At 38.4% G+C, this 53,658-nt stretch overlaps 4 protein-coding genes and 1 non-coding gene across 8 annotated transcripts; 3 read left to right on the top strand and 2 right to left on the bottom strand.

Annotated features, from left to right (window-relative positions):
* The first annotated feature begins 444 nt into the window (after positions 1-444).
* On the top strand, positions 445-9,147 carry LOC149001618 (putative pre-mRNA-splicing factor ATP-dependent RNA helicase DEAH5). The gene is made up of 2 exons (XM_089136375.1): positions 445-3,925; positions 8,440-9,147. The coding sequence occupies exons 1-2, from the start codon at positions 720-722 to the stop codon at positions 8,831-8,833; spliced, it is 3,600 nt and encodes a 1,199-aa protein (XP_088992501.1). The 5' UTR covers positions 445-719; the 3' UTR covers positions 8,834-9,147.
* Positions 9,148-9,612: 465 nt separating this feature from the next.
* Positions 9,613-15,368, bottom strand: LOC149001617 (nuclear transcription factor Y subunit A-1-like). Of its 4 annotated transcripts, XM_089136377.1 has the most exons (8): positions 15,316-15,366; positions 15,138-15,214; positions 13,948-14,252; positions 12,408-12,484; positions 12,126-12,197; positions 11,563-11,727; positions 10,156-10,582; positions 9,613-10,070 (listed from the first exon to the last, which is right to left on the bottom strand). In XM_089136377.1, the coding sequence occupies exons 3-7, from the start codon at positions 14,201-14,203 to the stop codon at positions 10,190-10,192; spliced, it is 963 nt and encodes a 320-aa protein (XP_088992503.1). In that variant the 5' UTR covers positions 14,204-14,252; positions 15,138-15,214; positions 15,316-15,366; the 3' UTR covers positions 9,613-10,070; positions 10,156-10,189. The 4 variants fall into 4 exon arrangements, with proteins under 4 accessions (XP_088992503.1, XP_088992504.1, XP_088992502.1 ...); XM_089136378.1 differs by having other exon boundaries at positions 9,613-10,582; positions 13,948-14,235; positions 15,316-15,368; XM_089136376.1 differs by having other exon boundaries at positions 9,613-10,582.
* Positions 15,369-34,480: 19,112 nt separating this feature from the next.
* LOC149001616 (NAC domain-containing protein 1-like) lies at positions 34,481-35,427 on the top strand. The gene is made up of 3 exons (XM_089137105.1): positions 34,481-34,655; positions 34,969-35,231; positions 35,368-35,427. Exons 1-3 carry the CDS (start codon positions 34,481-34,483, stop codon positions 35,425-35,427), a joined length of 498 nt encoding a protein of 165 aa, XP_088993231.1.
* Positions 35,428-42,243: 6,816 nt separating this feature from the next.
* Positions 42,244-42,325, bottom strand: TRNAS-GCU (transfer RNA serine (anticodon GCU)). Its single transcript has one exon. It is a non-coding gene; the product is annotated as a tRNA-Ser (tRNA).
* Positions 42,326-49,416: 7,091 nt separating this feature from the next.
* LOC149001614 (NAC domain-containing protein 2-like) lies at positions 49,417-50,381 on the top strand. The gene is made up of 3 exons (XM_089137103.1): positions 49,417-49,591; positions 49,915-50,180; positions 50,316-50,381. Exons 1-3 carry the CDS (start codon positions 49,417-49,419, stop codon positions 50,379-50,381), a joined length of 507 nt encoding a protein of 168 aa, XP_088993229.1.
* Positions 50,382-53,658: the final 3,277 nt, after the last annotated feature.

Raw genomic sequence — 53,658 nt, 5'->3', positions numbered from 1 at the left:
GGAACTTTATTAATAACATTTGTCAAATATTCATATCAAATGGAAAAGTCCAATTCACCCATATTAGACGGGAAGGAAACCAAGTAGTCGTGTTCAAAGATGTTCTGTGATGAAATGGAAATCCTAAAAGTCCTACAAAAGCCACCTTCAGGAATTTCTTCAAGCTGATTTGTTGGTTGGGCCAAATTATTTTCTTTGTTTTGTTTTTTGTTGGTCCTCTGTGACCTTTTTTTCTACCAAAAATAAAATAAAATATACCTCTCAGTAGGGTTTTATATGGGCCATATACTGTATTTGTTTTAAAAAGGATGGAGGTAGCACATCTGGACTTGAATTAAAACGGGATCAAGATGGGCCGGGTTGGGTTGGGTTGGGTTGGGCCTGAGACCTCAAATCTACCATTCCAATCCGGAGCCCATACTTTGCCATCGTAAACTGCCATCAGGGTTAGAGAACCGCTTTTCCTGAACCCTGATTCTTCTATGGTGAATCCACTTCGATCCTCCATTTTTGTTTCTTTTGTAACAATCGATTTCTGATTTATCGGGCAAGAGCCGCAGGACCTCGACTCTCAACGTCTTCTTCTGTTTGTGTTCGAATTCTCGCCTGGAATAATCGAAGGAGACTGAATCAACCTCTGTGTTTAAGCAGGTATATATTCTCACCCTAATTTCCTGCAATTTGTATCGTTGTTTCGTTTTTTGTGTGCAATTCCAGTCATGGGAGCTGAGATTCAAGACGAGGGCTTGAAGAAGCTAGAGTACCTATCCCTTGTTTCAAAAGTTTGCACTGAGCTTGAATCCCATCTTGGGTTTGGTGACAAGGTACTTGCTGAGTTCATCACTGATTTGGGTAGTAAATGTGAAAGTGTCGATGAATTTGACTCCAATCTAAAAGAGAATGGTGCTGAGATGCCTGATTATTTTGTTCGTACTCTTTTCACCATCATTCATGCCATTCTTCCGCCAAAACCCAAATCTGATAAGGATGGTAAGAAGGATACTTCCAATGGTAAGACAACAATGTTTTCGGGTCTTGCAATTGCAGACACTAGGGAAAGGGTCAAGGAAATTGAGAAGGAAATTGAAGAAGAAGTTAAGCAGAAGGATAGAGAGCGAGAAAGGGATAAGGATAGACACAGAGATAGAGATAGAGACGAAGAAAGAAACAGAGACAGACTTAGAGATAGAGACAGAGACAGAGATGGTAGAAAGGATAGACACAGAGATGATGATAGAAGAGAAAGGGGTCGGTACAGAGATGATGATGATAGAAGAGAAAGGGGTCGGTACAGAGACGATGATGATAGAAATGATTCCAGGAACAGGTCGAGACACAGCCGGCACGACAGAGATAGAAGGGATGAAGATGATGAGAAGATTGATAGTAGGGATGGGGAGGATAGAAGAGACCGTAGAAGTCGGCAGAATGATCATTACCATTCAGATGAACCTGAACTGTATAGAGTTTATGCAGGTCGGGTGTCAAGAGTGATGGACACTGGTTGCTTTGTTCAGCTGAATGATTTTAGAGGCAAAGAAGGTTTAGTACATATTTCTCAGATTTCTAGTAAGAGGGTTGCCAGTGCAAAGGAGGCCGTGAAGCGGGACCAAGAAGTGTATGTCAAAGTGATTTCAGTGTCCGGACAAAAGATGAGTCTTTCAATGAGGGATGTGGATCAGACTAGTGGCAAAGATCTTCTCCCACTGAATAAAAGTTTGGATGATGATACTTTGAGGGCAAATCCTTCAGATTCAACCCAGGGTCCTAGAACCAGGACAGGGCTTTCAGGGATTAAGATTGTTGAGGAGGATGATACTGTTCCATCACGACGACCATTGAAGCGAATGAGCTCCCCAGAGATATGGGAAGCAAAACAGCTCCTTGCTTCTGGTGTTCTGGATATTAGGGAACATCCTATGTATGATGAAGGAGATGGGATGCTTTACCAGGAAGAGGGTGCTGAAGAAGAGCTTGAGATTGAGCTGAATGAGGATGAGCCAGCCTTCTTGCAGGGGCAAAGCCGATATTCTATGGACATGTCACCTGTGAAGATCTTCAAGAATCCTGAGGGGTCCTTGAGCCGTGCTGCAGCACTTCAATCTGCTCTTATCAAGGAGCGAAGAGAGGTTCGGGAGCAGCAGCAAAGAACTATGCTTGATTCCATTCCTAAGGACCTGAATCGTCCTTGGGAGGATCCAATGCCAGAGACTGGTGAGCGGCATCTTGCACAGGAACTGAGAGGTGTGGGTTTATCAGCCTATGACATGCCAGAATGGAAGAAGGATGCATTTGGGAAGTCAATGACATTTGGGCAGAGATCAAAGCTCTCCTTACAGGACCAGAGACAGAGCTTGCCAATCTACAAGTTGAAGAAAGAGCTCATTCAGGCTGTTCATGACAACCAGGTGCTGGTTGTAATTGGGGAGACAGGATCTGGGAAGACCACCCAGGTGACACAGTATCTTGCTGAAGCTGGTTACACGACAAGGGGCAAGATTGGATGTACACAGCCCCGTAGAGTAGCTGCTATGTCTGTTGCTAAGAGAGTGGCAGAAGAGTTTGGGTGTCGTTTGGGTGAGGAAGTTGGCTATGCTATTCGGTTTGAGGATTGCACAGGTCCGGACACTGTCATCAAGTATATGACTGATGGTATGCTTCTCAGGGAGATTTTAATTGATGAGAACCTCAGCCAGTATTCTGTAATCATGCTTGATGAAGCCCATGAGAGAACAATCCACACTGATGTACTGTTTGGATTACTAAAGCAGCTTGTTAAACGACGACCTGACCTCAGGTTGATTGTCACTTCTGCTACATTGGATGCAGAGAAGTTCTCTGGGTATTTCTTTAACTGTAACATATTTACCATTCCTGGAAGAACATTTCCAGTTGAGATCCTGTATACTAAACAGCCAGAAAGTGACTATCTAGATGCAGCACTGATTACCGTCCTGCAGATTCACTTGACAGAACCAGAAGGAGATATCCTTCTCTTCTTAACTGGTCAAGAAGAGATTGATCATGCATGCCAATCTCTTTATGAGAGAATGAAGGGACTAGGGAAGAATGTGCCAGAACTGATAATATTGCCAGTATACAGTGCCCTTCCAAGTGAGATGCAGTCAAGGATTTTTGATCCTGCTCCTCCTGGGAAGAGGAAGGTGGTTGTGGCTACCAATATTGCAGAGGCTTCCCTGACCATTGATGGAATATATTATGTCATTGACCCTGGATTTGCTAAGCAGAATGTTTACAATCCTAAGCAAGGACTTGATTCACTGATTATTACTCCTATTTCACAAGCATCTGCCAAACAACGTGCTGGACGTGCTGGGAGGACAGGCCCTGGGAAATGCTATCGCCTTTACACTGAAAGTGCTTACCGTAATGAAATGTCTCCGACTACTGTTCCTGAAATTCAAAGGATAAATCTTGGATTTACTACATTGACAATGAAGGCCATGGGAATCAATGATCTTCTGTCTTTTGATTTTATGGATCCCCCTTCACCTCAAGCCCTCATCTCTGCGATGGAACAACTTTATAGTCTAGGGGCTTTGGATGAGGAAGGGCTTTTGACAAAATTGGGTAGAAAAATGGCTGAGTTCCCCCTGGATCCACCCTTGTCCAAGATGCTTCTCGCTAGTGTGGACCTTGGATGCAGTGATGAGATTTTAACTATCATTGCGATGATTCAGACAGGAAATATTTTTTATAGGCCTAGGGAGAAACAAGCCCAAGCAGATCAGAAGAGGGCTAAATTTTTTCAGCCTGAAGGGGACCATCTTACTTTACTTGCTGTCTATGAGGCATGGAAGGCAAAGAATTTTTCTGGACCCTGGTGTTTCGAAAATTTCGTTCAGTCTCGATCTTTGAGGAGGGCTCAGGATGTCAGAAAACAACTTCTCACCATCATGGACAGGTACTAATCTCTATTCTGTCTGACATGCTTTCATTTAACTGTTATTTTTGATTGGTCAACCACAAAAGAAGAGGAAAGCAAAAAGATCGTTTTGCTATAACAATTGTTCGTTTTCTATTGTTTTATTTTTTTTATTTAGATCTTTTCAGATGTACCCCCTCAAAAAGCCACCTAAACATGGCTCGCCCCCACCCAACCCCCAAAGAAAAAAAAGAAAGCAAAAGAAAAAGCAAATCTGATGGATTTGCCCTGCACCCTTCACACCATTAGTGGACGTTTACAGTTGAACGTTGAAATTTGAATTAATTTTTAAATATGATCAAATTACCTCTATAGGGTTAGAATGACCATGATAACCCTGAAGTTCTATGTTCAAAGTTTGAACCACACTCATAGAGGTGTGTGAAGGAATCCCCCCTTCAACCATTTTCTTCCTTTCTTCCACCATCAGAATTCCACCTTCCCTACTCCTATGGCAACACCCTTCTTGATTCTGATGTTAGCCAAAATTCTAGGGTTTCCCTTGTAATGATGTTGCCCTAGAAATAGGTTCACTCCAGGATTGTCTCTTAGTGAACCAGCAGTTATATAGGAGAATTCTTTGAGGAATTTAAGGTATATAGTAACAACAGTACCCAAGAAGGGTTCGGCAAGGCTTAGAAACAAGGAACTAGTGTTTAGAAGCTTGTGACCTTGCTGTACTTCCAGTTTCAGATCAGGAAATGGGTTTAGGTTTAGGTACAAGGGGTTTCAGGGCTTGGGAGAGGTGTTACCAAGGTTTGCTGCTACTGTACTGAATTTATAAGTTAGGGCTTAGGGAATGCTGCTGTAGGATTTCAGTTGGGCTTGGGAAGGAGCTGTGGTTGCTAATTTATAATTTCAGGTTAGTTCTAAAGTGTTTAGGTCAGTCCTAGTGGGTTTAGGATAGTTTGAAGAATCCTTAAGGGTTTGGATTGGGAAGTGTAGGAGAAGGGTTGGGGAAGCTAATCCTAAAAGGGAAAGGTGATTGTAGTTGGGGTTAGAGAGATATAGGAATTTAATTCAACTAGGTTTAGGGTTTTCAAAGGTTGAAGATGAAGTGAAGAATTTTGAGACCTAATGGAGGAAGGGCTTTTGATTGAACTAACAAGTAGGGATAGGGGAAGGGGAGGGATGCAATTCTATGGGAGAAAAATGGAAGGGGATAGAAGGGGGATCTAGGAGTGCTAGGGGAGGGAAGCTGCTGCTGCTGCCGCAGGAAGAAAGGGGGTGGAAGGGGCTTGCGAGTAGGTTAGGGGAAGGGGGAGCCTAGGGAGGTGCTAGGGTGGGTTTGAACTTGCTTGGAGGCTGATTGATGCTGCTGGAATTGAATAGGACTGCTGAACTTGAAGAGGCAAAGCCTTGAAATTCGCTGCGGCGTTCCCAAGAAGTCTGCGTGGCCTTTGCTTGCTTCCAAACTCGAATTATTTTTTCAATTTCAATTTCATTTATAGCCTCAAATAAGAAACATAACAACAACAACAATAAACCTTGTCCCTACTAAATGGGGTCGGCTACATGGATTCTTGCCTTCCAATCTGTTATGTTTTAGGTCATGCCTGATACAAGGCCTAAGCTATGCATAACCTTTCTCACCACTTCTCTTAAGGTTATCTTAGGTCTACCCCTAGTTCTTATAGTTCCTTCAATTTGTATTATATCACTTCTCCATACATGGGCATTTATAAGTCTCCGTTGAACATGGCCGTGCCACCTCAAACAAGAAACATAATAGGACTCTAATTAAGAAACCTAATTGACTTCAAACTAACGTGCTAGATCTAGTTAAGACTATGACTTGACTAAAAACTTCCAACAAACAAAGGACTCTTATCATATCTCACTCTAGACGGCTCCAGTTAGTATTCTAAGAATAGATATGGAGTCCTAAATAAAAGTAGAATAAAATTGGACTCAAGTTAGGGGATCCCAACACAATTGGGTATCACACCAACTGGACTGAGGTCCAACTCTGGTGATCCTCTCTCTGTTCCCTTACAATTTCTGGCAGCAAATCCCTCCTCACTGAAGGGATTTCGCGCACACACTTTTGGGATCGTTAAACAGAATTGGACAAGGAATAAATGAACAAACAAATGCAATGAATTCCCTTAACAAACTACAAATCTCAGTTCAAGAAGCCCTGCAAGTACTAAGGCTACTAGACTAGTGAACGCACCCCAGTTCACTCACCGCAAGCCAAGCTTGCCCCTCAAAACTGAACTCATTCCCCCCTTATTCCTCTACATCCACATGCAATGTAACCCTCCTCAAAGACCTGTCTTTACCACATGCTTTTTTTATGTGATGACTACCCTACTCCTACACACTCATATGGAGTCCTATCAGAGTCCTAAATAAAAGTAGAATAAAAGTGGACTCAAATTTGGGGGATCCGAACACAATTGGGAGTCACACCTAGACAATGACTCTGTAACAATTCACAAGATACCAATCCAAATAAGAAAATTAAAATAGATATAAGTTCCAGACAACAAACTGGACTCAATAGGGTTCACAAAATCTGGAAAATGACCAAAGTACCCCAGATTCGTATTAGGGGTCCTAGGGTTTAGGGAAGTAACCCTAGGCCCTATGGAACCCCTAGAAACAGTTTAGATCATATCCACTCCAGCCACAGTCTCAACCCCCTGACAAATCCAATCAATGATCTTCAGATCCAGATCTGTTTAAAAGAGTTCATAATTAACGGAAGAGCCAACGGAAGCGAACAGATACTCACAGGAATTGTGCCAGAGATCATATCCTTTGGGCTCAACCCAAAACCCTCTTGTAATTGAATTCTCAGGGAACAAAGATTCTCAGTTCAGGTGTCCAAATCAATGGCTCAGGACTTAAAATAGGGAGCAGTCTTCACCAAAATTAAGTGTTCTTCACCGAAACTTAGATCTCAACCACAAGGTTTCATATGTAGCACAGGATTCATCAATCAGAGATGAATAAATAGGGAGGAAATAGACAGGCGATGAATATCATAGCATATCAACTATCAAGAAACTCCTCAGTGGGGAGTCTGCTTGGTGAACCAGTGCAAGACATGAATTGGGGCTTTGACCACTCCCAGTGTAAACTCTACTAAGGCCGCCATAAAAAAACGAAAAGGGCATATACAACTCAGTAGTAACCTGTTAACAGAGGGTTTGTCATGTGCTGAGATCCAACAAGTAAATCAACAATTCTTTTTCGTTACAGCTTGGTCTCTGGATCGATGTATGCTCTGCATTCTCATGGGATCAATTTGTAAAACCTCTGATCCATACAACACCAGTCATGCCATTTCACCCAAAGTGGCGCTCACAGAAGTGGCAGGTGCTTGCCAGTGATGTAGGTGGTGGAACAGGGTGGTGGTGTGGAATGAAGGAGTGAAGTGGGTAGATTAGTATTCACGTTTGGTTTTTAAATTCATTCATGACAGGTTAAAATGGCAATCTCTCTTGAACCATTAACAGGGCAACTCACGGTGTGAACAAGGTTCGCGCATGTCGGTGGCAGCTGACACCACGGACATAACAAAATGTCACCGCATTTTGGGTGACTTTTGGAGTGGTGTTGGTGAAAAATTGACCCCCAGTTTCAGGGGATATTTGGAGTCATTTTGGCCTAAAACATCACTTAAATTAAAGTTCTTGATCGGCACATGCCCGGCTGTATGCGGGTGAAATTAGAAGTCTGGTAAAACCCATATAAACCAATGTAAACATGCAAAGAAAATATAAGTACACAACTAGTGAAGAGATGTACTAATGTCTACAATTCATTATACAATTATATTGAGTATGACTCATGCTTTACATTTTGTTGCCGACAGACGGGGTTCCAAGGAAGCCTCCTTGGTAGGGGTGTGGGAGCAGTGCCCTTAAAGCTTGTAGAGGTCCTACGTCACTTTGGGCCTCGGAGTTTCTTTGTAGTTTAAGCAAAATAGGTTTAAAATGGAAAAAATTGAATGATAAATCGCTGAAAAATCGAACAAAAATTCAGCTAAATATTGCAAATCTGGCGATATATCGCCAAAGAATCGACTGTTCACGATATATTGATGGTATATTGTCGACTTTTGGTCATCCCTATGTCAACCAGGGGTGTCATGTCACCCTTATCCAACACGGCGATATATCGCCGACATTTGGTACATTGGGTGTGAAGTGTGGGGGGCTTATCCATAGGATTTGCTTTTTGGAGGGGTGCGCTGTGTTTTAGGTTGCTTCCCAAATGGGCGCATTTAAAAACTCTGTTACTTAAGCAAGTATAACTTTGCATATGTAAATGTGTGTATTTTTGTTCAGGTTGTAAATGATAATTCTGATGAAAGGTCTTACAGCTTTATTTCATCCGAGTCATATTTACAGATTGCAATGCTGTTTGGTTTTACAGTTCTATGTCATCCATGCGATATTTAAATATTGCAGCCCTATTCAATGTAATGGATGGTGGGGTAGGGTAGTACATTAGAGATTAATCATGTTACTGTTCTCCAGGTACAAATTGGATGTTGTGAGCGCTGGGAAGAATTTCACGAGGATACGGAAGGCAATTACAGCAGGATTCTTCTTCCATGCTGCCAGAAAGGACCCTCAGGAAGGTTATAGGACCTTGGTTGAAAACCAACCTGTCTATATTCATCCAAGCAGTGCTCTCTTCCAGAGACAGCCAGACTGGGTGATTTATCATGAGCTGGTAATGACCACCAAGGAGTACATGCGGGAGGTCACAGTTATTGACCCCAAATGGCTTGTTGAATTGGCCCCTCGATTCTTCAAGGTTGCAGATCCAACAAAGATGAGCAAACGCAAGCGTCAAGAGCGTATTGAACCACTTTATGATAGATATCATGAACCCAACTCTTGGCGTTTAAGTAAACGTCGTGCTTGAAGGTTTTATTTGTGTACCATTACTGTACAGTCTCTAATTTTGCGAATTAATTTTGATAGCCCAGAATCCCTCTTTGGAAGTAATGAAGGGTTTTCTTTTGGTGTCTGTCCTGTGCTGTTATTCTTTATTTTTTTCTGGGTGAATCTTGATTTTTGTTTTCTACCCTCTGGCAAAAAATGAAATTTCATCATTTCACCTGGAATAACTTCTTGTTCTATTCTGGATTCCTCGCCATTTTTTCTGCACCAGATAATGATTCAGGATTTGATGACCTTCCTCTATTGATACAGTTATGTTAGTATAATCGCAGACAAGATCCTTTTGGGCCTTCTGTTTCTGCATTTTGTAAGTCAATTCTTTGATTTGTTAAAACACATGGAAAATTACACAGCTTCATAGAAGCAAACGGCATTGTTGATTACTTGAATCGTCGGCGATCTACATCGTCTTTCAAAAATTTCTCTTCCTACATTCGGGGGTCATTGATGGATAATGAACAAGAACCGAATTAACACTTTCCCAAGTTACATACAGATTAAACTTGCTCCTGTTGATGACCATGTCAAAGGTGAGTCTACTTAGTATCCATTGTCTTCCCATAGCAATCACCAAGTATGCCTGTGACCTTGGGATATTCTGAAGAGTGAAAAGGTGGTCATGTGGTACACGGTTTACTAGTTATCGTCTCTTACTTCAGGATCCATGATCCATTTCAGGTTTGGGGTTTGTTTCTTGGTAGTAAATTTCTTAACCATTCTTGGAGTTTATCCTGACAAGCACCAGAAGATGAAAGGTTTAAAAGAAATAATGCATCTTGAACACCATAATAACACAAAGCTTCTGTTAATCAAAGATGTCTCTACAAATCTAGATCATGTCTTATCAGTCTCTGAAATCCCCAAACCAGAATTTCTTTCTCATGAGATATTTGGTGGGGGGTTTTTGGTTCTGCACATCCATCACATTAAACTGTACTGCATAACTTTGTACAGGAGGAAAGCCGGGGAACTGCCGAAAACTAGATACATTGCTTAAGTTACATGCCACTAAGCTACCATATCTCCCCTTTGTTCCTCGAGAACACACCCAAAGCCAAGAATGAATTGCCTGAAAACACCAGATAAAAAGGGGTTTCCCCCCTCCCATCCACTGTAGTGGGGCCTCTGTGCCTCCAGTATCGCCTTGTAACCAATGCTCCAACTTAGGTCCCATGCAACAATGCTGGAGAGATATTTCCCTATCATACACACCAACATGATGCAACTGAGTGTAGGAGTAAACCAGTTCAAAAGATAACAGTGGTGAGCCAAATGAATCGATACCAAGAAGACATTGGACCCCACGGGAAGGAGGTGTTTATTGGATAGTTAGGGCCCTGTTCCGGGCCTGATTCACTGTTATGCTTCCACGCTGCTGGCCTGAACAGTCTCCTTCCTCCTCTGTAAGTGAATGAAAATTTGACAGTGAGAAGCCCTGATGAGGTTGATAGCAACTGTTGCCATTGGAGTATGCATCTTGATTCACAGGTTCCTTTACTTTGGGAGAACCTGAGTTAGCAGTTAACTCAGATGGCAATACTTCAGAACCCAGTGATTTCACTGACTGGGTAGATTTGACAACACCAGAACTCGAACCCTCAAACGCAGAATTAGTACCACTATTGTCAAGCTTCTTTGTGTTCAGAAAACGGCCTCCACAACCCCTTGCTCTTCTCATAGCATGCTGGTGCCGAGACTCATGAAGATAAGGCTGTAGAAAAAATTACAAGCCAACTCACCTGTCATAAACTGGAAATCATTTCTACCAAGTGTCCGATGCAATGTATCACAAATATATAGATCCATAAAAAGTTGGAGAAAAAACAGAGGGGTAAGTACTGGCTGGCCAGATGTGTGGCTGGCCATTCATGTGAAACAAAATGAACAATAGGACTCCTCACCTATTTTAGTTCACAGAAGAACTAAACACTATTGTGTGGGAAGGGGGTTCTGAAGAAGGGTAAAGAATTAGAAGTAAATGAAAATGGAATATGTTTTTGGATAAAGATTTTACCCAGATGGCAAATAGTGCCAAAGCACAAGAGAAGATTACATACTCAGCATATCACATCTAGAAAATCTGGGCCCAGAACAGATAGGGATTTGCGACCTGTGGGTAGCTTAAGGTACTATCTTCCCTTACATTTAGAGAGAAAAGTAAAAAGAGCATCCTATTGCACGAGGCTCCATTTGCTCCTCCCCCAGACCTTGCAGGGGGTGAGGCTGTTTCCATTTGCTCCCCCAGATATTGCGTCAACTATCATGCCTTGAAACTAATTAATAACATCATCTGTAGTTAATGAAATAAAAATATAAATTTTGAGTGCCCCCCCCCCCCCCCCCAACTCTGGAACTTCCAAGACAAGATCATATCCACCCAATGCATTGAGGTCGGCGATAGATGAAAATATGAAATCCTAATGAATCCAGATCTTTAAATCCTTACAGAAACACTTGCACCAATTTTAGATGCTGTGTTTGCATTAACTGATGTTTCTAAGAAATGTGGAACAATCTGATCCATAACTTAGCATGATCCAGATCTTTAAATCTATCCATAGACATTTGCAACAATTTTAGATATAGTGTCAACATTGACTGATCTAAACGTCAAACAATCTGATCCATAACTAAGCGTGAGCAATCAAAGTTATTGAATATTTGATTATTTAAATGATGTAAATCGTGTACCTTTCTTGCCTTAATCAGTTTCCTTTCTAGTTCAGCCTTTGCACGTGACTGTCTTCGTCTTAGAATTCCATGGTACTGCTTGGCATTCACATAAACAGGTTCCTCTGCCATTTCGAGGGGTAACGGCATTCTGCTATGATGCATTCCAACCAAGTGATGATGTGCCTGATGATTAACGAGAATCATTAGGCAGAACTTGAAGTTCTATTTAGTCACAAAGTTTTCCTAAATATGGCATTATTGATCTCACAAGTGAAGTGTACATCAAAGCTCTACATCTGAATGAACAAGAATATGATGCAGACACTATTTCAGGTGAGCCAGAAATGAGAAATAGGGGATCTCCATCAACAATATAAATATCAATAAATATAACAAATGGACAAGTGACCCTTTCTTTCTTCTTTTGATGGGTCAAGAGACCAACCTTTTTATTATGTAATGGTTACAGACAAACCAAAATATGATCAGCTAATCGAATGAAGCAATATGAAGTAAATCAACTTCATTAGCGACATCTAACCAATTTAACATATGTGCACAGAAAACCAAAGGTTGCATACCAAAGCCTGAGTTCCATAGGCGGGCACTAGTCCCCCATAATACGGATCAGGATAAGTAAATGGTGTACAGGCCTGTTAGAGACAAAAGAACATTGACACTTTTAGCAGTCCGGAATACCCACAAATTAGAGAAAGAAACAAATCCTACCTAGCATAGTGCAACAGATGACTAGCTGAGAAAATGAAACACCCTCATCGCAAAAACTAAGTATTTTGGTGGGGAAGGTGTAAAAGGGAGAAATCGCCAAGTTCCATTCAGATACAGAAAGAGAAAGCTCTTACAATTGAATGACCAACAAGTTCAAGCTGGGTATGCGGTCCAAGGCATTCACCCATTGTTGGAGCTATTCCATCTGACCCTGAATGAAATCCAATCCAGAACATGGAAGAAAATAATATACATTTAATACATCATAAATTAGAAAGCATATAAGTAGGAAGATCTACAAAATAAATAACTCAACCTCAATGAAATGTAAAAGAAAATGAGAATAGCAGAAGAAAAAGCAAGCCAATTAGCATTTAAATCTGTCCTTTTTCAGAATGCTAATTTGATCATTTACATTTGCAGCATTTCTGCTGGATTGCCAGACAAGACTTGAAATTTGTGATGTCAATTAGTTCGTTGGTTGACAAAATGTGATGAGTAGGTTTCATTGGTCATCCTTAATTTTACTTGAAATATTTTAGCAGAAAATGGTTTATCAGCAAACTAGCCATCAGAGAGAAGTTAGGAAGCACATCGGGGGGAACCAAAACCCAAAATTAAAACGGTCTCCAAAAGGGTGTAAATTAAGAGGAAATGAAGTCCTTGAAAGAAAACAATGAAAGAGTCAAGTAACAACCAGGAGAACTCTAACTTCATTAGTTGAAGATACAATAAGCCAACTAGAGAAGTGGTGGAGGGCCAGTTAGGATAAGTAGGAATGAGAGTTGCAGGAAGAAAGAGAAGAAATCATGCAAGAGAAGGGGGGAGCAAGGTTTAAAGTATTGGTGTCGGGTAAATCAGTCAGGCGATTTAAAGGTCTGGTGATTTAAAGAGATGTATTGTCTTATATTGAGTATTGTATCATACCGGACAATGCATCTAGTGCAATCCAATAAAGAGACAGACTGATATATATCGTATTGGTTGTATCCAATATGGATACATTGGGTATTATCATGTCTGTATCGTGGGACAGTTTAAACCTTGGGTTGCAAGGGGGGGGGGAGAACATTTGCATACAAGGCCCTCAGGTTATTCAAATCACAAACTAAATTCATTCTTCAAGGATGTTTCCAATGAGGGGGAATTACATTATACATAAAGAGAAATAAAGGAATCCTAAAGAATAAGACTAACTCTCCAACTAGGAAACTCAGAACAGTTGGGAACCAAATATCCTATGTGGCTAACTTTTAAAATTAATTAGAAGACATTACTTCCTCAAATAACAAAAATCCTAAGATCCTAAGAGGTCCAAAAGCTCAAACAGGACCCCATTTATCTACATCTGGATACCTCTGGGTTCAGGTCCTGGACCCGAATCTGCAAACATTCGTTTCGACGAGGCAATAATCCATGCATCTCATGATCAACTGCCATGATCTTTTAATGGTTGCTAACAGAAGACATCTCTTCAATGGGAATTAGACTGTTTGATGTTTCAAATGAAATTGGATATTGATCAGTTCTTAAACTGCAAACTTAATTGGACTGTTAAACCGGTTTTTGTTGATTCAAAAGGCCAACAACTTTTTTTTTATTCTAAGAAGGAAACCAGAATATTATCCTAGCAAACAACTCATGAATAATATAATGAAACAAGCGATGAATTACCAGATGGCAGCGCTACAGAAGTTTGCGTTTCTTGACTAACACCACCTCCATTCTCCTGCCTGCTGGTGGCTCGTGATTGGCCTGCTTTGCTTTCTTCTTCCATTGGATGTGATTTTGATGCATTGTCCACTACAGCAGAAGGTGGGATGGCATTATAGTCAATACCACACCACCAAGGCTGAGAAGAGACTGTGGATGGTGGAATGCTTTGCACTTCAGGCTCTAGTTGATTAATATTTTCAGAATTCGACGGCATGTTTTACTCAGCTGTGGAAAGTTTTCAATTTCCTACCCAAGCACACCAACTTAAGGATAAGCAATGCAGATGACATCATTAACACATGCAAAAACACAGAATGTGAGTCAGAGGATTTATAACACATCAACCACATGAAGAAATCTGTTTTCATTCAAAAGAACTGGCAATGATCCATAAAAGAGAGGCCAGATTGATAGCAAATCCTTTATAATGAAACATGAATTATGCCACCAAGAACATCAGTAGGGCGTGCTCTGCTCAATTATTGCAGAAGAAAACGGTGAGCTTCAGTAAGGAACTGAACTCAGAAAGTCAAACCTCTTAACAACCAAACCCAACCCAAAAGATAAATACCTTTCTTTTGGGCTTTTTTTTTTTGGGGGGGGGGGGGGGGGGGGGGGGGGAATGAACCAATGAACTCGAAAGAATCCCAAAATTAAACCAACTTTCTCAGTCACAGAAGCCAAAAATCCGAAAAATATAAACAATTCAGTGAACGGCAGACAAGAATTTCAAAAACCCTAATCCTGTAAAGAAAGAAACTCTACCAAATAGCAAAGTTCAACAAAGCAAGGTTCCCACAGACAATAACAATAACTCCACTCACCATAGTGGAGAATCCAGAACCCAATACAAAGGACTCCGAACTAAACAATCAAACGAACAACAAATAAGAAGAGATGGTTACGCCTAAAGATAGACAAATAATTGAAGAATAAACCTTATGGAATAAATTTCAACCAAATTTTGCTTAAAACTAAAGCATTAAAGCTAAGATATCAAATCCAAAACCAAAGAAACCAAGAAAGCCCAAATTGACAGCAGCTTCATCGGAAGCTTTTGAATTGGCAACATCACACTAGGGAAGAAAAGAAACTACAAAAGCTGTTAAAGTTCCTACTGTTTGCAAAAGAAAGTAAGCAAACCGTACAATTCGCTGCAACAGAATTCCAAACCATCATTTTTACTTCATCTCCCTCGTCTTTGTCTGCAATTCGAAACTAGAGACTGAAACAGCAGCACAGATTCAAAATAATTGAATTAAAAACAAGAACAAAATAATAATTAAATTAATTTTCGGGAAGCTACACTAGCAGTCTAGCACACACCTGAACCGGGTCCACCTTCTCTCTCATCAATTGATCTATTGATCTCTCAGCATTGGGCCGTACTTGAATTCCAACTTTCAAGGGAGGGTTTTTATAATTAAAGAAAATTTTATATTTCTGTCCCTAATTTTGGGTCAAAATTAGGTTTTTAACACCGCTCTAAGGTGTTAATGTCAGAGTGAAAATTACCATATTATCCTCGAGGATGGAGCCAAGATTTAACATTGTGGAGCCCATAATGACTTTTCTACCTATTGTCTTTACTTTTCAAAATTTTCTCCAATATTGCTCTAGAGGGGGCACAAGTGTTGTTATTTCATAGCGGAAAATGACCACAATACAAAAATAAATAAGAACAAAGGTTTCACAATGGGAATATAGAAAGAAATTTTAAAAAAGAAAGGGGTTGGAGCCAAGATTCAATATTGGGAGCATAATGACTTTTCTAGCCATTGCCTTTATCCTTAAAAATTTTCTTCAATTTGTTTTTGGGGAGGGGGGAAGTGTTGTTATTTCAACTAAAAGAAGACAAAAATACTAAAAAAAAAAATAGAAAAAGAAGGCCCAAAATGGGAACATATAAATACATTTTAAAAAAATTAGGGGGGGGGGGGTAAGGGTGTTAATTGCATACCGAAACCATTTAATTGTATTGAACCATGCCGTTAGATACGGGAGCTTTTTTTTACCCAACTGTCTCTGGACCCGAGCCGGGGATGAACCAATCACTCGGTCGGGACTGTTACCGACTAACTAAGGCAGAGCGTTACTTACGCTGGACCAACATGGCAAGAACACTCTAGATAGAAGGTCAACTACAAAGATGATTGAGTGGGACGAATGACAAGGAAGCATGATCCAGGGAGAGATATTAGCTCTCAACGAAAAGCCCGCCCAACACAAAAAAGGTAATACCTGCAATATAATAGCAAGGACTCGCCCCTCCGATAAGCATCCAATACATTCTGAACATAACCTTGTGTAGCTCTTGCACGGGATCTTAATTTGTTCACTATCTGACTTAGCCATTGGAGGTGGCTATCCGGCGTTCGAGCTGCCCACGTCTTACTTTTCTTACATGACTCATCGTCTCGAGAGCGAGAAGGGGCTTAGTCAAAACTAAGATTATAACTATGATGCATCACCATTTAAAACCGCATCGTTCAAAATTCGATAGGATACATACCGAAACTGAATTTCTTCGATATGGTTCATTCCAAAACTGAATTTCTTTGGTACGATTCTAATTTCAAGTACTCAAACGGTCGGTACATATCGAAACCGTACCAAATTAAGGGATATAAATATAATTTTACAATTAAAACACTTTACCTTTACCTTATCCATAATTCTCTATTTCAGTTTTTCGTTTCGTCTTTCACTCATTTTCTTAGATTTACTTGCTTTGTTTATGTTAATATCATATTCTATCGGTTGTTTAATCGCATAATTTCATTAGGATCTTAATGAACTAATAACAAAAATGGCATGAGTTTGTTCGTACAAAAAATGTATCGCACTAGACATCATGTTTTAAATCGTTTTTCCATACCGATTTAATATCGAAACCATACCAAACCATTTTTACAAATGCCGAAATGGTGTCGTCCTGTGTAAATTTGGTACGGTTTTGATTTTTGATATTCAAAATTGGTACCTTAATGAATTTCCGAAACCCATACCGATTGACACCCTTAGGCGCGGGGGGGGGAGGGGAAGGCAAGGAAAGCTCCGCCATGAGAATTTTCAACTGAAATAATGACAAATGAAACCATTGGTTTAACCTTCCTCTCTATTCCCAAAAACTAGATAGGTGGGTAAAGGGATTCTCCCTTCACTCTATCGAAAATCACAAACCGATCCCCACTACTTAGAACCTAACATTAATATTTAAGTTGAGGGTATTGTGGTCATTATTTTGTTGACATCAACACTATTAAAATGGTGTTAGTTTGAGCTGGACATAGATGCAATTTATGCAATAATTGAGACCACACCCGATTTCACGCAAAATAAGGGGGGCTATAATGTAAAATTTTCGTAAGTAAATTTTGATATTGCGTTCAGATCCGGTTCGGCTCCAACCAGTGGAAAATCTAGACCAACTCCAAATTCGGTTCTGGAATTAAATACCTTATCGAATCTTAACCGGTTCAAGTTAAATGTAATTTTATTGATTACCATTAGTTTTTGTAGTTAATCTTATCTGGTTGCCGCATTAGAAATTTAATCCAGTCTAAGTTCAGTTAATACAGTTTGATTATCTTTTTGATTATAGCATTCAAGGCAACATAAAGGGTGAGATCAAAATATATGACTTTTATAATCATACTAGAACGAAAGTTTGACATCATAATTGAATATTTATTATTTAATTAGGACAATTACCATTGCTCCTTGTAAGCTAAATCATAACTTTATCCCCTTGCATTTTGGAATTATTCATCAACTCCTGTACTTAGTCTCTTCTTACTGTTGCCTAGCTTTTGTCGTTTAGAACTATTTGTTAACTAATGACGTGGCATTTTATCATTTTTTAATTTAAATGAACATAATTTTTTTTGAGAAATTAGTATTGATTTAACTTTTAGTTAAAAATTTATTATTTAATTTAGACAATTACCATTGTTCCTTGCAAGCTAAATCATAACTTTATCCCCTGCGTTTTGGAATTATTCATCAACTTCTGTACTAGTCTATCCTCACTGTTGCCTTTCGCGTTTAGAATTGATAGTTCACCAATGACGCGCTTTTATCTTTTTTTTTTTTTAATGAAGTGGGTTTTTTTTTTTGATAAGTTAGTATTGATTTAACTTTTAGTTAAAGAATTTAACTTAGAACCGTTCACAATTTTCTCCAAAATTAAAAGCATCACAAGTATTGATAATTCACCAATGACTTATCAATGATGGTTAAATAGTGTTGCGTCTAAATTTGACTTCTTCGAGAACAAAAAGTGAGAGCGAAATGAACCAACCATGTTGGTTGAGTAGTTGAATGAATGCAACACCACCCTCAGCAGTTGAAACACAAATTAAAGTCTCAAAACTGAAGAGAAGCATAGTCAAATAAGAAGATAACGAGCATATAAAAGATGCAACAAGTAGGTTTCAGTTACTCATAATTAAGGTTGGTACATGGTTTATATAGAATAACCTATTGATTGACATCCATTGGAGTCTAGTTGACGTAAGTCTCGACTTGATATTTGTTTTTCATAACCGTTTCAGGGATCCATTGGAGGGAGTGTCATCCATATTAATTTGATATTGATTATACTTCTAAATGCGGTATTTCATTAGTGATCCTTTTCAGGCCTTGGCTTGTCACGAGTCTGAATTTTATATTTTCGTATGTGAAAAGAAGTATAAATATCTCCATATACTAGATGCTCGCTAATGAGTACCATGTCTTTAAAATTGTAACATTCCCATGGCATATAGGCTACTAATACATTTTTTCCCAAAGCGAGTTTGCCACCAACCGTTGTGGCACCGTCTGCTATCATCCGGGAAAAGCCATCTCTTTCTCAATAATGTCTTTTTCATTTGATCCAATAGCGTTCCATTAGATAAGGAACATATTTAATAAACACTGATAACTCTCGAATGGAGTATTGAATTGAAAGATCCATTAGATAATGAACTATTGGTTCTAAGCCATCTCTGGCAATGAATCAACAATTCAAAGTGCTTTTCTTGTGTATTCTTGATGAATCAATGTTTATATATAGATGTAGGAGGTTTTGTTTGGGAAGTAAAAAGCCCCTTTGACATCTCTTCATCTGGATATTAATGAACTCTATAAAAGAGTTATTTATCGAAATAATACTCTTACCTATTTATTAAGAACAAGTAGATCTACACCAGGGGAATTGGTAATGTGTCAGGAGAAATTGGTACAAGAAGGTGTGGATACACTTCTTGATAATGGGATCCATGGACAACCGATAAGGGATGGTCATAATAAAGTTTACAAGTCATTTTCAGATGTAATTGAAGGCAAAGAAGGAAGATTTCGCGAGACTCTACTTGGTAAACGGGTTGATTATTCAAGTTGCTCCGTCATTGTTGTTGGCCCTTCCCTTTCATTACATCGACAATTCAAATTGAGTCTTGATTCCTCATCCAATTTTTGGGTGAGCAAATTTTCAATATTTATTGAAAAGGATTTATCATAAAATGTATCAATTTTCTGTTCAAATTCTCGATAATCAGTAGGAAAGACACCATAAATTTTATTTATCCAAATCCTTTCTATTGAAGGAATTAAATAATCATTTTTGATTAAATGAAAATTTTTAATTGTTCCTTGATAGGGTCCCTTCAAAGCCTCTATCCAATACATAATGACTGAAGCTAACTTTGGTTGGTTAATCTGATCAGTTCATCGATGGTCGGCAAGTATGATGGTTCTAATGATGATTCTGCACATATTTTGTGTGTATTTGACTGGTGGATTTAAAAAACCTCATGAATTTACTTGGGTTACGAGCATGGTTTTGGGTGTAGTGACTGCCTCTTTTGATGTAACTGGTTATTCCTTACCTTGGGACCAAATTGATTATTGCGTAGTCAAAATTGTGACACGTGTATATGGAGATATTTATACTTATTTTTACATACGGAAATATGAAATTCAAACTCATGTGACAAGCCAAGGCCCGGAAATGATCACTAATGAAATACCGCCCATTGCTTAGCTTTCAACTCGCCTTTGACCACCAAATGAAATGTGAATAACCCGTCCTCTTTTCTTTGAAACAAGGGCCCCCCCCTCCTAGTTTAAAGTTACCATGGCGTTGACCTTTAGCTATGCTGTTAGGAGAGTGTTTTTGATCCCTTCCCTCTCCTTTTCATTCGAGCAGCTTAGCTCCTCTCCTTTACGGGCCTCCTCTCCTTTATAGTGTCGTCTTTTAGACCCTCTCCTTTTCAGTCAAGCGGCTTTGCTCTTCTCCCATTCTTTGTCTTTTTTGCATTAATAGCCGGAAATCCAGGAAACTAGGATGAGCGATCAATAGTTCAAGCAATACCATTGATGCTTGAAAACCCCACCACGCCACCGTTCAATATTTCTTGGCCCACTATTGGCCAAACCACCTGGGTGTTGGGCCCAATATGAGTAGGATTTCTTAGCCATGCTTCATAATTGGAAAAACAAGCACCATGGAAATACATGCCGCCCAACCAAAGAAAGATGATGGAGAGCTGCCCGAAATGGGCACTAAATAATCCGTTTCGGAAGAAATACGATTTTATAATTTATTAAACTTAAAAAAAAAAAACTCATAGCATATATAGTGGTAGATGAAATCCTTGTTCTTTCTTTGTTCTAGTTTCTTTGTTGTTGAGCCCCAATGACAAACAAACCTATGGGTGGGCATTTTCGGGGAGTAGCCCGCTTCTTCATACACCTCCTGGAACATACATTAAGGGAGCCATTGAAAGGCGACTGAAACACCGTGTGATGGGTGAAGTTGAAGCATACACGATCAAGTGAAGTCGACTTCACATGTGATTCAACATACCATATTGACATAATAAAGAAAAGATGGGGCTCGCTTGGCTGAAAAACTACAAGGCATGCTAGCTAAAGCGTTAGCCCTTATTTGGTTTAATAAAGGAGGAATCACCCTAAACGAGGTTCACCATTAACACTTGGGCTGATATCATCAACCGTGCTAACCTTGGTATGGAAGTTATGCATGAATGTAACGCTCACAACTTCCCTCTAAACCTAGTTGCTGTTGAAGCTCCATCCATAAATGGATAAAACTTAGATCTTAGTGTATAAGAGTTGTTGAAGGAGCAATACCACTTTTCTTGTTTTATCAAGAGGGTTGGTATTGCTCCTCCAGATCAGTTATGTTTTATTCTCATAAAATTTTTATTATTTTATGTTAATGAAATAAGAAAAACTTAAAAAATAATGCTAAAGTAAATAATGATGACCAACTATATCTTTGTATACTTTCGAGCATTGATCTTCCAAAGCTTCTCTTGCGGGATTCTTGGCAAAAAAATTGACTCCCCTTCATCTGGCTTGAATAATCTGGACCTCTCTCCTATATTCATTGTCCCATCCATCTCGATCTGAACTTAGAAGGGTCATTATGCAGATAAGAGAAAGTTTAAATGTCATTATCCAACCAAAAGGGGTCTAAGAATCATTTGGTTGACGCCGATGGTAGCTAGTTGTCATTTATCTTAAAATAATTGTAACAATAATTTAATAATAATAATAGAGAAGGATACCCCGAAATCAGGATTTAAGTTGAATCCGCGAACTCCCCCCATAGATGGCAAAACGTGTCCTTCTAGAAGAAAAGGAAAGTGGGCCCCACAGGCTAAAAGAATCACACCGTGGGAACAGCAACCACCGACAGTTTCCGGAATTAACGATGACGGTGCTCCTCCGCTAGCAGACGGTCTCTTGTCCGGATGCCAGAGGCAAGATAACAGGACCTGAGGAACGTTCCTGAAATTGGGAGGCAGCAACGGAATCATTGACGGAGACCGTAATCCGCCACGCGTTCAAAAGAACTTACCATAATTTATTAACACTCTCTTGGTCAGTCACGTGGCAACATGATCCGGTTCGCATTGGGAACCTAAAACAACAGCTCACCTCTGTGTGCTTCTTTGACGGGAAGTGTTGCCGTGTGGTCAACGCGTGGATCCAGGGATCAGGTGTGATTCGTGTGAAGCTTTTGCTTTATGGTGGATGTCTTGGGCTGGGCTAGCATTTGATGAATTTGGAATCCATTGTGGGCCTGGGGTTGTATGGATCTGATTGGACTCAACTACAAGCCCAAATTTCTCATGGGACCTGTTTTTGTCCAAGACAAAGGTTGGCCCATTGGGCTGAGAGTCCAATTCAGCCTAGATGCAAACCATGAAGATATTTAGTTGAAATGTGGAAAGGGTTGTTAGGTTGTTACCCTAGTGGCTTAAGGAGTTTGGATAAAATTCCAGATGCTTTTTCATCACACATATTACCTTAGATCCATTCTAAATATTGATAAAATAATTCAAAAGTGAGACTTTCAATGGGTTCTGGATGGGCTTACAATGATCGAGATTCTTCCCTTTTTTCACTTAGAAGGTGATCTAGAATCATGGCTTAAGTCTTGGTCATTTTGTCGCATTCACACCTCATAGTTTCTTCTGTTGGTCGAGACTCTTCTCTTTCTTCACTTAAAGACTAAATCGAACATTACACCCACATTTTTATAAACTCTCCCACCTACTCCTGTGGGCGCTTGGTACAATTCTCAGGTTCGCTATTATGCCTATTTAAAATAAATAAGTACAAGAATTCATTATTGGTCAAGAATCGAAAAATGGTTTACTGACCCACATTTATAAAAAATAAATTATCCAATGGAAAATCCGTTTGGTGTCAAGCCTAAAAAATTGTTAAAAATGACTAGTAAACAAGTGAGAAAAAGACAATTTTTGGTGTTTCTTGCTTCAGAAAAAAAAAAATCATTTGATAAAATTATTTTAATTCTAGAACTTAAGTAAACTTACACAAATGAAGATAATGAAATTCTCATGAGAATCCATAATGGACAAAAAATAGTCTTAATGCAACTGGAAGTATTTCGCATTATGTTTCAATCAAAGCAAAAGTTGCTCGCGGATTAAGTGACAAACAATTTAGAATAAGGGAATTTCCATGAAATTGACATGATAATTGCTAAACACTAAGAACTTTTAGCTAAAATCACTAGGTTGAAACAATGTTTTGGTGTTTATGGAAGTAAATTTTAAAAAACATCTGATAAAATTATTTCTAATTCAAGAGACAGTCAAAACTTTTTGTGACAAATCTGAAGCAGAAACACTAGATGAATTATCAAAAATTTGTTAATTGATTCTCCTTTATTACTGTATACATGCATATATCTCAAACCTTACATCTGTGCTTCCAAATGGGTTTAATGGTCATTTAACATGTGTGATTGTAGCTGATAGATGATGACTTCCTTAGGAAGAAGAAAACCTAGAACCAAAAATAACCAAACATTGCTGGAATTATTGGTTTGACCCAAAAGAGATAAAGAAGTTTTGTTTCCTTCTTTCGGAAAGAGGTGGAGCAACCTCGGATTCTAGAAAAAAATCAATAAAGATAATGAGAAACTGTAAAATTTTGAAACTCTATATCTAGTCTAACATAAGAATCATTGGAATGAGAAAAGGCTCTCCGCACTTGGTGAGGTTCACATCAATCCATTTGCATTTTTATATTACAAAATTAGCAAAAGTCACCCAATCTTGACCCTCATTCCAAGACAAAAAAAGAGAGAAGAAAGGAGCTTGACAGAATATACTGGCTTTATTTACAAAGTCATATATAAACCAGAAAATATTTTTCTAATTCCCCCTTCAAGTGCTTCACTGACTGACACTATTGCACGTGCATATGGTAAACGTGTGCATGGATCAGAATTAAGGTATCCAAGAAGACAAGTTCATGAGTTGAAGTGACCATCTGTGTCAGATCATGCACTAGGGTTGATATGTATATACAGTTAACTAGTCAATGAGTTCTATTTGGAGTTTTGGAATCTGAATTAAGGTTGAGAAATGGAAAATCCATAGGTTGAAAATGACCCAAACCACTCAATCTTAAGAGGAAAATATATTCATTCATGATCTGATCAAGGATGTAAAATAGTTAGTTGGGTTCAAAAGACATGAAACTCATGTAGATACATCTAAGCCAGTTATCTAGTTTTTATGAGTTAATTTAGATGAGAAGATGAAATGTTACTGATAATGATCAAACATCCAGACCGGACCGACCATGGTTTGGTTTGATCAATACTCAATCTGATGAGTCGGTAAATACAGTTGATGAAAGGATCGGCCATAACAATTACCCATGGAGGACAATTATTAATGACGATCAAAGTTCTATCCATAACCCGTTATCTAACAGATAAGGTCAAAAGACTCTTTGGATATGAGTCCGGAACGAATTCATCAGCAAGAGTTTGAGCAGGATTCAAGAGTTCGAGTAGGACTTAGTCATCAGTAACACAGATTGAATAGAATTCAATCACTAAAGAACAGGTAAACATCTTAGAGTCTATATAAACAGATCGAAGAGCAAGAGAAATGTAAGCAATAGTGAGTATTTTATTCCTATTCATTCTTCTGGTTTAATCCCTTGCTAACCTGTTAGTCCGAGGCGGACCTCGACTAACACAGTCGAGTACGTACGTTTGTGCAGGACAGCGAACCTTGGTAGCAAAGAGAATTTTTGCAGCAGTTACCAATGACAAAGAAAGATCGTTTTTCTCGGAATTGCAATGGCATGTTTCAGTCTCTTATGTGTTTTATCTTTTTTTTCTCGTCAAAATAAGAGTGATTTTCATATGGGGACAAGAGACATATTGATTGAGTTTTGGGAGCCAGTAACCATGGCCGGAGTACAGTTTCCCATCTAGTGTTCTTGCGTGGTTGGATTCTTTGTAATCATATAACTTTGTGAATTTTTTTCCTTTTGTTTTCTTCAACACAAATGAAGCTTTAGGTACAAAAAGAATAGATAAAAGGTGTACTACTGTGTTCTTCTCGTTTGAATGGGATGGCAAAGTAACATTCAACATAAGTAGAAAAAAAAACTCTTGATTAGTTATATATAGCTCACAGTACTGGATGGCCCAGGTGATTGGCGGAATGGGATCTCTTCTATTGAGAGTCATAAGGGTGATCTTAACTATGTTTCAAGTAGGCCTATAAATAGATTGGATACACCATATCTGAATCCAACTCTGGAACTTTATTGGATGTCTAATAGTAATCCGATTCGATAAACCATCAGAGTATTTATTGGCCATGTCATTATTTTTATATTTTTGATTTTCAATTTCCAATTTTCGGTTACTAATTACCACCTTCCAAATCCGATTATCAGCCATTTTTTAGAGAAAAATGTTTAATACTTTACTCTAATTGGATAATTTCCAATTTTCAATTATCCGGTTATTGATTCACGGTTTTCGAATCGGATTATCAACCATTTTCAGAGGAAAAAAAATGTTGAAAATACTTTGCTCTATTTGGATATCATCTGATCGGATAAGGATTTATCTAAATCCGAATCCGGTTGCTTAGTAGAAGAATACATATATTTTCTTGTAAGAAAATTTTTTGATACAGACACCTTTAAAAACGAATAGAAATGCGAATTTAAAGGCATATTTCGACTATTCACTTTACAGGTTTGGTTTCAAATGTTCAGTTGCTCCTCCTTTAACATCTTCTTACAAGTTTATATTCCCTTATTTTGCTTCCTCCAAAGCACTTTTTTCAATATCTTTTAATTCTCAGCATTATCGATCAATACAATCTTATGGTGTCTTAGGGAGTTCTAACAAGTAAGTTCAACAATTCCTAGGACACCTAGGTTTGCTTTCATATTAATTGAAAAGGGAGTCATATCATCTAGGTTGCAATATAAGGAATGTCCATGATCTTAAGAATACGACTTAACCCTAATATGTTAGAAAAAATCTAGGATCTTAAAAAATGACTAGGTGTACATCTATGATATATTTGATACCTATGATAGATCATAAGTCTTTCATTCTATTCTATTTTACTACAGATGTAATGGTGAATTTTTCCTTTCTTCTTTTTTTCTTTTTTCTTTGGGAAGAGGGCGGGGGAGGTTGGTTCAGGCTTTGTGATTGCTTGTTTCAATCCATTAAACCCAGCACCCCTGCACAAAGAGAAGGAATCAGATACTTGCAGAAGCCAGCCGCCAGAAGCATTGGCAGATAAAGAAGAAGAAAGCTTTTCTTCTCAACTAACTCACATACTCTCTCTCTCTCTCCAAGATTCCCAGTTTCTTGTGATGCTGATGCTATTAGTTGAACTGGAAGGTTGGTTTAGGTTCTGTCACAAGAACCCAACTCAATCAGAGGCATGTGATGTGGAAGCAGGCCATTATCATTAGACAAGAAGTACAGAGAAAGGGGCCACAAAGGCAGCAAAAAAGGAGCTCCATGCTGAAGGAACCCATCATTTCAGCAAGGACTCATTCTCTAGTATGAAATGAGTGCTTTGAAGTACCAGATCTTACATTCTCACCTTGAATTATTATATAGAAAAGCTCCAAAATTTGATAATCTGAAGGCAAATCCTTCAAAGGTATCTCGCCATCTATTCTATCTAACACAAAAGGATGAAAGAAAATCACTTTTTTGCTTCATCTATGCCGACATCAAGGTTAAAAGAGCAAGCACAGTATTTCTTGGAATGAGACAAGTTGTTTCACGAGATTTGGAGATTCTATCTCTATTAAAGTCTTTAATGGTTAAATTTTCTTACCTGCCATTATCACCACCCGCACGAGCTCCTACCTTGGATTCTCTTATCGATGCTCCTCAATCCAAGACACACAGACACACACACCTGAACCCATGATCTCTCACCAACTTTCCCATTAATTTAAAAACAAGATAGACCTGTCTAGCTAATTATAAAAATACCTGCTCCATCTCTCCCTCTCCCTCTCTCTCTCCCCACATACACACAGAAATCCATCAAAGATGACCTTCATCACAGACGCAGACATAGAGCTTTTAAGTTCACATATAAGGAAAGAATACTGATAACCCATCAGAGATGATTTGAATCACGAACACACAGAGCTTCTAAGTTCAATATGAGCAAAGATAGAGATACCCATGAGAGGATATTAATCAATTGAACCACATCCAAGAGGGGAGTGACCCAAATGTATTTGGATCAACCTACCCTTGTCAACATGCATATCTGGTGGTGCAGGTACAGGCCTACTGGGTTCATATCACCTCCATCATCTGCACAATTTCCCTTAATATAAGTTTTTGAAAATTACTTTCCCTTCCATCTTTTTGAATATTCTTGGATGCTTTGTCCCACCTTGCTTGAGTTAGGTGAAAATAATTTCTAAGAAGAAATACATATAATTTTATATGTTCGGATATAAACCACACCCAAACCCCACTTCCCATCAAATACAAGAAAACAGGCCAGGAAGAAGTGTTTCAAAACAAGAAGAAGAATCAGAGAGATATTCAGTCCATGCTAACTCAAAATATATAGCTATTTGATTCTTCTTTCTCAAGTTGATTCAAGACATATAAAAGCTGCAAAAGCTATGGATTAAGACCCACAAAACCTCAAATCCTCACATTACATTGTCAGAAACAAAGCCCACACTTCTGAAGCTATAACTTAGTTGGACAAAATGCAGTCTAATTGCAGCTAGCGAATTAGTATATACCTATCCATTAAAATAGAAACCTTAAATTTCCCAAACAAAAAGGTGGTTACTTCAAGTCTCGAACTCAAAAACTAAAACTCAGTAAGGATCACTAAAATCAAAACCCATTTCAAGCTAACCTTTATACTATTATAGTCTACAAAAGAAAAGCTTTTTTTTTCAGACTGAGATATCACGAAAGGCTAACAAGAAGAACAGCTCTAAATCAGGAGGAGCAAAGAAGGAGATGGGCGACCTCGGTGATAAGAAGCTCGAAGTTACTCTCCTCTTCTTGGGAGCAGGTGGGCATGATAGAATCTCTGGTATCCGAAATCTCTGAGCCTTGGGAGTTGAGCATCCACTGATATTATCACTGTTTTTCTCTTCTTCTCTTTCTGCCATTATTTCATCAGAGTTTGCCATGGCTGAGCTTGAGCTGCTACAAACTGACTCTACCGATTTCCTCTTGCAATGATTTCTACTTCTACTTTTACTTCCTCTTCTTTTTCTTCTGCAACTAGTTGGAGCCATTGAAGAAACACCAAGTGTGTAACCTTGACTAAATTTGGTCAAGCTGAAGTCACTGTTGAAAACCCAACTACTCTTCCTTGAAAAAAAGCAGCCCTTTTGTTCACTTCAAAAGCTTCTAAATTACAGCTTCTTCTGGGGAAGAAAAAAGAGAATCGTTAGAACAACTAGGCTGGAATTGCAGTTCTGCTTCCAAATTCAACAGAGGTTACTAACCCAGTTAAGATACAGAAATCTTGGTAAAGCCCACTAAAACCATGGCCTCTCATGAAACACTAAAATCCTGGTAACACCCAGATCAGTCTGAAGCTTTGGGAAACCTTAAAAACAATTCTGTCAAAACCCAACGGGAGAAAGAGAGAGCTTGATTACCAACATCGTCCAAAATAAGACAAAGTTGTTTGGAACTTACCTTCTTTTCTTCGTTTTGTCTAGCCGTTGATGACAGAAAGATTCTAAATCTGACGGTTGTAAACACATACGTATTAAGTATCTATTTTGCTAATAATGATTACCATAAGAATACCCACCGGGCAGACTGCCCGCTGCCCGTTGTTATAATTGAAATATAAGAGCGGGCAGAAGGGCAATGTAAGACGAAAGTGACGGCGATCGGTGAGAGCCTGACGGCCCTGGCCAATGATTTTCAAATAATCGGAACAGGCCTGGATGGGCTCCCTAATCGGGCTATAACTAGGTTTATAGGCCTGTTTAACTCTTAATCAGGCCTTAATAGATTAATGGCCCAATTTAATTTCTAACTTAGTTTGGTGAGTGTGTTTTATTTTTTATTTTTACGGATAAAAGAGTTTGCTGAGACTACCATTGATGCATTCATGGTTTAAAGTATCCAACGATATGATGAGTATCGGTAGTGTCTCTATGACAAACACACTTTTTTTAATGATTTTAAAATGGTATATATTGGATTCCATCAAAATGTATTAACCTCTACAATACGATATCGATATGAAATGATACGTTTCTTAGAATCACCTAACCTACATGATACTCGATATCAATACATTAAACCTCGGATGCATCCCAAATAATAATCCCTTTTGTTTAAAATTTGAATATATTAAATAATCTAAGGGGAGGGGCATTTAGGGTCATTTTGGTCTCTTCACGTTTAATTTGAATATATTTAATGATGACTAATGATGTTAGTCTGCTTGGGATCCACACGTAATATATTGCATTAAAGGACCCAACAATAGTTTATAGTCCACCAAAGGGACCCACAAATAAAAAAACTCTTCCTTTATAGCATATGGAAGCTTACAATAATGGGGTCTGTGAGTAACACTTTTCTTATTCATCAGATCAAAAGGTCCTTCAATTACAAAGAATACATATTTGTTGTCAAGAACCAGATACCCATTAATATAAACATAAAAACTACAGAAAAGACTAATGACACTATTGGCATTTAAACATTACTTTACAACACACCAGAGGGCGTTCGTTTATATCTGCAATAGGATCCCCTTTACCCTTCTCTTTAGTACCTTCGTCAGGAACAATTAATGAACTTTAATGAACATTTAGCTCGATAAGTGAAACTATATATCCCTAAAACGTACACAAAGTAACAAGAACTATGCCACAGACAATAAATAACAACAAAAGTTCAGTTATGGAAAAAATGCGTTAACACAACACAACCGATGATACTTCCAGTATAATTTCCTAGAGGCATCTTATCTTTTTCCTCTTCCCTACTCAGTGGCCCTCTAGCATGGACCTTTCATTTAACATAGCACCATAATAGGAAGCGTACAATACAAGTCTACACTCTTTCATACATCCCTTTCAGTTAATATTTATGATAACTACAGTCTTCCCCTTCTTTTGCACATGAATCCCTTTGTCTCAATTTATGCCGAGAAGGATACTGTCGCATAAACATTTCCTCTATGTACTAGAATGCATCACTGTCGTACTAAGGAGGCTTGACATCTTCAAATTCATAAGTATCCTTTCAATCTTCCTCCCTACATGGATCCTTCTTGTGTCTCGGTCTATGCCGGAATGGATCATGTCGCATATACATTTACTTGTTGTACTGGAAAGAATCACCGACGAACTAAGGAGGTTTGAGACCTTTGAATTCATCAAAGTGAACCAACTCCACTCTGCCTGCCATTGAAAAAAGGTTCTCTTTCCAACGTAGAAGTCGATTTTTTATTTCGTTAAGAACAAGCAACAACTTAGAGGGAGTTATGCTCCCTTTAAAGATATCAACCCCAAGATATCTTGTAGGGAAATGAGTCATAGGAATCTGGAGAAGGTCTGAAATTTTTTGTTTCCCGTGTGAGGCAATTCTACCAAGGAAGAGCTTACTTTTCTATAGGCCTATATGCTGCCCAGTCCTTTTTCCATTCATAATGAAGTCGATCTTTATTTATATAAATGGAAAAAAGAAAGAAAGCACAATATGTAGCAACGTTCGTGTGCTGGATGAAAATCCTGACTATGCACATCCCATTGGAAAATATATCGTTGAATTATAATTTACGATTTATTTGTAAAAGAGACACTAAATTAACTCGAAGGTTTAATGGTCAATTTGTTTGAAATCTCTATCTATGTGCTTATAAGGTAGTTTTGAAAATCTCAAGCACCAAACGATTGCACTCTGTCAATGACTGGTCTTTCTTGACCAAATTATTTGTCATCCACTTGTTGGAAATAAACATTATCCACCTAATTAATGGAAGTTCATATTGTTCGATGTTTATGATCCTAATTAGTTTTATCCAGATTAATTTCATAATTCTTATTACTAACTGAATGCAATTTGAAGGAAAGGGGCCAAGAAGGGGTAGAAGAGAGGGGCGTGGAAGGGATGGCGATGGCATTGGCGACTTGAAAGTGGTCAAGGTGGCAACACCATTAAATGCTCAAGGCGTAGCTAGTTGTTACACCACCACTTACATTCTTTGTTCACAGTGTGTTAATGCTCGTCAATTTTTATGGTTAATCAATGGCTACATACCTCAAACCTAGCATTTCCTAGCGGATTTAAGAGTATACAGTCAAGCTAAGAACTAATAATGGCAATGAGCTTCTTCAATTGATAATGAACCATTATAGCCTTTAGTCCTCCAATAGTCAAGTCACACTAACATAACGGCATAGAAGGCAGATTGTGTGTCAAATGATGGTGCTTTATACAAGTAAACAGATATAATGCTGTTACAACTCATCTGAGAGCTATTTGGGAATCATCTATCCCTGTTTTTAGTTTGGTAAGAAAATCTGAAATATTCATTTTCAGAAAGTATTTTTCCTTAACCATGCCAGCCAAACAATGGCAATGAATGCTTTCATTGAGTCATGAATCATCATGGCCTTTAATTTCACAACCAAGCATCACTAATTGTACAACCAAGCATCACTAATTGTAGTGAAATAGATGGCCAATGGAGGCAAAATCAATAACGTCTACAAGGATCCTCTCCAAGAAACGCCTCAATAGCGAGGAGAAACTGCTCCTTCTATGTAGTGCCTCATATTTTAATCTCCAAGTCCTATGTGCACCAATGCACCACACTAGTGCAGCTGGCACTGAGACATGAGAAGATAAAGATTCAATCACAAAACCTAAACCTAAGACTGATCTTTTCGAAGACGACATTGCAGAGGCGCTGTGGGTGAAGTTCGAAGGAACCTTTTGGTGAGAGCAGCCATTGACGTAGTGTGCTGCAAAGCATAAGGCCAACCAAATCATTTTTGCGTTGCCAGTGAAGGAGGACTTGGGAAGGCCAACATACGCAACAAATTCCTCATCTCTCTCGGTAAGGAAACTATGTCTTACTTGCACGTAGTCTTCTTTTTTGCAAGTAATTTTCTTTTGGTTCACCAACTCAGTCTGATATAGTTAGCAAGCATCAATCCATCACCTTCACCTTTGCTTTCTGAGGAAAATAGGTTTGTCTCCTTAAATCATCGAAGATCTAATGCATCTAGGGCTTTTCCAGTTTTGTATAGTAAGAGTCTATAGTAAATAAGGAAAAATGAATTTTTCTGTTGCCCTAGAAAGAAGTTCTTATACTGTGATTCATCGAGAAAGGTTTCCTTCATTGCACCATGCCAATCTAGGGTTTTAAATTATCTTTAGGTTTAATATGTTTAATTCCACAATACCCTCCTATGTACATCTGAAGTTGTCATTTAAGAAAAACTTGGCCCTAAAAAGATTGATTTTTTTGATATGCAATGTGGCGCTTACTTTGAGGTACGAGTCCTAAGCTAGGATATCCTTCTATAAAACTATCCAAGTTGCTTGAGTTCCAAATTTCAAGAATTGAAGATCCTTCTAGGGAAGAAGCACTTCAAATACCGTGGCAACCACTAGGAAAGGCCTATTTGTGGAACTCCTTGAAAATGTTACTAGTTACTTCAAAGTGAAAGTTGCCCCCATGGTAAGGATACCAAAGATCCCCTCTTTGACACGATCACACATTTTCTTTCTTTCTCTTTCTTTCCCTTGTGTGTGTGCATGTGTGTGATATTACTTAAGTACCTCGTTGATTCTTAGAATGTGCAAAGATTAAAATTTGTCGATATTGTAAGAATTTCCTATGATGTAGAACATCCATTGCTTTCAAATAATTTGATTCTTTTAGTTGAAATTTTTCTCTTACTTGATCATGTCCAAAATATATACTTCCTTGCTATGTGCAACAAGAGGAAAATGTAGCCACATATACAAAGCCAATAGTGAGGATTGATGTCCATAAAGTTGTTCCTTATTCCTTTTTGTGGTATTGTCTTTCAAACATCCAAAATTATTGAACTGGGACTTGGGGGACAAGAGTGAACATTACGATAATGTTAGAAACTCTAGTCTCAACAAAGTTAAGAACAATTTACTTGAATACGCAGATGTAGCTTTATTCTGGCTATGAGTGACACCAAGTGCATAGCTAATTCCTTGGTTTTATACATCATGGTCTCTTGGACATCTGCCACATAAAATTTGTTGACATTTTAGAAACAAAATATTCAATTTGCAAACTCGAAGTAGTTCTATGTAAGAAATATAATATATAATGCAAGTACTGGATGCACATTCCATAAAGACTTTTGTCAAAACATAGAAAAGACCAGCTTTGTATGGAGAGGTGATGCTTGCTCTTTGGCTTCTTTGTTGGATGAAATAGGTAATAGAGATTAGTTGTTTTTTTGAATGTTTATCACTGAAGAAATCCTGCAGAATATTTCGAGTATGCGTCCCCCTTCCGGAAAACCTGGACAATGCTTAAATCCATTTAAAAACTAGGCGGATTGTTAGAGCTATTAAAGTAGTCATGGCTGTCAATAAAGAACTTGTGTTCCTAAAAGGGAAGAATCTGCCAAAATTTTATTCTATTTCCATAAATGGGGATTGCATTTGATATGGGTTAAGAGAAACTACGAATCATGAGGAGGTTGGAAGTTGACCTTGTTTTTCCTTGAATTTTTTGCCCTTTTTTATTTTAATTTCAATTTTGTGTTTATTAGGTTTATAGACCTATTTGGATGTTGGAGACTTAGAGTTGGATTAATCTCAAAGAGCTGAAAATAAAATGCTTAGGCATTTCATTTATTGAGCCATCTCGCTAAACCCCCTTCTTTGTCTCGTTTTGAATCTATTTTGATTCCTCTTTTTGATCCAATTATATTGTTGAGACCATTGAAAATGAATGGTGTTTTCTTGTTCATGGATCCTTTATCGTTACTTTGAATCATTGGGTTTAGACATTACTTCGGGCCCTTTGAGTTGAGTTGGGATCCACTATCCACATTTGCAGTGAGTAGGACATATCAATATCCCAAATAGCACGTAGGCCCGGCAACTGAAAGCTAGGCCTACAAGCCATGTTTGGCTTGGATCTATTCGCTCTTTTCCCTCAAGGGTGGTGGATCTACACTCAAGTTGACTTTTATGGTTCTCAACCCTAGCCATCCTAGGTTTCGCTGACAACTATAGTTACTTTATTTTTTGATGTGAAAGTCTTTATTATTGTTATTCTTGTTTTTTGATTAGGTATTTTATGTTCTAGCAAAATATACCAAGCAAACTTCTTAGAACTGGAAACCAAAATTATGCATGAGAAACAATGGATAGAGAATATTAAACATCTGAACATTAGCTGGTATGGTAATGTAGATACGAAAACCTTGCCCATTATTTCATGTTTCTCACTGTTGTGACTATAATCTTCTTTTCTAACATGTTATAGTTAAGAACTTATGATTCATTCTTTGTCCGTCTCTTGTTTTTTATTATAGCAACTTTGCTCATTTACGTATTCTAGCTGTTTCATTCATCCTTAACACTTCTTTTTCGTGTTTTTCAATCCTTCAAGAAACGGAAAGAAAAATGTCGATTCCAGCTCTACCAGCGGGCGCAAGGTTTACCCCGACACAAAAGCAATTGCTCCATTATCTCAAGGACAAGATCTTGGACCGACTACAACTTCCGATGGGTATTCCTGATGGCTATTTCGCAGATAATATAAACCCATACAGCTGTGATCCTCTTGCTCTTCCGAAAGGTTCTCTCTCTTTGTTTGCGTGTTTCAGTTTTACAAATACTAAGTGATGACGGAAATTTGTGACTTGGCGTGCATTGTTTGTGAAAATTAGCTTGTTAGCAAAATTTTAGTAGAATTTGAGGAAATTAACGCCACTAGATTCCAGTCCAGGTAAAGAGAAATATGTCAAACTTGTCCAGAAACATTATAACGTAGAAGATTTACAATTGAGAACTCAAGAAAAAAGGAGAAGAATAAGATTGATTTGCTTCATCATGTTTTTTAACAGATAAACTGAATGAAGTGCCTGTGAATCTGTTATGATCTACTACAGGTATTGACTTCAACGACTTCGGTGAAGCATTTTACTTTACCCAGAAACCAGCGAACCGAAATGTGGGAGTTGGTTTCTGGAATAAATTGGGTTGGACTGAGAGTATCTATGGTGATGATGGTCAACTGCTAGGGTGGAGGCAGATGTTTGATTTCTATTGGATTATTCAGGGTCAAGAAGTCACTGACAACTGGGTTATCCATGAGTATAGCGTAAACCCAGATATATTCTCAGATGAAGAGAGAGCTGCTGCTGGAGAAAAGGTAACCGTGAGTTAGCTAGGTTTTGTTACTGTAAACATGAAACCCTCTCTTCCTGAACTTAAAATTTGAGATTCATTTTTATGTTGAATGCAACCTTGCAAACAAAGCCTGACCTGCTTATTTATTTGGTTCACAGATCGACAACTGCATAGCTTGTGTGCTTTGCTACTTACCTGCGGAGGAAGAATCAGAATAAGAGGACTGACATGCTGCCCTGATGTTTATTTGGCTCCGACTAGATCTCATATTCCTATAATAATTTTACTTTTAACTTGATATCGGTTCTCTCCTCTAATTATTTGAATTTTCTTTTTTAGTAGACAAAGAAATTGTGTGTGCTTCTTTCTTTGATCATTAGATATTAACTAAATTTCGTGTTAGGATCCTCTGCCCATCTGTGTTCGATTTCCTCAAACTTTCCATCACGCATTAGGAGGGGCCCACCTTTGAATTATGACAAGAAAAATCATAGGTAGGTCCCAATCCTAATGTTTGGTGGAAAAGTGAGGGGAACACAAACCTCTACCCTGTATAATACAGTAAGAGTTAAGTGCGATTCTATTTTCTATCTCATTGCATAGTTATTAATAATTGCACTTAATGGTAGGTTCCTTGGTTTAAGAAAAAGAATCTTGGGAAGAATACATTCCAGAAATGGAACCATTTTGTTTTATTATACACGAAAATAATAAATACATCAATATAAGAGTGTAGGACGAAAACCCTAATTGTGCACACAACGTTGCAAAACACAAAATGGATAGTACAACACATGGCTTCTTCATAGAGGAGGTGCTAAGTTAATTAAGTTGAAGGTTTAATGATCGATTTGTGTGAAATATTTACAAAATACATGCATATTAGGTTATGTGGGGAACCCATTGATTTCTCCCTCGCGATGACTAGACTTTCTTGACCACGCTATTTGTTAAACACTTATTGGTAATAAATATTATGTACCTAACAATGCGTTTATGAGAAGAAAGAAACATAAAATAGGGTTTTAAACCCGCAATCCCGAAATTGCCCCGAATTTGGGTAGGGGGCGGTCGATCCAGCCGTGCAACCGGCCCTTTATCTCCTTTGCACAAAGGCCAATTTCGACGGGCTCGGGGGGTAGAAAGCACACTTCAAGGCCTAATCATTTGTATAGTTTATCTTGACATTTGAGTCCTTTAGCATCGATTTTTGGGCAATGCCAAAATCTCATTTTTATGCCTTTTAGATTGATTTTCTCTCTCCTCCTAAACTCCATTAGAGTGGTTAATTGAGTCTTCTTCATGGTGGTCAACTTCCATAGGTTCAATTTTTGAATCTTCGGGCTCAAATCAGATGGTCCATAGTTGTCGCCTACTCGAGCTCCGGGTTTGCGGTCTTCAAACCAATGGGTTAATGGGTTAGGATTCTAGGGGATTTCACAATATATCCCTAAAACGTACACAAAGTGACACAAAATATGTCACAGACAATAAGTTACAACAAAAGCTCAGTTAATGGGAAAAATAGAAATCAACCGATTGTGGAAAAAGAGAAATGAGAGAGAGCCGAAGAGGATTGGAAACTCAGTTTTTTCTTTTTTTTTTCTTTTTTTTTTTTTTTTTTTCTTTCTTCTCTTCTTCTTCTCTAAAACCGGTAATGGGAGAGTGGTGGAGAGAGGGAGAGAGGGAGGAGAGGCAGCAGAATAGGGGTGGGGGTGGAGATGGAGAAGATAAATAGAGAGGCGGAGAGAGCAGACAAGGAAGATGAGAGAGATCGGCGATGAGAGAGTTCGGACAATACAAATCAAAGTGAAGAAACTTCAGATCTCATTTTCGAAACCAGAGAAATAGAAGAAAAAAATTTTCAATCAGATGCGAGCAGAGGAGGGAGGGGAAGAAGGTGGGAAGAAGAGGAGAGGGGGAGAGGAGGAGAAAAGAGAAACGGAGGCGGAGAGACTGCAAAGGCTGAGTCTCTCCGCCTCAAACTGCGAGATGGGGGAGGGTGTTCAGCGTGGAGGCTAGGGTTTTTTTTTCAACTTTTTTTTTTCTTGATGAGAGAAAATGAGACAAGATTTGCAGAGATGACGCCCATAGATATTACAAGAAAAATAAAACAGAAAACCCATCAGAATCCTTAAGAAATTATGGAAGAATTATATTGTGGTGGAATCAGATTTTGCAATAAACATACTATTAACTGAGGGTCCAAATGGATAATAAAAACACACGGTCCAATAAAAGTTAAAATCAGATGTTGCAAATCCTAAGACTTCATTCTTAGAATTTCCAGAGCAAAGAAGAGATAAGGTATAGCCCCTGAGATTCACAAGCATGGGGCTTTAATAATCGGTGACCTCATAATTTGGTTTTTCATCTTCTTTTTTTTATATAAAATTTAATAGTTAGATCTGATACAAATCGTTAATAGATGAGAACGAACATGCTTTCTAATGCCTACCTTAGCAGCACAAAGATGCACGTAAATGCAAAACCTAAGGAAGAAGTAAATTGCATGGAGTGAGAAATGGAAGACGGAAAAAAGCAGAAAGGGCACCCAACCTCTGCCTCTACCTCTTCCTCTTGAACATCCACGTGCCCTTCCTCTGCTGCTATTATTGTTTCTTCCTTCATCCTGGGTAGAGTCTTTTACTGCAAATGTTTTTTCTTCATTCTTCTCTTGTGATCTATTCAATTGATCTTCATGAGTCTGCAGTGACCCCATGAGTTCATCCACAGTGAAGGTTGATAGATCCTTTGACTCCTCAATTGCTGCAACCACATGATCGAATCTTAGAGTTAGACTTCTAAGTATTTTTGCAACAACAATCCCATCCGTGATGTTCCCTTCATAGGACTTCAAGTGATTGACAACTGCTTTTGTCCTTGATAGGAAGTCTTGAACTAATTTGTTGGATCGCATTGACAGTGTCTCAAACTCCTCCTCAATGATTGGAGTTTAATAGTAATGACTTTGGATGATCCTTGAAATTCAATTTTCAGAATCTCCCACGCCTCCTTTGCACTTTCTGCTGCTGAAATTCGTGAAAAAAATACTTTCATGAAATCCTTGTTTAATGAGAAAGAGAGCTTTTGCATCTTTTTTCCTATTCTCCCTCAACTTTGCTTCATCATCAATCTCATTATAGCCATCATCAACCACCTCCCAAAGCTCCAGAGACTTGGAAAGTGTTCTCATCTTGATCATCCAGAAATCAAAATTCTCACCCTTGAAAACTGAAATCATAGACTGCATTAGTTGGTTGTGATACCAAAATGATAGAATAAAATAGCTTTGAAGTAGTAGAAAATAAGAATAACAATACAGCAGTAATGCAAAGTGATGCAACTCTTCTCTAATTAATCCAATAAACTGCAAGTCCTTAATCGAGGAAAACAAGCTAAATAAATAACAAAGCATAAGCAAAACTAAACTCCTAAAACTAATAAAGGATAACCACTAAAAACATGATAACATGAGATCTCACTTAACGTGGGCTACTAAAAATGGTTCCTATAATCATGGGAGTTATTCAAACAACCAAGACTTCTTCTCACTAGCCGTCAGTGATTTGAATCACATTCCTAACAATCTAGTCTCAAGAATCTAACCTTATAGAACTCACTCATCTTCGAGCTGCCTGGAATTATTCTCCATAGCAGACAGAAAAGACAAGCTTTATTAACATTTCGCAGCCATCAGATGACCAACCCAGGTTCCTCTTTGGGCCCACATACATATTCCCAGTTCACTGTAGTAACTTTGTTTATTTTCTTTTTGCCTAATCACATAAATTTTCTGATCCATCTTTCTACTTGTTTGATGCAGCTTGATGGCCACTACTACATTGCGAACTGTAGATTGGCATACTAGACACCACCAATTCGATTCATTCAATCGTTATAGCCTCTGACAACATTTTTTCCTTCCACCCATAAAGTCTACTCTTTTACTCTACCTAGTAAAGGATTCAGAGAGACGACACTCTTCACTTAAATAACTCCAGCCTTAAATTGTTGGAAGAAAGCTGCAGAAATTTGTAGACACCTTGAGATTCAGTGATTTCTATGAGGTGTCACCTTCCAAAAGAATAGTTTATCCTTTCGCTAAATTTATTGTCTACCCAGAGTAGCTTTGGTACTTCTCCAAGAAAAACTATAGAAAGCGTTGTTTTAATCGAAGATTCAAAAATAAAAACTTCAAAATGTTAATTAAGCTGTAACGACGGTGAGAGATGCCACCCAACTTTGACGTATGCAACTTACTTTGTTAATCTCATTTCCCAGTTCCTAAAGGTCTTTCTAATTAAAATTTTTATGTTTTTCAAGATATTCTTGAAGAATTTTCAACTTCGTGTGATTGGGCAGGAGGAGCATAATAACAATGGTAAGTGAAGCAGGTGGTCTCCCAGATAGTCAACCTTAAATTCTCTGTCACTATGGGCATGGCTGCATGCCATACGGACTAGCAAGAGTAAACCAAATCTCTTAATAACGCATCTGCAGGAGCCGTCCATATAAAAGAACATAACATTCTGTCTCCTATTTGCATGCCACACTACGTGGACGTAACACTCTTCCATGGTTGCAGATGCGTCCGTATAAGAATGAATTCACTAGCATCTGACCATCTCATATGATCACAATGACAACATGCTCATCGTCTTCCCTCCACTTGGTTGCCATGCAAACCCTCACAATCTCCTATAAATATTTCTCCTCTAGCTCTCCCTACTCATCAAAGCAAAGAAAGTAAAAGAAGTCGTCAGCTAGCAACGAAGAAGAATGGCCCGAGTTGCGATCATAGGCGTTGTTCTAGTGGCCTTAATGGTCATGGCAGAAGCCACAATTTTCGATGACTCTTTTGAAGAGCTTGATGAAGAGCTGGATAACCAATACAGCGGCGGGAGGCAGTGCCATCAGGAGTTGAGTGACCAGCGTTTGCAGAGGTTTCTTCCCTTTCCGATTATTACATTTAAATCATGGGTTTTGAGTTTCGGGTTTCGAATCTGACTCCCTCACTCTGTTGTCTTTGTTTTTGTTGTGAATTTTGTGCATGAAGTTGCCAGCAATACCTGCAGAGAGGAGGACGAGGACGGGGAATGGGAGAAGTGATTCTCAGGCGTGGTGGGTACGAAGAAGATCAGTTCCTGGAACAGTGCTGCAGAGAGTTGAGGCGAGTGAATGAAAGGTGCAGGTGTCAAGCCATAGAGCATGCACTGGAACGGGCTCAGGGCCAGAGAGGTGGAAGGTCCCACGAGTATGGTAGGCAACAAGACTGGGACTCTGATGAGTACGAAAGGCCTGGCAGATCCCAAGACTACAATGATCTTGCTAGGAGAGGTGACCGGGGTCAGCAGCAGGATCTGTTTCAAAGGGCTCAGAATCTACCTCAACAGTGCCGCCTGAACAGACCCCAGTTCTGCCAGATTAGAGGTCGCCGCTCCCTTGTCTGAACTTTTAACTGCTGCTTAAAATAACGAAAAATGGAGAGTGGGTGATGCAAAGTTGTAATGAAGCACATTATGCTGCTAATAACCTTCAATGAAACTTATGCATTTGCCCACTATAACAAAGCTCTACTTTCTAGACTAGGATCAATTCTACAGATTTGGTGATGACAGAAGATTGATTTCGGCTAGGTTTCCAATAGAGAGACGCCAACAAACCAATCTAATTATTCCAGTAATATAATTACCTTCAACAATCGTTGGCAACCCAACTAACTGATCACATTTCAGGGTTAATCTCATGATCAATACTACAAAAAAAAGCCATTTGTAAGACGCCAAAATGAATATGAATGCGAAACAGCTAGATTAGGCTGGATTGTGCACTAAAACCTAATTCAACCCTAGTAATTCCACCTTGAATATCAAGACACATTGTGTCATGCAAGAACACTTTAAGAGCCCAAGGTTTAAATAAAACGAACGACTGAAAACACTTAGCTTCTATTAGCAGCTGGTTTAAGCATTCGGTGTTGGCAGTTCAGCTATGGGCCTATATTTGGTAAGCTGGTTCAGTTACTCGCTATTATTAAATAATGCAATTGGGGATGAAACTTGTAGAAGATGAATCCAAATTTTTCTTGACATAAAATTTTAAAACTGTTAATATTGCCTAGAATTGATAAACTACCTAAACTCTGAGATTGTTACCATCTATCAAGATATCATTGATTTTAAACAATCTTTCAACTCTTTTCAGTTCTTCTCCCAATAATAGGCATCCATTTGATATAATATATGTTACCCAAAAAACTTGAAATAATACCATTCCCTGATAGCTTCATAAATATGTCTTTTACACTTTTTAAACATATTTTTTGAAGATTTCAAGTTCGTGCTTGTTGATTTGCAGCAGGAACATAAGGTAGGAGGTGTCACTTATAGCCACCTTTCTCTGTCACTGGGTTCATGCCATGGGTGACACTGATAAAGTTAGAACTACATACCCAAATGTCTCGCTGCATGGCGCATCTGAAAATTCTGAACCAATTCCCTCAATAAAAACAACATAACCTTTTGTTTGCAATCTGCATGGAGGAATAAGTAACACTCCTTCAAGGATATGATCACAACCACGACGTGCTCGTCGCCCTCCCTCCACTTGCTTGCCATGCAAACCCTAACAATCCCCTATAAATATTTTCTTCTCCACCTTCCCCAACTCAGAGCGGAGAAACATAAGAGTTCAAAGCTGTTGGGTAGCAAAGAAGAAGAATGGGAAGGGTTGAGATCGTAGGTGTTGTTCTGGTGGCCTTAATGGTCATGGCAGAAGCCGCATTCCCCATCTTCACTGAACAAGATAACGAATACACCAGAGGGAGGTGCCATCGTGAATTAAGTTGAAAACAGAATCGTCCTCCATAAACAGAAAAGACTCAATTAGCACAGTAAGGTCATTGGGTTCGGCGACGAGAATATAGAAATCTTCAAGGGTGCAGTTGAGACTTGAGAAATATATAAAAATTCATGATCGATAGATCGTTAATGGAACAGAAAAAGTGTTTAAAATAGAACAAAACACAATAACGTCGCCTGAGAGATTCGAACTCTCGCGGGGAAACCCCATGTACTTAGCAGGCACACGCCTTAACCACTCGGCCAAAGCGACATTACGTATGCTAAACAACAGACAAAAATATTTATAGATAAATCCAAGAGGCCTTCCCTCCCCCATACAGTTTGTTACACAATAACACAAAATGATTAATGGCAGCCATGAGTTGATATACTGCTCTACTAATAAAGCAAAATTAGTGTTCAAAGAGCCACTTTTCATTTTCTAGATGGTAAATAGAAGGAAACAGATAAATAAAAGAGCAAGAATATCATTTAAACATACTACTAATAACACACGTGCATCCCTTTCGAGTTGAATTTTAATCTAAAACTTATATATTCGTAATGCTTAATCATAGTGATGGTTGCAAATGAACTGAAAATGACACTTTATTAATATGGTCAAACATATCACCATTAAGTTTGGATAAATGATTACATGAGTGTCTCCTAGTGAAGCAACAATATCTTAGCTAACTTTGGGGATCTGGGAGATTACTCCAAGATCAATATCTTTAGAGATTGTGTTATAGCCAAAAAAAAAAAAAAAAAAAAAAAAAACCAAAGGTATAATATCGGTAACCTTTCTTTTCCTATATATTAATTTTTAAACCAAGGTGCACTTGAAATTATGTATATGTAATTGGAAAAAATAATTATATTTAGGGAAGGTGATATTCAATGGTCCTAGAAATCCTACTATTAAATTTGGTAGGATTAAATCTAGATATTCCATCATAAACAGTTCAGATTTAATTTAATAAATTTAATAGTCGAATTTATATGTACATGAAACTACTTTTCTTTTGTTGTGAAATACAAATTTATCTTTACTTTATAATACGGGGAGGCTGGATCTTTCATTGTAAATTATAAATTTTATTTTTATTAATCAATTGCATAATTATATAACCACAAGGAATTTTAATTTTTTTTTCTTCTTTTTAATTTCCTTTAATTGAGCAAATATTCTTTTGTTAGTTTTTTTTATTCTTTTTAATTTCCTTCAATTGAACAAATATTATTTTGTTAGTTTCTTCAATGCTTTTAGGGGTAATTCTATAGTATAAAGCACTCTTTCTTTCTTTCTTCTTTTTTATGTTTATGTGATACAACATTCCGATATATAAGTTCTAACTTGCACCATTATTGTCATTATTGGAATAATCTTTGGCATAACTCCTAGATTATCAAATATATTCATCTCCTTTTTTTTTTTTTTTTTTTTTTTTGTTACAATTCATCTCCTTTATTAAGATAAGAAAACTCATAAAGAGCAGAGGGAAAGATTTATTATCGAATGTAATTTTTGTACATTATTTTTCTAATATTATCAGCCCATTATTTATTGTTTCTCACTGTTGTGACAATAATCGTCTTTCCTAAAATGTTATAGTTATGATTCATTCTTTGTTCGTCTCTTGTTTTTTATTATAGCAACTTTGCTCCTTTACATATTCTAGCTGTTTCATTCATCCTTAACACGTCTGTTCTTGTTTTTCAATCCTTCAAGCTAAGGAAAGAAAAATGTCGATTCCAGCTCTACCAGGGGCAAGTCTTATGTGTATAGACGCACCACCCAATGCACCACACCAGTGCAGCTGGCACTGAGACGTGAGAAGATAAAGATTCGACCACAAAACCTAAACCTAAGACTGATCTTTTCGAAGACGACATTGCAGAGGCGCTGTGGTGAAGTTCGAAGTGACCTTTTGGTGAGAGAAGCCATTGACGTAGTGTGCTGCAAAGCATAGGGTCGTGTTGCCAGTGAAGGAGGACTTGGGAAGGCAACCATACACAACAAATTCCTCATCTCTCTCGGTAAGGAAACCATGTCTTACTTGCACGTAGTTTTCTGTTTTGCAAGTGATTTTTTTTTTGGTTTACCAACTCAATCTGATATGAGTTAGCAAGCATCGATCAATCACCTTCACCTCTTTCTGAGGAAAATAGGTTTGTCTCCTTAAATCATTGAAGATCTAATGCATCTAGGGCTTTTCCAGTTTTCTATAGTAAGAGTCTAAAATAAAGTAGGAAAAATGAATTTTTCTGTTGCCCTAGAAGGAAGTTCTACCGTGATTCATTGAGAAAGGTTTCCTTCACTACACCATGCCAATCTAGGATTTTAATTTTTCTTTTATGTTTAATTCCACAATACCCTCCTATGTACATCTGAAGTTGTTGTCGTTTAAGAAAAACTTGGCCCTAAAAAGATTGAATCTTTTTATATGCGACTGTGGTGATCAATTTGAGGTACGAGTCCTAAGCCAGGATAGCCTGGTATAAAACTATCCAAGGTGCTTGAGTCCCAAATTTCGAGAATTGAAGATCCTTCTAGGGAAGAAGCACTTCAAATACCGCGGCAACCACTAGGAAATTAAGGCCTATTTGCGGAACTCCTTGAAAATGTCATTAGTTACTTCAAAAGAAAGTTGCCCCCATGGTAAGGATACCAAAATCCCCTCTTTGACACAATCACACATTTTCTTTCCTTCTCATTTTTTGCATGTGTGTGTGTGTGTGTGATATTACTTAAGTACCTCGTTGATTTTTAGAATGTGCAAAGTCTAAAACTTGTCAATAGTGTTCTTTTAGAGAAGTGATTATATGTTGATTCCTGATAATGCAAAGAATTTTCTGTGATGTAGAACATCTATTGCTTTCAAATAATTTGAATCTTTTAGTTGAAATTTTCTCTCTCACTTAATCATGTCTAAACATATACTTCCTTGCTACGTGTAACAAGAGGAAAATGTAGCCAAATATACATAGCCAATAGTGAGGATTGATGTCCATAAAGTTTTTCCTTATTCCTTTACGTGGTATTGTCTTTCAAACATCCGAAATGATTGAACTAGGACTTGGGGGACAAGAGTGAATATCACAATAATGTTAAAAACTCTAGTCTCAAAAAAGTTAAGAACAATTTAGCTGAATATGCAGATGTAGATTTATTCCGGCTATGAGTAACACCAAGTGCATAGCTATTACATGGTTTTATACATCATGGTCTCTTGGACCTCTCCCACATAAAATTTGTTGATATTTTAGAAGCAGAATATTCACTTTGCAAACTCAAAGTAGTTTCTGTATAAGAAATGGATGCGTAAAGATTTAAAATTTTTATCAAAACGTAGAAAAGACCTGCTTTGTTTGGAGAGATGATGCTTGCTTGTTGGCTTCTTTGTTGGGTGAAAATAGTTAATAGAGATTAGTTATTTTTTGAATGTTCATCACCGAAGAAATCAAGCAGAATACTTTCGAGTATGCCCCCTTCCAGAAAACCCGAACAGGGCTTAAATCCATTCAAAAGCTAAGTGGATTGTTAGAGCTGTTAAAGTAATCTTGGCAGTCAATAAAGAACTTGTGTTCCTAAAAGGGCGGAACACAAATCATAAGGAGGTTGGAAGTTGACCTTGTTTTTCCTTGAATTTTCGGCCTTTTTATTTTATTTTTATTTTTGTGTTTATTAGGTTTATAGACCTATTTGGATGTTAGAGACTTAGAGCCCTTTGAGTTGAGTTGGGATCCACTATTCACATTTGGAGTGAGTAGGACATATCAAGATCACAAATAGCACGTAGGCCCCACAGCTGAAAGCTAGGCCTACAAGCTATGTTGGGCCCGGATCTATTTGCTCTTTTCCCTCAGGGGTGGTGGATCTACACTAGAGTTGACTTTTATGGTTCTCAACCCCAGCCATCCTAGGTTTCACTGACAACTATAGTTATTTTTATGTTTCGACGTGGAAGTCTTTGTTATTGTTATTCTTGTTTTTTGATTAGGCATTTTATGTTCTAACAACATATACGAAGCAAACTTCTTAGAACTGGAAACCAAATTATGCATGAGAAACAATGGATAGAGAATATTAAATATCTGAACATTAGCTGGTATGGTGATATAGATACGAAAACCTTTTCTTAAACATAATTTATGCTTTAGGGGCAATAATAAGACACTCCTAGCCCATTATTTCATGTTTCTCACTGTTGTGACTATAATCTTCCTTCCTAAAATGTTATATTTATGATTCATTCTTTGTCTGTTTCTTGTCTTTCAAACATCCGAAATGATTGAACTGGGACTTGGGGGACAAGAGTGATTATCACAATGATGTTAAAAACTCTAGTCTCATCAAAGTTAAGAACAATCTAGTTGAATACCAAGATGTAGCTTTGTTCCGGCTAGGAGTGACACCAAGTGCATAGCTGTTCCATGGTTTTATACATCATGGTCTCTTGGACCTCTGCCACATAAAATTTGTTGACATTTTAGAAGCAGAATATTCACTTTGCAAACTCGAAGTAGTTCTATATAAGAAATGGGGCATATATGTATGTGTGTGTGTGTGTATATATATGGCATTCCATAAAGATTTTTTTCAAAACATAGAAAGACCTGCTTTTTAGGGGGAGGTGATGCTTGTTCATTGGCTTCTTCGTTGGGTGAAATAGGTTATAGAGATTAGTTATTTCTTTGAATGTTCATCACCGAAGAAATCTATCAGAATATTTTTTAGTATGCATCCCCCTTCCGGAAAACCTGGACAGGGCTTAAATCCATTTAAAAGCAAGGTGGATTGTTAGAGCTATTAAACTAGTCCTGGCAGTCAATAAATAACTTGTGCTCCTAAAAGGGCAGAATCTGCCAAAATTTTATTTTATTTTCATAAATGGGGATTGCATTTGATATGGGTTAATAGAAACTACGAATCATGAGGATGTTGGAAGTTGACCTTGTTTTTCCTTGAATTTTGGAATTTTGTTAATTTTTATTTTTATTTTTGTGTTTATTAGGTTTATAGACCTATTTGGATGTTAGAGACTTAGAGCCCTTTGAGTTGAGTTGGGATCCACCACTATCCACATTTGGAGTGAGTAGGACATATCAAGATCACAAATAGCATGTAGGCCCCGCAACTGAAAAAGCTGGGCCTACAAGCTATGTTTGGCCCGGATCTATTGCTCTTTTCCCTTAGAGATGGTGGATCTTGACTCAAGTTGACTTTCATGGTTCTCAACCCCAACCATCCTAGGTTTTACACTGACCACTATAGTTACTTTTATGTTTCGACAGGAAAGTCTTTACTATTGTTATTCTTGTTTTTTGATTAGGTATTTTATGTTCTAACAACATATACCAAGCAAACTTCTTAGAACTGGAAACCAAGTTATGCATGAGAAACAATGGATAAAGAATATTAAACATCTGAACATTAGCTGGTATGGTGATGTAGAAACGAAAACCCTTTTCTTAAAACATAATTTATGCGTTAGGGGCAATAATAAGACACTCCTTGCCCATTATTTCCTGTTTCTCATTGTTGTGACTAGTGGTGCAAGTTTGGCTCTAGCGGCCCTGACCCGCCCTGAGCTTGAATAGGGCTTGGGCTAAAGATTTTGGCCCTAAGGGCGGGTTAGGGCCAAGGGCGGGCCTGGGATTACTCTTTGGCCCGCCCAGCCCATCCCGGCCCGTCCCTCGATTTTGGCCCTAATCTTGGCCTTGAACTTGGCCCTGATTCTAGCTCTGATTTTGGCCCTGATTCTAGCCCTAATTTTGGCCCTGATTCTAGCCCTGATCTTGGCCCTGATCCTGGCCTTGATCTTGGCCCTGATTTGGACCCTGATTTTGGCCTTGATTTTGGCCCTGATTCTAACCTTGGTCTTGGTCCTAATCTTGGCCCTGATTTTGGCCTTGATTTGAGTCTGGATCTTCCACCCATTATGGAGAAGAATTAATTATAATCCACATGGGGTGAATATTTGACACGTGTCAAATTTTAAAAATATGATCATGTTTTCTAAAAAATTAATAAAAATAAATTATATCTTCATTGTAGTAAACATCCACCTGATTTTGGCCAGATCCTGACCCTAATTTTGGCTCTAGTCTTAATGTTAATTTGACCCTGATCATGTATTAGTTTTTTACCCTAATCTTCACATTAACATTGATATAACTATAAGTCTCGACTTTGACCTTCAGTCATTTTGATCATATTAGACTATGAGTTCACTTTTTATATTATTTTTAAGATAATTTTTATTTTTCGAACTAAGTCATTTTTAGTTGTTAACAAATGCGAGATAATATATTATAAATAATAAAAACTAGTATATAGAGAATTAAAACCTCACAAATCTACACCCCAACGTCTCATCATGAATATTGACATCTTTCTTTTGCCTCCAATGTGATATTTCAGAATTTTTTTTATTAAGGACAGATAGCTATATTTGTAACTAAAATATAATTTTCTTTAACTACGAAAAAATATCAATACTAAATTATCGTTGATTTACTTGTTAACAAAGTCTTGAATATGATTTTTTTTGTTGAATAAGGATATCAATGGGAGGGGTTTTCAATTTCCATCACCAAAGTAATGGGAGAGGTTTTCCATTTCCATCATTAAAACAACGAGAGAAATTCATAGATCAACATAGAATTATGGAGTATAAATTTATTTATGTTTAAAGCTAACACTATCAACTTATTGACTATTTTATAATTTTGTATGAGTTTGAATCATCTTATATTTCTATGAATTTTATTTTTAGTTTACTTATGATATTTTTATTTTTATTGTTATTATTTTATGAATTTACATTTGATATTTTAGGTCCAAGGATAAGACCAACTAAGGTTAGGGCCAAGATAAGATCAATCAGGGCCAGGGACAAGACTAATCAGGGTCAGGGCCAATTAGGGCTAGGGACAAGACCAATCGAGCAAATTAGGGCCAATTAGGGTCAATCAAGGTTAGGGCTAGGGCCAATTAGGGTCAATCCATCCCGACCTGGCCCAATTAGGGCCAATTAGGGTGGGAATGGGCTTGGCTTGGCCTTGTAGGGCTTAGGGCCCGGGATAATAATCATTGGCCCTGAACTAGGGTTAGGGCGGGAATGGGCTCAGATTATAGCATATAGGGCTGGGCTTGGGATTGCAAAAGCCCGACCCAGTTGCAGCCATAGTTGTGACTATAATCGTCTTTCCTAACATGTTATAGTTATGATTCATTCTTTGTTCGTCTCTTGTTTTTTATTATAGCAACTTTGCTCCTTTACATATTCTAGCTGTTTCATTCATCCTTAACACGTCTGTTCTTGTTTTTCAATCCTTCAAGCTAAGGAAAGAAAAATGTTGATTCCAGCTCTACCAGCAGGCACAAGGTTTAACCCAACACAAAAGCAGTTGCTCCATTATCTCAAGGACAAGATCTTGGACCAACTTCAACTTCCGCCGGGTATTCGTGATGGCTATTTCGCTGACAGTATAAACCCATACAGCTGTGATCTCCTTGCGCTTCCGAAAGGTTCTCTCTCTCTTTGTTTGTGTGTTTTGATCTTACCAATACCAAGTGATGACCGAAAGTTGTGACTTGGCATGGATTGTTTGTGAAAATTAGCTTGTTAGCAAAATTTTAGTAGAATTTGAGGAAATTAACGCCACTAGCTAGATTCCAGTCCAGGTAAAGAGAAATGGGTCAAACTTGTGCAGAAACATTATAACGTAGAAAATTTACAATTGAGAACTCCAGGAAAAAGGAGAAGAATAAGATTGATTAATTTGCTTCATCATGTTTTTTACCAGATAAACTGAATGAAGTGCCTGTGAATCTGTTATGATGTACTATAGGTAAAGACTTCAACGATTTCGGTGGAGCATTTTACTTTTCCCAGAAACCAGCGAACCGAAATGTTGGAGTTGGTTACTGGAATAAATTGGGTTGCTGGGCTGAGAGTATCTATGGTGATGATGGTCAACTGCTAGGGTGGAAGCAGGTGTTTGATTTCTATTGGATTATTCAGGGTCAACTTGTCACTGACAACTGGTTAATGCATGAGTATAGCGTAAACCCAGATATATTCTCAGATGAAGAGAGAGCAGCTGCTGGAGAAAAGGTAACCGTGAGTTAGCTAGTTTAGCTACTGTAAACATGAAACCCTCTCTTCCAGAACTTAAAATTTGAGATTCATTTTTAAGTTGAATGCAACCTTGCAAACAAAGCCTGACCTGCTTATTTATTTGGTTCACAGATCGACAACTGCATAGCTTGTGTGCTTTGCTACTTAACTGCGGAGGAAGAATCAGAAGAGGACTGACATGCTGCCCTGATGTTTATTTGGCTCAGAGTTGATCTCATATTCCTATAATAATTTTACTTTAACTTGATATCGGTCTCTCCTCTAATTAAAATGTTAAAGTTACTTGCACGGAGAAGCCTTTATTCTAACATTATATGAATTTTTTTTTTTAATGGGCGAAAAAATTGTGTGCTTCTTTCTTTGATCATTAGATATTAACTAAATTTTGTGTTAGGATCCTCTGCCCATCTATGTTCGTTCCCCTCAATCTCCCCCCTCAATCTCCCCCTCAAGCATTAAGAGGGGTCTACCTTTGAGTTATGACAAAAAAAGTTAGAGGTAAGCCCCCTCCTAATGTATGGTGGAAAAGTGTGAGGGGAACACAAACCTCTACAATATATAATACTGTAGAGTTAAAGTGCGATTCTGTTTTCTATCTCATTGCATGGTTATAAATAATCGCATTTAATGGTAGGTTCCTTGGTTTAAGAAAAAGAATCTTGGGTAGAATCCATTCCAGAAATGGAACCATTTTGTTTTGTTATACATGAAAATAACAAATACATTATGGGTATTCATCCCCCCGTTTGGTCCAGTCATTTTGTCCAAAAGCCTTGCTCTACCTCCCCCGGGTTTCCAGATCATTGGTCTTTGTTTTTGCCTCCCTCCTCTTTTTCCGTGTTTCTTTTTCTTCCTTAATCCCGGTGAAATCAGGTGCTCTTCCCTTCCTCCGTCCGTTGTTTCCGTGTCTTCCTCCCTTCCTCGATCTTTGTCCCTTCTCTCTCTCTCCGCTCCTCCTTTCGGTCGTCCATCTTTGGTTTTTCTCTTCCTCCGGCGTTGTCTCCGTTTGTTGTTCTGTTCTTCCGTTGGGTTTCGCCCTCCGTCTTCTCGTTTCCATTTTTGTTTGGTTTTTTGGTGTCTTCTTTTTGTTCCGTTTGTTTTCTTGTTCCTCTGTTTGTTTCCGCTCCTGGTCTCCTTCCGTTTCTCTTTTTTGTTTGGGTTCTCGTGTTTCTCCGTTTTCGTTGTTTTGCATCTGTGTTTTTTTTCTGCGTTGTTGGGTGTTCCTCTTTTTTCCTTTTGTTGGTTGTTCTCTCCCCCAGCAATGGGTCTTGTTCTCTTCCGCTGCTGGCCTGCCCTTGTTTCCCTGGTTGCTGGGGCTATCCCCCCCTGGCCCGCTTCTCTGTCCGTCTTCCTCCCTCGCCGTCGTTCTTTCGCCGCTGTTGTTCCTCTCGCTCTGTTTCTCCGCCCTTCTCTTTCCCGCTTCCCGCTCTTCCCCCTTGTCTTCGTCTCCCGCTTGTTCCTCTTCGTCGCCTCCGCCTCCTCGTGCCTTCCCATCTCCGTTCCTCCTTGCGCGTTGTGGTCGTTTCTTCTGCCCTCCTTTCGCTCCTTCTCCCTCTTTCCTCTGCCGCGGTGCCTCTGGTCTCTCTGTGTTCCTTTCCTTCCTCCTCCGACGGGCCTCGGCTTGGTCCCGTTCTCAACATCCCGGTTTGCCTCCTTTGTGCTACTCAGTGCCGCGGTCTTCATGACGGAACTGGTTTTATCTAGTTGTTGGGGTGCATCATCTCACCATTCGGGTTTTTGCACCTTCCGGCACTAGGCCGGTAATCGGGCGGTCGGTCCCGGGGTTTTTCTGTTTGGCCTTTTGCTGCCCGTCCGGTATTTTTTCTGGTTTCCCCTCCTCTTGTATTTTTATATCAGATTCTTGAGGGCGGGGGGCGGGTGCGCTGCTCAGGGGCCGTGCTGCTGGCCGTGGAGCGATGGGAGTGGGGTTCGGCTCGGAAATGTTTATTTTTCTGGTTTATGTTCATTCGTTGGTTATCCCGTGTCTTCTCGGTCCTGGGTTGGGGGTGTCCTCCCCTCTTTTGTTTTCCCGTTGGTTTATTGTGTATGCTCTCCGGTTGTGGGGGTTTTTGGTCTGCCTTGTCCTTATTGTTTTTGTCCTTGGGGGTGTCGTGTTCTTTTTTGGCTTGCTGGCCCTTCGGGGTCGTGTCCCTCATTATTATAAAAGTGCGGGACAAAAACCCTAATTGTGCACACCCTCGTTGCAAACACAAAATGGCGTACACTTGGCTTCTTCTGAGGAGGTGCTAGTACTTGAGGTTTAATGATCTTTGTGTGAAATCTTTACAAAATACATGCATATTAGATTATGTGAGGAACCCAATGATTTCTCCCTCGCGTGACTGCTTTCTAGCCCGCTTTTGTTAACAATTATTGGTATTAAATATTATGTACCTAACAATGCATTTATTAGGAGAAGGAAACGTAAAATAGGGTTTTAAACCAGAAATCCCGAAACTACCCTAAATCTAGGTAGGGGCGGTCGATCCACCTGTGTAACCGGCCCTCTATCTCCTTTGCGTGAAGGCCGATTTCGACGGGCTTCGGAGGGTAGAAAGCAGATTTCAAGGCCTAATAATTGGTATAGTTTACCTTGACATTTAAGTCCTCTAGCATCGATTTCTGGACATGCCAAAATCTCTTTTTTACACCTTTTGGACTGATTTTTTTTCTATCCTCATAAACTTCATTAGAGTGGTCAAGTCTTCTTCGTGGTGGTCACTTCCATGGGTTCAATTTTTGAATCTCCGAACTCAAATCAAATGGTCCATAGTTGTCGCCTACTCGAGCTTTAGGTTCACGGTCCTGAAATCAATGGGTTAATGGATTAGGATTCTAGGGGATTTCACAATATATCCCAAAAACATACACAAAGAAACAAGAACTAAGTCACATACAATAAGTTACAACAAAAGTTCAGTTATGAAAAAAATACGTTCAGACAACACAACCAATGGTACTTCCAATATAATTTCCTGGAGGCATCTTATCCTCTTTCCTCTTTCCTATTCAGTGGCCCTCTAGCATGGACCTTTCATTTAACCATAGCACCATATTAGGAAGCATACAATAGAAGTCTACACTCTTTCATACATCCCTTTCAGTTAATATTTATGATAACTATTGTCTTCCATTTTCCTTCTTCTGATGCATGAATCCCTTAGTCTCAATTTATGCCGGAAAGGATACCGTCACACAAACATTCCCTCCATGTACTAGAACACATCACCGTCGTACTAAGGAGGGTTGACATCTTCGAATTCATCTGTATCCCTTCAATCTTCCTCCCTACATGGATCATTCTTGTGACTCGGTCTATGCCGGAATGGATCTTGTCGCATATACATTTCTTTGTTGTACTAAAAAGTAAACAGTGATTTAACTGTTTTCAGTGATAAATTGGACAAATATATCCAATAAAAATTCAATTTTGGGATATCTGTTGTTTTTTAAA

This window comes from Hakea prostrata, chromosome 10 (assembly GCF_041222555.1).
Source record: "Hakea prostrata isolate BN-2017 chromosome 10, UWA_Hpros_2, whole genome shotgun sequence".
Taxonomy (NCBI): Eukaryota; Viridiplantae; Streptophyta; class Magnoliopsida; order Proteales; family Proteaceae; genus Hakea; species Hakea prostrata.
The sequence above is the reverse complement of the archived record's forward strand: the minus strand, read 5'-3'. Positions and strand labels throughout refer to the sequence as shown.

Bases quoted from the DNA above. Each gene is read 5' to 3' on its own strand.
- LOC149001618 (XM_089136375.1), top strand. From the start codon at position 720: ATGGGAGCTGAGATTCAAGACGAGGGCTTGAAGAAGCTAGAGTACCTA. The intron at 3,926-8,439 runs GTACTAATCTCT...ACTGTTCTCCAG, and splicing joins CTTCTCACCATCATGGACAG to GTACAAATTGGATGTTGTGA.
- LOC149001617 (XM_089136378.1), bottom strand. From the start codon at position 14,203: ATGCCGTCGAATTCTGAAAATATTAATCAACTAGAGCCTGAAGTGCAA. The intron at 12,198-12,407 runs GTAAGAGCTTTC...TGTCTCTAACAG, and splicing joins AACTTGTTGGTCATTCAATT to GCCTGTACACCATTTACTTA. The intron at 10,583-11,562 runs GTACACGATTTA...TTTTTTCTACAG, and splicing joins AACTGATTAAGGCAAGAAAG to CCTTATCTTCATGAGTCTCG.
- LOC149001616 (XM_089137105.1), top strand. From the start codon at position 34,481: ATGTCGATTCCAGCTCTACCAGCGGGCGCAAGGTTTACCCCGACACAA. The intron at 34,656-34,968 runs GTTCTCTCTCTT...GATCTACTACAG, and splicing joins TCCTCTTGCTCTTCCGAAAG to GTATTGACTTCAACGACTTC. The intron at 35,232-35,367 runs GTAACCGTGAGT...TTTGGTTCACAG, and splicing joins GAGCTGCTGCTGGAGAAAAG to ATCGACAACTGCATAGCTTG.
- LOC149001614 (XM_089137103.1), top strand. From the start codon at position 49,417: ATGTTGATTCCAGCTCTACCAGCAGGCACAAGGTTTAACCCAACACAA. The intron at 49,592-49,914 runs GTTCTCTCTCTC...GATGTACTATAG, and splicing joins TCTCCTTGCGCTTCCGAAAG to GTAAAGACTTCAACGATTTC. The intron at 50,181-50,315 runs GTAACCGTGAGT...TTTGGTTCACAG, and splicing joins GAGCAGCTGCTGGAGAAAAG to ATCGACAACTGCATAGCTTG.